The sequence below is a fragment of the Apium graveolens genome, chromosome 8 (genome assembly GCF_009905375.1).
Source record: "Apium graveolens cultivar Ventura chromosome 8, ASM990537v1, whole genome shotgun sequence".
Lineage (NCBI taxonomy): Eukaryota > Viridiplantae > Streptophyta > Magnoliopsida > Apiales > Apiaceae > Apium > Apium graveolens.
This window is the reverse complement of record NC_133654.1, coordinates 217,393,682-217,465,770: the sequence shown is the minus strand read 5'-3', so window position 1 is coordinate 217,465,770 and position 72,089 is coordinate 217,393,682. Positions and strand designations below refer to the sequence as shown.

At 35.9% G+C, this 72,089-nt stretch overlaps 4 protein-coding genes across 8 annotated transcripts; 2 read left to right on the top strand and 2 right to left on the bottom strand.

Moving 5' to 3' along the window:
• Positions 1 to 23,427: 23,427 nt before the first annotated feature.
• LOC141680336 (FCS-Like Zinc finger 8-like) lies at positions 23,428 to 24,291 on the bottom strand. Its single transcript, XM_074486592.1, has one exon. The coding sequence runs from the start codon at positions 24,289 to 24,291 to the stop codon at positions 23,428 to 23,430; it is 864 nt and encodes a 287-aa protein (XP_074342693.1).
• A 12,413-nt stretch (positions 24,292 to 36,704) lies between these two features.
• Positions 36,705 to 43,860, top strand: LOC141678005 (non-specific lipid transfer protein GPI-anchored 20-like). Of its 4 annotated transcripts, XM_074484182.1 has the most exons (8): positions 36,711 to 37,738; positions 38,062 to 38,144; positions 40,123 to 40,209; positions 41,241 to 41,925; positions 42,974 to 43,049; positions 43,142 to 43,168; positions 43,316 to 43,375; positions 43,453 to 43,860. In XM_074484182.1, exons 5-8 carry the CDS (start codon positions 43,022 to 43,024, stop codon positions 43,665 to 43,667), a joined length of 330 nt encoding a protein of 109 aa, XP_074340283.1. In that variant the 5' UTR covers positions 36,711 to 37,738; positions 38,062 to 38,144; positions 40,123 to 40,209; positions 41,241 to 41,925; positions 42,974 to 43,021; the 3' UTR covers positions 43,668 to 43,860. The 4 variants fall into 4 exon arrangements, with proteins under 4 accessions (XP_074340282.1, XP_074340283.1, XP_074340280.1 ...); XM_074484181.1 differs by lacking the exon at positions 41,241 to 41,925 and having other exon boundaries at positions 36,705 to 37,738; positions 40,136 to 40,209; positions 43,453 to 43,640; XM_074484179.1 differs by having other exon boundaries at positions 36,720 to 37,738; positions 41,241 to 43,049.
• A 367-nt stretch (positions 43,861 to 44,227) lies between these two features.
• LOC141678267 (non-specific lipid transfer protein GPI-anchored 25) lies at positions 44,228 to 48,338 on the top strand. Of its 2 annotated transcripts, XM_074484545.1 has the most exons (5): positions 44,229 to 44,602; positions 44,707 to 45,887; positions 47,371 to 47,406; positions 47,488 to 47,517; positions 47,868 to 48,338. In XM_074484545.1, exons 2-5 carry the CDS (start codon positions 45,458 to 45,460, stop codon positions 48,098 to 48,100), a joined length of 729 nt encoding a protein of 242 aa, XP_074340646.1. In that variant the 5' UTR covers positions 44,229 to 44,602; positions 44,707 to 45,457; the 3' UTR covers positions 48,101 to 48,338. The 2 variants fall into 2 exon arrangements, with proteins under 2 accessions (XP_074340647.1, XP_074340646.1); XM_074484546.1 differs by lacking the exons at positions 47,371 to 47,406; positions 47,488 to 47,517 and having other exon boundaries at positions 44,228 to 44,602.
• Positions 48,339 to 48,640: 302 nt separating this feature from the next.
• LOC141678617 (proteasome subunit beta type-2-A-like) lies at positions 48,641 to 51,358 on the bottom strand. Its single transcript, XM_074484960.1, has 3 exons — positions 51,104 to 51,358; positions 50,645 to 50,768; positions 48,641 to 49,172 (listed from the first exon to the last, which is right to left on the bottom strand). The coding sequence occupies exons 1-3, from the start codon at positions 51,259 to 51,261 to the stop codon at positions 48,843 to 48,845; spliced, it is 612 nt and encodes a 203-aa protein (XP_074341061.1). The 5' UTR covers positions 51,262 to 51,358; the 3' UTR covers positions 48,641 to 48,842.
• Positions 51,359 to 72,089: the final 20,731 nt, after the last annotated feature.

Genomic DNA, 72,089 nt, shown 5'->3' with positions numbered 1-72,089 from the left:
GATAGGATTCTAAAAGAGAAACTCATTCGAAAGCATATCTGAAACACCCATTAACTCTCCCCATCCTTCTATTAATTTTCTAAAGGTTTCTAAATTCCAAACACTGATTGTAAGACCTCTACATTGCACCCAAACTTTTCCTGGAATATTCAAATCTTCCTCGATAACATCTCTACAACTTATAAAATCTAAACCTAATAATTATTTGTCAAGATTTTGAAAATCTTATTTTTTCATGAAGGTGAGGAGGAAGCTCTTAACATTCAAACCTCTGATCAATATATTGTCATAGCCCATTGAATCTAATTGGCTCATCACCTCCGTGATGGAATTAAGATATAAAGTCTCCACCACCACACTCTGCGCAATATCTCTTTTGACAATCTCCAAGATGTTAGCAGTTATTTTCTCATTGCTTTCCTTGACTGTGTATTTTGTTCTATCTTGCTCATCCGAGTATGACCTTTTACTCGTGCGTGTCTGACTTGCTTCCACCCTCGAGTTGTGATTCAAACTCGTCCTCATAGGAGACTTTTTCTTAGCAACGTCAATCCTTAGCCTGTTTCCATTAAAATATTTTCTTGATACTGATTTGATCAAGGTTGCAGGCTCTGTTGCCGTTTTTAGTTAACAAAGCCATATCTTTTGCCAAACTTATCTGTTTTCCTTGGTAGAATAATATCAAGAACCTTACACTTTTTTTAAAAAAGACCAAATTTCTATTGCTTGGGCATTTATCGGGATGTTGGAAAAGAAAACAGTGTTAGACACAACAGGGTACATGTCTTTGTTTATTCGAGATTGTGTTATGTGGGGTTTACCAGACTTTGCTTAAGTTCATCGTTCTTGCTTTGACTGAATAAAGATTTGTCACTGGATGTCATTAGCTTAACCACTTGGGGGATAAACGGTTTTTTTTTGCCAAAGGGATAAAAGGTTTTGTTTGCATAGAATTATAATAATCGATCACTAATACCCCTTTGATTTCCTCACATTACGCGATTGGGCACCAATAGAAGACAACACCGCACATTTGTTAGTAGAATGTCATAAGAAACTTTATTTAAATAGTATAGTACAATAAAATAACATAAATCCAGCCATTTTCAAATAGAGGGTGAAGGCTTTTTCGGGGTAGTTGTTGATAGCAGAACTGTTATCTGCATATCTACCTGTAATACTGCAGATGTATATAGTTACATGATGATGATAACTTATTTCAGCACCTGAAACGACATGATAGTTTTGGCATGATAGTGGTCCAATTCTCCGAAATAATACCAATTATTAGGGATCTGATAGCTCAATAAAATTATACCATGGACCATGATCTTGAAAATTTAAAGTTTCCGGTGTATCAGTTGTTGAAGTATAATATCTGGATCCTTTACAATGTGTGATTACAAGTGTATTTATAGCATCTAAATGGGCCTTCTAAATGGTCTCTTTACTATGTGGGCATAGGCCCAACATTCAGTCCTCCTTTAGTCTAAAAAGATCTTTTAGATCTTTTAATTATAGACTTTTACATGGGAGAGTGTTTTTTTTCTTTTTATACAATGGAGAATAGAAGTGTTAAAAAAGAATTGAAAAATACATTCATTTTTTAAATATGAGAGCCTGTCTTTTTTTATTATTATTATTTTCTTTGTCGGGAGCAGCTCTTGGTGACACTTAACAGGACTTGAGCTTCATGAGGTTGTTGAGTTGTACGCAATGATACCTATTGGTGAATTATAGGCGTTGTTTGTAATATAGAAGGCTCTTGTCGCCTCCTCTTTTGTTATTGATGGTGAAGTGGAAGTAGGTGTTGAAGCTAGATCCAAGGTTACTGCTTCTGTCTGTAAAGTTTTTGGTAGTGGAGTTTTTAATCCTAACACAACCTTGGTGAAAGGTAAGGATATATAGGAAGAGTAATCGAGATGTATGTCTTCACATTCTTACCAAAATAAGAATTTCAGGAAGTATGTGACATTCCAAATTATGACATAGTGGATTTGACTTCTAAGACTTGATTTGTGCTTGAGCGTCTGTTGAATTCGAAGCTGTTGTTGAACCTGCTAGAGTCGGGTTTAAGTGTGCAAGAATTATGTTGATCGTCTTCTTTTTATGTGTTTCTTTTTTGTGAGATATTCTTCTTTTGATATCATTTTTGTTGATGTGGCTCTTGGTTGAACCTTTTTTTATTTTCATTATTTTTGTTCTAACATTGTCAATGGAGTTGTTGAGGATATTGAACCACATTGATGTGGTTGATGTTTCCGAAGCTTCTAAACTGCATCGTGAAGTTCGTGAGCTAAAGATTTTGAATTCTAAATTTGAGGAAAATTCTTCTAGTTTGTTGGACAAGGAAATGATCGTGGATGAGAAGGCTTTTAACCTGTTAGCTGATAACTTGGGCTGAGTAACCGAGTGTGAATCTTTAAGTGCAGATGTGAAGGTGTTGTGAGGTGCATTTCCTTTGAATCTTATCATATTGACTTGCAGAACAAAATTGACAGTTGGAGTGGTTCTTCGAACCATCTCGAAGATGTTGGTGTATGAGTTGATAGCCTAGGGAATGCCGCTCAGAGATTTTTATGATCTTCTTTTCTTCAATACAAGTCTTTTGAGTTGAGCTTTGATGGTTAAATGTATTGCTTTTGCCTTTAATTTTTTATATTTTTCCTTAACTGCTGCTATCAGTTTTTTTTCTTTGTACTTTCTCTTCATATTTTATTTCTTTTACGGAATGAGTTAGAGAAGTTTTTGAATTGGGTTGAAGCAGTTGGGGTTGTCAATGTCTCAAAGTTTCGTTACGAGGTTTGTGAGCTGAAAGCTGCGAAGCCGGACCTTGAGAAGACCTCTGTGAGATTGAAGAAGCGGAAGCACATTTTGGAGCTCTTCTACTTAATTTATTTCTGTTTCTATTTATATTTTATGGAGTCCTTGTGATATGGCGTGAAGACCCTGGACTACCAAACAGATAACTATTTTTTTCTTTTCTTTTGAAGTCCTTGATGCATTTGGGCTCGATGCCCGTTGCCCGATCATTGTTGAACCGTGTGAGCTGAAAAGGTCATTTGAAGTCCAGTTTGAATTCTTGGAAGAGAAGCCTTTGAAGTTGGCGAAATGTTTGAGGCTTATTTAGAATATTTACGGATGAAGATGGGCAATGGTGGAGGTGGCTCTTCGAACATTCCCTCTTGATGATTTTGTCATTTTTCTTTTTAACGTGCCTTGAGCTAGACTATATGTTAAATATAACTAAGCTTGGAGGTCCCACAAACTTTACTTCCCTGCGTAGTAGGTGAATGAGCTAGTTGATCTTTATAGGTCACTTGAAGAGAATGGGAAAGTAATGACCGTGTTGGCTTGATGAAGTTATGAGGTGATTGACTGAAGCTTTGGCATTTTTAATGCGTTGAGAGTTGAACTTATTTGTACTCGTGAAGAGATTTTTCATGTACACTCGTCACATGTATAAATCTTTGGCTCATTTCCATGAGCTCTTTGAACATTTTGGAGAGTGAGTAGTCTTTGAGGTGCACGAGGCCTTTGTATTTTCTTGTGCTGAGGTCGCAGAATTCGTTATTCGCGACTTTTTTGGATTCGCTCTTGGCGAGATGTTTTTAGACTTGCTCCAGGAAAAAAAATTCGGATTCTCTCTTGGTGAGGTTGAATGAAGCCGAATGAAATCGACAAATTCTTTGTATCCGCTCTTAGCGGGGTCTCTGGATTCGCTCTTAGTGGGGGTGTTCTTAGAGTTGCTCTAGGTAAATTCGATGAAGCCGAATAAGGTCAGTGAATTTTTTGGATTCTCTCTTGGCGGTGATTTTGGATTCGCTTTTCGCGAGTTTTTAAACTTGCTATTGGTGAAGATTTTAGATTCACGCTTCGTGAGGAGTTTTTAAGTGTAAAACATAACACGTAATGTGTTGATGAAGTTGGAGAGATCTAATGTACGTGAGGAGTGCAAGCTATTAAGTTGTTTTATGGAGTTATGAATCATCAGAACCTTTTAAACATAATACTGCTTGAGGTAAGATGGGTCTGAGGTGTCTTCGAGGTACATGAGGTCTTTGGACTCGCACTTGGTGATGTTTTTGGTTTCACTCTTGGAGAAGACTTTGGATTCGCTATTCGCGAGGTTTTTGGACTTCAAGAAGTATTTAAAGCATACAACTGACTGAAGTCACGGGACACGTATTGATGAAGTTGGTGAAGATTATTGCTTTGTGAGGATGGTGATGTCAACAAAGTGATACATTTGAAATAGAAGTTTGATGAAATTTTTGAATATTAAAGCTGACTTGGAATGATTTGAAGTTGTTCTTGGATTGAGACCTTGTTTGTGTAAACCTTGATGCTCCCTTTATGTAATCATCTTTCTATTTTTTGTAGAGTATTATAGAAGTATTATTGGCATTGAGCTTTTTTTTTATATTTTTTATGAATCTGCTTCCAAGTTTAAGGCTTCTTTAGGCGTATGTTACTTCAATTGCTGAGGGTCGTTGAGCCATTGAGGTCTTCGAGGCGGTACGGGTCGGGCTCTTTCAGACAAGTGAAGTGGTATTTTTGAACATTTTAAGTTGTCTGAGGAGTCGTGAAGTCGGCTCTTTCAGACAAGTGAAGTGGTGCCTTTGAACTGGTTGAGCCATTGAGGTCTTCGAGGTGGTATGTGTCAGGCTCTTTCCTAGTTTGGTACTCATATGATTAACTTCCTTTTGACATGTTGAATTCTCTCGCGAGTCTCAAACTTTAGCGAGTTCTCTTTCCACCGGCATAGTTTTATGATGAGAAATAAGACAATTTATCATAGTACATATTCCGTGTCTTCCTGGTATTCATAGTATTTGTTGTTTGATTGGGATTCATGAGACTTGGTGGGTTACATTAAAGATCCGCTTTGAGGATGGTGACGATCGTTACTCTGCCGTTAAACTTCATGAAATCACATACCTTTTGGGGTCTGGGAAGCCAGTGATCTTTTGGTGAGGGCATTCTTTATGCCTTTGAACCCTCTGAGGTACGAGGGAACATTTCTCTTTTATTTGTAGAGGACGGTGATTGTTGTACTGACCTCATTTAAATTTTATCAATTCTATTGTTGTTCTGAAGATACTGTCATCGCGAAAAATGATTATAATACTTACCCGCTCTTTGACTTTGGAGATTAATAGGCTAGTATATTATCGCAAGTTTAGTCTCTGCTCAAATATTTTCGTAGTTGTTTGAAGTTATATGGGGCTCTTTTTGAAGACCACTTCAAGGAGGAAACTATGTATGGACTTAGCCGCTCCTGTTGTTTGAGTAAATAATAGTTAGATCTTCAATCATACTCGGTGGATCGGCCATCTCAGTGTTGAAGTGATTCATCTGGTGCTTCGTGACTTTTGAATGCCGTAAAAAATGATTCGACCCTTAACGAGGTGGACGAAGTCTGAAGACTCAGTGAAACTACCAGACTGGTCGGTAGAAGGTACTTTGTTGAGAGACTGTTGAACCACATGAAGGTCGAACTCTTCATGCATGTTGAGAAGTGGTACTTTGCCTATACAAAGTGATTCGACCCTCGATGAGGTAGACGAAGTCTGAAGACTCTATGAAGTCACCAGAATGGTCTATAGAAAGTATTTTGTTGGGAGATGATTGAACCACATGGAGGTCGGGCTCTTCAGGCGTATTGAGAAGTGGCACTTTTGCCATATTGGAGTGTCTATCAGACGCCCTTCTCTTTACTTATCCTTTGCTTTGCTTTTATTTATATTGTGTTTGGAAAATATATTTTCTTTTGTTGGAGACATAAGCCGATGTTTACTTTTGGCGACTGTTTTACCTCTTTTTTTACTATTGGAGCTTGATGAGCTACTTGTAGTAGATGCTTATATAGGAGTAGCATGCTTCCATTTTTGTTTGTATCATGCTTGTTTTGGAGCTCTTTTTGTTTGGATTTCTCATTTCCTGGAGTGCCTGTTGGCTTTCGTTGGCATCTTTTTGGAGTTGGAGTTGACAATAGTACTATCTTATATGCTTTGTAAAAATAAACATGTTTGTATGTATATAAGTGTTAGTGTATACTGAAAATATTTATTTGAAGTATATACATTTATTTCTGGCCAGTTTAATTGAGAATCATTTGAATGTTTACATGTTGTCTAATATTATATATTGTGAACAATCTAGTATCAAATGGGATACATAATATTAGATTGTTAAATACGGTTATATAATATAATAAGGTTCACAGCACAGGTGGTGTTGGACAATCCACTGGTATGGTTGTAGTATTATTTAGATTAGTTTATATTGACTAATAAATAATGCTAGTATACTTTGTGTATATTGAACAGGATCAAATTTAGAATTGTTCCATTAATACTGATTAAGAAGGAGAACTAAGATTCTATGTTATTATTAATGCTTAGGTTCTTAATCCGGAAATAGTAATTGACACGTGTATATTATTTACATGCTTTGATTTATATATGAAATAATTCTTTTGAATTATATCATTATATTTTGGGTGATGGAATTATATACATGGTGGATATTATTTATTGAAGGAATCCATGTCCTGATAATATTCGGGTTAATGATGTTCCCTTGAAAGCTCAAAAAGATTTAATTATGTGAAACCCTGCAGGTGAAATTTATTCTGGCATAATTAAATAAAGGTTGAGTGGATGATCAAGGATAAAAGATATTAATTAAATAAATTATCAGTAATTTATTTAATTAATGGACATATGATATTTTAAACATGGGGAATTTAATAAGCAAATAATATTGGAACCGAATTAATTAAATTACGGTATTAGGAAAGGTAGTGCAAATATTAATTCTTTAGTGGATTGAATTAATATTTAATTACATTGGGCTAGGCTCAAGATGTAATTAGAAGACCCAACCTAATTATCCATGGTCCCTATTGTAGCCTATATATATTCTTATTCTCTTCTTGCTTGGCAATTGTGTGAAAACATATTGTAGCCACCAAGGAGCAAGAAGAGAGGATAACTTGAGAAGACGAAGGTCACACTTCGCTCAAGGGAATTTGGGAATACAATAGAAGAGCGTGGAATCAACCATTAACAAGATAATCTTCTTTTCGTAATCTTTATCGTAAAACGTAGTAACACCCCAAGTCCGTGGTTCCCAACAATTGGTATCAAGAGCCTGGTAATGGGTTCTACGTTTTATGATATAATGTCCATGTCGTAATTATATATGCGTGTATATAGTGTTTTGCTTGTATTGGTTTTGATGCAAGTTGTTAATCCACTATTATGGCCATGTATATTTTAATTATGTGTTTGGATCCCACGTGGTTTAATCGTGGTTAATTTTTGTTTTGGTTTCCACGTGGTTTAATCGTGGTTGTAATTTACACGAGGGTTGATCGTGTTAGAATAGATTTTACAAAATTAGTTTTGTATTAGATCTATTTTTTTGTAATTGTTCCGGGTATTTTGTAATAGTTATGTGCGATCGGAAATCAATTCCGGTAGTTTTTTTTTGTTCCGCTGTGCGATTACATGGGGCTGCTGGGCTGCCGGGGCTGCTGGGGCTGCTGGGCTGCCGGGGCTGCCGGGGCTGCCGGGGCTGCTGGGATGCTGGGGCTGCTGGGGCTGGCAAATTTTTTTTGAGAGCTGGATTTTTTTTCAAGGGCCATAATACTGGAAAATTTATTTTAATTTTTTCCATTAAATTTTAATTATTGCTTTAATTTATTGATTATGTGTATCGTTAATTATGTGTGTAATTCTTTTAAAATTGCATGTTTAACTTAATTAGGATGACATGGATATTAATTTTATTTATTGCTTTAATTAAATGTTATATGTTGTTAAAATTATGTTTGTATTTTGAATGCATGTTTAGACATAATTATAACAACATAGGGCCCCATTTAATTTTAAAATTCCTCAATTTTAATAAAAAAAAATTTAAGTGGGAGAGGGAATTAATATGAAATTAAATCCCATGGTCTCCATTATTGGTTGTAGGTAATTTAACATAAAGACGAATATAAATTATATATACGTCACCCATCGTGGCATGTAATTTATGGTGTCTAGAATGTTATAGAAATTACTAGAACAAACTTCTTAAATTAATAAATTTTAAAAGGAATAAATACGGATTTTCTTTATTTCTGATTTGGGGCGATTTTGTCAAAAACGGGTTCATCGAACTTGTAAGGCTGTGGGTTTTAAGCGAGACCGATGTGACTCCTCCACTACCTGGAAATCAAACCATTGATGAATATTGAATTGAAGTATTCTATTCAAGGCAAAATTACGAATATTGGAAGGTATACACGCCATCCATCGTGGCGTACCAAGTTCCATAGATTTCGAATAATTTAAGATTTGATGATGGTATACACTTAGCTATGAAAAATAATATAGTCCACCCCAACGTGGCATATTGTTTAGTAATAGGACCGAAGTAACATTTAAACAAAATTAGGTGGTATACATGTCACACATCGTGGCGTACCAGAAACTTATGGTGTTTAGATGTTAGTGCATTTAATTTTAAATAATTGTTAGAGGAATCAATAGCTCTTAATAATTAATGCACTCTTATTTATGTGATATTTTTATGCATGATTCTCAGGATAAAATGGGCTTTAATCCACTATTCACCATACTTAAGGATAACAAACTTACCGGACCTAACTATATTGAATGGAAACGAAATTTGGACATTGTGTTGACTGCTGAGGAGTACAAGTTTTGCACTTATGAACCCAAGCCTGAACAGCCTGCTGCTGATGCTCCTGAAGATGAGAAAGAGTATTATAAACGGTGGATTAAGGCTGATGAGATGTCGCGATGTTACATTCTGGCAGCAATGTCGGGTGTTTTGCAGCATCAGCATCAGTCTATGGCCACTGCTTCGGATATGCTCTTTAATCTCAAGGAACTTTTTGGAGATCAGAATAGGGCTGCTAGGCAAGTAGCCATGAAGGCTTTAATGAACACTCAGATGGCTGAAGGCACACCTGTAAGGGATCATGTTCTCAAGATGATGTCGCATCTGAATGAGATAGAGATCTCTGGTGCTGAACTTGACGGGGAAACCCAGATTGAAATTATCCTTATGAGCTTGTCCAAGAGTTTTGAGCAGTTCCGCTTGAATTACAACATGAACAAGAGGCAGTATAGTCTCGCGGAACTGCTGACAGAACTTCAGGCAGCTGAAGGATTATTTCGGCAGAGTGTTCAAGTGAATGTGGCTGAGAAAGGTTCTTCCTCTAAGCCGAAAGGTATTAAGAAGAAGAAAAAGGCTCAGACACAGAAAGCTGTGAAGGCAGTGGGAGTTCAGGGTGGTGTGAAAAAGCCTAAGGGAAAGTGCTTCAGATGCAAACAGTCAGGTCACTGGAAACAGGATTGTCCTCTTCCTAAGAAGACAAACAATACTGGTATGTCTCTTTCTCTAGTTACAGAAACATTTATAGCGGCTATATCTACGAGCACTTGGTGTGTAGATACAGAAGCCACTGATCATGTTTGTAATTCTATGCAGGGGTTCCAACTATCCAGAATGCTTAGAGATGGTGAGATATACGTGTTCATGGGAGATTCTACGAAAGTAGCAGTAGTTGCAGTAGGGGTTATTCATTTATCTTTTGGTTCTGATAGGATTTTGGTTTTGAACAATTGTCTTTATGTACCTTCTTTTAGAAGGAATTTAATTTCGGTTTCTAAACTTACTTTGGATGGTTATAATGTTTGTTTGGATCGCAATGTTTCTATTATGATGAATAAACGAATTATATGTTCTGGTACATTGCAAGACAATTTGTATATAATTAATCCTAGTCAACCTGCACTGCAACTGCAATTTAGGGAATTGAACAACACATCTTCTAACTCTACTAAAAGAAAGGAACCTTCTAGTTTGAACCAAACATATCTTTGGCACTTGAGATTAGGTCATATTAACTTGAGGAGGATTCAAAGACTTGTAGTAGACGGGCCTTTAAGCTCATTGGCAGTGGAGCCATTTCCAGTTTGTGAATCCTGCTTGGAAGGTAAAATGACTAATAGGCCTTTCAAGGCAAAAGGGAATAAAGCCAAACAACTGTTAGAATTGGTTCACTCTGATTTATGTGGACCCATGAATATCCAAGCAAGAGGTGGTTATAAATATTTCGTCACTTTCATTGATGATTATTCTAGATATGGGTATGTTTATTTGTTGCACCGTAAGCCTGAGTGCTTTGATAAGTTCAAAGAGTACAAAGCTAAAACGGAGAAGCGACTTAATAAAAGTATCAAGTCACTACGATCAGATCGTGGTGGCGAATACTTGCTTGGAGAATTTAGGGAATATTTATCAGAAAATGGGATAGAATCCCAGTTAACTGCACCAGGCACACCCCAGCAGAACGGTGTAGCAGAGAGAAGGAACCGGACTCTTTTAGAGAGTGTTAGATCGATGATGAGTTATTCGGATTTACCCAAGTCGTTTTGGGGACATGCCTTAGAGACAGCAGCTTATCTTCTGAACTTAGTACCTTCTAAGTCGGTTCCTAAAACCCCCTTAGAATTGTGGACCGGGGGTAAACCGAGTCTAAGACATATTCGAATATGGGGTTATCCAGCACATGTGCTGAACAAGAACGCGACTAAGTTTGAATCTCGTATAGAAGTAAAGTTGTTTGTAGGCTACCCCATGGGAACGAAAGGATATTTATTTTATAGTCCGAAGAATCGGGATGTCATTGTTAGCACCAATGCAAGATTCTTAGAGGAGGAATATATAATGAATCACAAACCCATGAGTAATGTCATTTTAGAGGAATTAGTGGGAGGGACAAATAATACCCATGAAGCTGTAGTACAAGTAGAACAACCATAACATAATGTACAACCTGTCACTAATACCGCACCAGTGCCTCTTCGTAGTAGGAGGGTTGTTCAACAGCCTGATAGATTCATGTTTTTGGGAGAGTCTTCAGACTTGGTCTCTGGTGAACATGATGATGATCCCCGTACATACGAAGAGGCAGTACAAGACAAAGATGCAGATCTTTGGCAAAAGGCGATGGAATCTGAGATAGAATCAATGTATTCTAATCAGGTCTGGGAGCTCGTGGAACCACCCAAAGGTATAAAACCTATTGGATGTAAGTGGATCTACAAGAAAAAGAGGGGATTAGATAAAAAGGTGAAAGCCTGGAAAGCAAGACTTGTTGCGAAAGGGTATACTCAGAAAGAAGGTATCGATTATGAGGAAACCTTTTCACCGGTAGTCATGCTTAAGTCAATCCGTATTCTTTTATCTATAGCAGCTCATCTCGATTATGAGATTTGGCAAATGGATGTCAAGACAGCTTTTTTTAATGGAAGTCTTGAAGAAACCATCTATATGCAGCAACCAAAAGGATTCATTAAGGAAGGCCAAGAGCATCTGGTATGTAAGCTTAAGAGGTCTATTTATGGACTTAAACAAGCTTCTAGAGACTGGAATATTCGTTTTGATCAGGCAGTCCAGTCATATGGATTTGATCAAAGTCCAAGCGAATCGTGCGTGTATAAGAGAAGTGAAGGTAATGCAGTGGTCTTTCTAGTACTATATGTAGATGACATTTTACTCATTGGAAACAATGTTGAGATGTTGTCATCAGTAAAGGCATGGTTGTTCAAATAATTTAACATGAAGGACTTAGGTGAAGCGGCATACATCCTTGGGATCAAAGTTATAAGGGATCGCAAGAAAAGGATGTTGGCTTTATCTCAAGAGCACTACATTGATGAAGTATTAGCTCGTTTTAACATGCAGAACTCCAAGAAAGGTTTTCAATCTTTTAAGCATGGAGTTGCTCTATCTAAGAAACAGTATCCTTCGACACCTAAGGATATAGAGAGCATGAAAGCAGTTCCTTATGCTTCAGCATGTGGAAGCTTAATGTATGTTATGTTATGTACGAGGCCTGACATCTGCTTTGCTGTAGGCATGGTTAGTAGATATCAGTCGAACCCAGTTCAGGAACATTGGAGTGTAGTAAAAACTATACTCAAGTACCTGAGAAGGACTAAGGAGTATATGTTAATTTACAAGGCCTCAGATCTATTTCCTTTGGGATATACTGTTTCAGATTTCCAATCAGATAGGGATAAGAGGAAATCAACCTCGGGATATGTTTTTACTTTGGGAGGTGGAGCCGTTATATGGAGGAGTGTAAAGCAGAAATGCATTGCAGACTCCACCATGGAGGCCGAGTACGTGGCGGCCTCTTAGGCTGCCAAGGAGGCTGTATGGTTGGACACATAGATTTTTATGTAATAGGATTAAATAAACACTGATATACACATAGAATATTTTGAGTATAAGTGGGAGATTGTTAGTGTATACTGAAAATATTTATTTGAAGTATATACATTTATTTCTGGCCAGTTTAATTGAGAATCATTTGAATGTTTACATGTTGTCTAATATTATATATTGTGAACAATCTAGTATCAAATGAGATACAGAATATTAGATTGTTAAATACGGTTATATAATATAATAAGGTTCACAGCACAGGTGGTGTTGGACAATCCACTGGTATGGCTGTAGTATTATTTAGATTAGTTTATATTTACTAATAAATAATGCTAGTATACTTTGTGTATATTGAACATGATCAAATTTAGAATTATTCCCTTAATACTGATTAAGAAGGAGAACTAAGATTCTATGTTATTATTAATGCTTAGGTTCTTAATCCGGAAATAGTAATTGACACGTGTATATTATTTACATGCTTTGATTTATATATGAAATAATTCTTTTGAATTATATCATTATATTTTGGGTGATGGAATTATATACATGGTGGATATTATTTATTGAAGGAATCCATGTCCTGATAATATTCGGGTTAATGATGTTCCCTTGAAAGCTCAAAAAGATTTAATTATGTGAAACCCTGCAGGTGGAATTTATTCTGGCATAATTAAATAAAGGTTGAGTGGATGATCAAGGATAAAAGATATTAATTAAATAAATTATCAGTAATTTATTTAATTAATGGACATATGATATTTTAAATATGGGGAATTTAATAAGCAAATAATATTGGAACCGAATTAATTAAATTACGGTATTAGGAAAGGTAGTGCAAATATTAATTCTTTAGTGGATTGAATTAATATTTAATTACATTGGGCTAGGCTCAAGATGTAATTAGAAGGCCCAACCTAATTATCCATGGTCCCTATTGTAGCCTATATATATTCTTATTCTCTTCTTGCTTGGCAATTGTGTGAAAACATATTGTAGCCACCAAGGAGCAAGAAGAGAGGATAACTTGAGAAGACGGAGGCCACACTTCGCTCAAGGGAATTTGGGAATACAATAGAAGAGCGTGGAATCAACCATTAACAAGTTAATCTTCTTTTCGTAATCTTTATCGTAAAACGTAGTAACACCCCAAGTCCGTGGTTCCCAACAATAAGTACTTTTAAAATTGAAACATGATGAGTGAAGTGTATGACTAGAACTCCCAAAAATATGCCGGGAAATTTTTATACATGCTGTGATAGATATGAGAAAAGAAAACATAAATTACCTCGAGATAGTCTTCATTCATGAAACAAAGGGAGATTACATGTGCCGGCTTACTTCAGAATTTTCCTTATGGGAACGAAATTGTAAAGGAAACTTGATTACATAAACTTACTTAGATCATGACTTAACAATTTAAAATGAGATTTTATTGTTGAGCGTTCATGGGTTGAACTATTTGAGGTGGATGGCGTTCTAGGAATTTATTATCGGAGTTTCATCGAAGTGAGAGGGGCGATATGTGCTAGAACTGATGACCTTTGCGACCCTGTATGGTCCTTCCCTTAGAGCATAAATTTTGATTTGTTTGGAGGGCATTGAAGCTACAACCTCCCCTAGCACTAGATCATTTACCTTTAAGCTTCTTGATTTTACTTTTGCATTATAGAGCTTAGAGACTTTTTCCCTACAATTGGCTACTTTGGACTATATGAAATCTCTGAGCTCTTCGACGAGGTTATTGTTCAGGCGTAACCCTTCTTCAGAATTCTTTGGACCGAGTCGTCTTTAACAGCTAAATATGAAAGCTCTTTGCTTTGGACTTTGTGGTTAATCAGGTTTTTTAACTGGTAGCACCTTGTTGTCATATACCATGTGTCATCCTGGTATTCCTAGAACCTGGTGCTTGGAGGCCTATTGAGGCCTATTCGGTTTCATAGGCCTCAGAGGCCTTTCCCCTAGGCTTATGTTGAGTATAGCTAGTATCTGGGCTTTATCGATATTGAGCTTTGGGAAGTCATATTATGCACGAGGTTTTCGAGCTGTCCGAGGTGGAGGAGGAATTTTCTTCTCTCTTTTATTGATTTGGGAACTTCTGAGCTGACCTTTTATCAGTTCCCCTACCTCAGTCAGCTTATCGGTAGTCCCATTATGCGGAGTGGTCCGAAGACGTTCGAAACCTCGGAGACCTGGACGATTGGATGCTTCCAACTACCACTTGTATATTATTACGGTGCTTGATTTTTGCAGATAAATTACAGCCTTGCTTATTAGCACTTATTTTTCTTGCGAAGTAAGGATGAAATTTTAATTGTCTTTGTTTGATCGGTGCCTTTTGCACATCGGATCTGAACGGTTCGGTCTTTCACTAGGGCCGAAGAGGTGGACGAAGTCTGAAGGGTCTGTGGGGCCATTGAACTAGTCTATAGAAGGTACTTTGAGATTTTATATTTACCTTTTCCTTCTTAATATTTCCTTCACGGTGGACTTTCCGAAAGGGACATCAGTTCCTCCCGAGTGTGACCTTATGAGATCCTTGAAATAACCCTTACATCATACTTTGTTGGGTTAATGGACCTCGAGAACATTTGTATCGTGCTCTCAGGAGTGTAATTTTGAATGAAAAGAATTGCCTCGAGAACTCATCAACTTGAGTATTCTCGCTTCATAGACTTCATATAAATGAACATGACCTTGTAAGACCTCAACCAGCTTTCTATAGCATTCCAGCTCTTTGCCTATGAGGCGCATGTCTTCTTCCTAATCACATCTGGAAGGTCTATCTCTTCTGGAGATTATTTTTGTGTTGCTTTATCATCTTCAAATATAGTTTATCGTCGTTTAATAACACTTGTTTATCTTGTGGAGTGAGAACTAAAGTTTTGTTGTCCTTTTTTCGATCTACATTCTTCGCACATCTGATCTGAACGACTCAATTCTCGTCGGTGACGGAGAATCGAGGTCGATTTACGTCTTCTGAGTCTGAGCACGAGAGATGAGATCTGATTATGTGCTAATTTCGAGCTCAATCCGTGATTTTGAGCTTCGGTCTATGATTTATGAAGCTCGAGTAGTAAATTTTCCTGCTCTGTTGATGCTAGCAACGTCTTTAGTGTTAGGATCTGGGCATTTGTTTGTGTTTTCTGTACACAAAAAATTAAGGTCGGTCTACACTACAGGCCTCTCGATGTCTTCGTTTGAGCTCCATCTGTGTTTATTTGGATGAATTACTATAATTTGTCGGTGCTGGGTGTATGTGTTGTTTCTAGGGAGGTTAGAGCTTTTTCTAGCGCCATTGTTGAAGTATAATATTTGGATTATTTAGAATGTGTGATTATAAATGTATTTATAGCATCTAAATGGGTCTTCTAAGTGGTCTCTTTACCATGTGGGCCTAGGCCCAACATCAGTATTGCTGTTAGTTTCGCTAAATGCCATGGCCGCCAATATCTGATGAAGTTAAATACTCAGACCTACCAGGCTACAGCATGTAATAGCTACACATGTTTATTAGTTAAACCTTAATCGAATTTAACAGGCATTGCGTCTAAAAGTAATTGCATAGGTTAGAAACTGTGAGTTGGCAAGATTATTGTACTATATCTAAAAAAGTTGAGACTATAAACATGATCCATATATTAACATGACTTGAATGTAAGGGAACTACAAACCTGTGGGTTAAACCGCTAAAGAATTTAACCAGACTCCTGAATTTATATATAGTCCTTCAATGGTCCCAACTTGTTAGCTTCTTCAACAGTTAACTGTAAGTAGTTGAGGACTGCACCCAGAAGGGTCCCCCAGTTTGTCTCTGTGTCTGCAACACATTAAGATACTCTATGCAGAATAAGATCTAACAAGTTCTCGCTCTGTAAATATCAAACTTACAAGGTTTCTCTGGATAACTTGGAACTATGGAGAATGGGAAGTTAAAAGTGGAGGGATACTTGTAAAGTTGACTCTAAATAATTCATGAAAAGGTCTGAATACAGACTGAGAAATCAGAACACGATTAGGCTTTGAGTTTGGGCGTATTCATCAAAGACATTGTTCAACTTTAGTTTCTTTCATCAGAGGGACATATACTTACCAATTTGATGATTAGTTTACTCGAATCTTAGACGTTAAAAGGCAAAGAAATTTGGCAGGATTCTGGTAAATGTAAGACTAACCGATTACAGATAAAAAGAACTAGTCAATCACGGTCATCAGACATTGATTTATGCTTTAAAAAACGGATGAAGTCATTTTGACGTACATTGATAAAGTGCATTGTTGACCTTGATCTTTTATTCATAAACTCTTAACAGAATTACAAGGGTTCGACTTCAAATTACAATTTTGACATAAGAAAACAAGCTAGAAGTTACATCTCAACCTTTCGGTACCTCAAATTGATGGGTTTATATCGGAAGAGATACATGGTTACACTGAGAAGAAAATCAAAATGAAATTAGGTCCAAATATCAACAATATACAACTGACACTTACTACTCCCAGTAATTTGATCACAAATATTGTCCAGCCTTAATCCTGTCTAGAGCTCATGTACAAGTACATGCACAAGTAGAAAAAATTGATGTTATAGGATTAACCTAGTGAAGCTTACAAGAAAGAACTTTAGGACTAACGTCCACAAATTTCATCGCTCATTTCAGAACTTTCTGTTAAAACAATCTGCGATTAATACAAATAATCAAACAAGTGTGTGCGTGAGTAAACGAGATCAAACGGAGGAAGAAAAGATATAAACAGAAGAGAGATCCTCGAGTCCAGTTGAAACTGTCTCCTTAAAGCTATTTCGCCTCTCACCGTATGTGCGAGTCGATAGCCTCCCAGGATAAAACGAGGTAGCGACGGCGTTACGGATAACGAGCACCTTCAGCGAGCTTGAACGGGCACGAAACTATCACCGAGAGAGAGATTTGTGTTTAGAGGCGAATATGTTTTTGGTGTGTCTAACCCTAACGCCTTAGAGGTGTTTATATAGGTGTAGATAGACTTGTGCGCTACTCTTTTCCATAATTAAATATCATTAATTATGGAATCGGTGTAATACTTGCAAGCTACTCTATTCCATAAATAATCTGAAACAGAATCAGATTAAATATATCAAGACATACACCATATCAATTAATCTGAAACAAAATCAAATTAATTTATGCCATAATATTTGAGCCAAATTCTAATGAAAAATAATAATTTCCATTATTAAGAGAATATCATCATATCTCACACATCTTTTAGTCATAATGCTTAAAAATATGACTTACCAATATGGGACTTATACCCATATTTTCCAACAATCCCCCACATGGGTGAGATTGGTGATCTTAGTAGCACACACCAGACAGACATACACGGAGTTTAACTTGGTGATAGTTTCTTCGATCAGATATAGCATACGATAGGTGGAGAATGCTCCTTGAACCTTCGCTCGAGTAAGCATACCGACTTTACTGGTAGACAGTAGACGTGCTTGTCCTTGAACTGTTCGACCGTTTATGTAAACGATGATATACTTATCACTATATCGTTTCTGACTCGTTCAGCTCTCATGAGTATATCCATTTTGGCCATGGAACATCGTCCTGGTTCTGCAGAAGTTTCTAAAGAATTGTGCCTCGCAATTCTCCTTTGAAGCGGCCCCACTTCTCTCCCACATAGGTGATCTTTATCTTATAAAGTAACCCGCGTTTACTCAACTGAATTCCATGCGTTCACTCCTGAGCTCCATGTATTCATCAAAGATCATTAAAAGCTCAAAGCTTAACCTCGTACCTTACGGGTCTCACTGTTTCCTCATCATAGGAACAGGCCAGGGGTTACCCCCACAGTGATTTGGTCATCATGATTTAGTTGTCCCATTGAACCAAGTTCTTGGGATCTCCAGTCAGCAATGGTTGGGTGTCCACCATGATGTCGTTAAGCAATAGGCTTAAGGCCCATCCCTCTCGATGATTTCTCAACCACTTCTCTTGATAACCCTTTGGTTAGTGGATCCGCGATATTATCCTTTGACGGTATATAGTCAATAGTGATAATTCCGGTTGAGATCAATTATCTAATGGAACTGTGTCGTCGTCGTATATGACGAGACTTTCCATTATACATCGTGCTCTGTGCTCTGCCAATAGCGGATTGACTATCACAGTGAATCCCTATTGCAGTTACAGGCTTTGGCCATCTTGGAATATCCTCCAGAAACTGACGTAGATATTCAGCCTCTTCGGCGCATTTATCTAGTGCCACAAACTCAGCTTCCATCGTGGAATGAGTTATCACCGTTTGTTTTGAGGATTTCCATGATATTGCCGCTCCAGCTAATGTAAACACATAGCCACTCGTAGACTTAAGTGCTTTCTTGCTAGATATCCAATTTGCGTCAGTATATCCTTCTAATACTGCTGGGTATCTGCCATAGTGCAGTCCATAGTCTCGAGTTCCCCTCAAGTACCTTAATACCCTTATAATCGCTTTCCAGTGATCAGCTCCCGGATTACTCGTAAACCTACTCAACTTGCTAATTGAGTATGCAATGTCTGGTCTTGTACAACTCATGAGGTACATCAGACTACCAATTATCCTCGAGTATTCCAATTGGGAAACAGCTACACCTTTGTTCTTGGATAGGTGCAAAGTCATATCCACAGGTGTCCTAGCTTTCTCAAAGTCATCCTTAAGAAACTTCTCAAGGATCTTGTCAACATAATGTGGTTGACTTAATGCGAGACCCTCTGATGTTCTAGAAATTTGAATTCCCATAATTACATTTGCTAGTCCCATATCTTTCATGTCGAACCTTGATTTCAACATGTCCTTTGTAGATTTGATAACTTTATCATTGCTTCCAGCAATAAGTAGATCATCTACATATAGTGTCATCATGACATAGCCATTGTCATTCTCCTTGACATAGCTGTTCTCGTTATCCTTGTAATAGGCACAACTATCACATTCATTGATTTTGAAACCATTGGCCAGCACGACCTCATCAAATTTTTCATGCCATTTCATAGGCGCTTGTTTCAAACCATACAATGATTTCACCAATCTACACACTTTCCTTTCTTGTCCTGGGACAACAAACCCTTCAGGTTGTTCCATATAGATTTCTTCATCTATGTCTCCATTTAGGAAAGCTGTTTTCACATCCATTTGATGTACAGTTAGATTACGCATTGCAGCAATAGCAAACATCATCCTTATGGACGTTATTCTCGTTACAGGAGAATATGTATCAAAGTAATCAAGGCCTTTTTGTTGCTTGTATCCTTTAATTACAAGTCTGGCCTTATACTTATCAATAGTGCCATCAGTTTTCAACTTCTTCTTGAAAACCCACTTGCTACCTAATGGTTTGCAACCAGTTGGCAAGTCCACTAATTCCCAAGTATGATTTTGCATAATTGAATCAACTTCATTCTTGATGGCCTCTTTCCACATAGGCCCATCAGGTGAGGTAACCGCCTCCTTATAAGTTTTTGGGTCACCTTCTTCGAGCAAATAGGTCATAAAATCAGACCCATAGGATTTCTCCGTTCGTTGTCTTTTGCTCCTTCTCACTACCCCCACATTTTCGTCTTCACTTTCGTCACTCTCATTATCGTCATCTACAGACTCGTGAGATCGTTTAGACGTCGTAGGTTGTTGGTTTCCTGGATTACAGGGAAACATCGTCTCAAAAAATGAGGCATTCCTTGATTCCATAATGGTATTCTTTTGAATATCAGGAATCTTGGATTCATGAACAAGAAACCGATATGCAGTGCTGTGTGGAGGATATCCGATGAAGACACAATCCACAGTCTTAGGACCTATCTTCACCTTCTTCGGTGTAGGGATCAGTACCTTTGCAAGGCACCCCCACACTTTCAGGTGTTGGTAACTTGGTTTCTTTTTCTTCCACATTTCATAAGGACTTACATCCTTATTCTTGCGCATCGTAATATTTAAAATATTATTTGCGCTTAAGATGGCTTCTCCGCACATCGATTGTGGGAGCACAGAGCTTAACAACATCGCATTCATCATCTCTTTCAGAGTGCGATTCTTCCTTTCAGCCACACCATTTGACTGAGGGGAGTATGGTGCAGTGACCTCATGGATTATACTATGTTGTGAACAGAATTCCCCAAACGGTTCAACATATTCACCTCCACGATCACTTCATATCGTTTTGATTTTCTCAGTTTGTTGTGTCTCAACTTCTTCCTTATAGATTTTAAATTTATCTATAGCTTCGTCTTTGCTTTTCAACAAATATACATAGCAGTATTTTGTACAATCATCTATGAATGTAATAAAATACTTGTTTCCTCCTCTTGTTGGAGCGAATTTTAGATCACATATGTCGCTATGTATTAGGTCTAGCACTTTGGTGTTCCTTTCCACACGTTTAAATGATGATCTCGTTAATTTTGCCTCAACACAAGTCTCACACTTATGTTTTGAATCGATAGTAAGTTTGGGTATGTATTCTTTTGCACTTAAACGTCGTAAAGTGTCATAATTTACATGTCCTAATCTAGCATGCCATAAATTAGGAGACTCAAGCAAGTAAGCAGAAGAATTCTTCCTTTCATTATCGTCCTTAACGGATATTACATTGAGCTTAAAAAGCCCATCAGTTAAATAACCCTTGCCTACAAACATACCACTCTTAGACAAAATAACTTTATCTGACTCTATTACAATGCGAAAGCCATGCTTATTCAACAGAGAATCAGACACAAGGTTCTTGCGAATATCAGGCACATAAAGTACATTCTTCAAAGTCAGATTCTTCCCAGAGGTCATCTTCAGGATCACCATGCCTTCACCCTCAATGGTAGAAGTTGCTGAATTCCCCATGTAGAGCTTCTCACCAGCATCGGAAGCTCTGAGGCTAGAGAAAACCGCCTTGTCTGAGCAAATATGCCTAGTAGCACCAGTATCAATCCACCATTCACGTGGATTAGAACCGACCAGGTTCACTTCAGAGACCGTAGCACAGAGGTCTATATCACCCATCTCCTTGGAGATATTCTCTACCATGTTTGCTTCTTTCTTCTTGTTGGGCTTCTTGGGCTTCTTGCAGTCAGAAGACCTATGACCAACTTTATCACAGTTGTAGCACTTCCCTTGAAATTTCGACTTCGAAATCCCTCCCTTGGGTGCCAGCTTTGCCCCTTTACCAGAATTAGCCTTCTTGGGCTTGGAGCTTTGAGCATGCTCCACCATGTTTGCCTTCTCAGTGGCAACGTTAACTTTCTTCTCGGACCCTCTGTTGTCTTCTTCAATACGAAGTCTAACAATAAGATCCTCCATAGACATCTCCTTTCGCTTGTGCTTAAGGTAGTTCTTGAAATCTTTCCATCCAGGTGGAAGCTTTTCAATAACAGCAGCAACTTGGAAAGACTCACTTATGACCATTCCCTCAGCATGAATGTCATGAATGATCACCTGCAGTTCCTGCACCTGACTGACCACAGTCTTAGAGTCTGCCATCTTATAATCAAGAAAGCGGCCAGCAATCCACTTCTTTGCCCCAGCGTCCTCGGTTTTATACTTATGGTCAAGTGACTCCCATAAGACCTTAGCTGTTGGCTTCGCGCTGTATACGTTATACAACGAGTCAGACAAACAATTTAACACATAGTTCCGACAGATGTAGTCGGAGTGCTTCCAAGCATCAGCAGCATACACAGTCTGCATGTTACTCTCAGCAGTGAGCAACGGTGGTTCTTCCTTAAGGAAGCGATCCATATGCAACGTGGTCAGATAAAAGTGCATCTTTTGTTGCCAACGTTTGAAGTTCGTTCCGTTGAACTTCTCAGGTTTTTCAGCATGTGCAGCAGGCACAGTTGGCATAACAGGTGCAGCAGGCACCACGGGTGGAACAGATGGTATGTGCGTCTGTACTACAGGTGTATGCACACCAGTAGGCACCGCAGGTATGATCGGAGGAGTGAATCCTGCCGATATCTGTCCAAGAGGAACACTAAACTGTCCAATGACAGTGTGTCCCACAGGCACATGTCCCGAAGGCACATGTCCAACAGGCGTTTGACCCCCATCAGATCCAGTGATCTGTGCGTTGGGATCAGCCGTCATGTTCATCGAATCGTTCACAGTTTGGTTCTCCATCGATCTGTTACTCAACAAAACAAGCAGATACAGATGTATCAGTCACAGATGTATATAAAAGAAATAGCTTTAAGATTGTTTAAACAATCTGCGATTAATACAAATAATCAAACAAGTGTGTGCGTGAGTAAACGAGATCAAACGGAGGAAGAAAAGATATAAACAGAAGAGAGATCCTCGAGTCCAGTTGAAACTGTCTCCTTAAAGCTATTTCGCCTCTCACCGTATGTGCGAGTCGATAGCCTCCCAGGATAAAACGAGGTAGCGGCGGCGTTACGGATAACGAGCACCTTCAGCGAGCTTGAACGGGCACGAAACTATCACCGAGAGAGAGATTTGTGTTTAGAGGCGAATATGTTTTTGGTGTGTCTAACCCTAACGCCTTACAGGTGTTTATATAGGTGTAGATAGACTTGTGCGCTACTCTTTTCCATAATTAAATATCATTAATTATGGAATCGGTGTAATATTTGCAAGCTACTCTATTCCATAAATAATCTGAAACAGAATCAGATTAAATATATCAAGACATACACCATATCAATTAATCTGAAACAAAATCAAATTAATTTATGCCATAATATTTGAGCCAAATTCTAATGGAAAATAATAATTTCCATTATTAAGAGAATATCATCATATCTCACACATTTTTTAGTCATAATGCTCAAAAATATGACTTACCAATATGGGACTTGTACCCATATTTTCCAACACTTTCCTCTGACATAATCTCCTTGTCGCGGCACTCACCGCTGCAAAAGGCTTTCTCGCCCCTGAAAAACCAATACAAGAAGTCTTGGAACCACAAAAACTAATTTAACCAAATTTAAAACACAGTGTGCTAACACAAAGGCCACTTATTCAATACATGTACCTGACACTTGACAATAATTTGTGATGGAACACCACTGCTGGTGTTATTATTTGTTTGTGGATTTTTTCTTTAATACTTCCAGATGTTTTTATTGATTCAATGGAGCTTCTTCTTTTTTTCATTTTTGCAACTAATTAAATGTAGTTCATAATATTTTATGTATCTAGAATAAGCATCTTCATAAGATAAGAAACTAAAACTAACCTGTACATATAAATGTCAATTCCTTGATCAAGGTTCTTGTTGCAGTTGTAACAGAAACTCAAAAAGCTTTCAGAGGTATAACTCGATGATCGGTCAGCAGGAAAACCATTTCCCTTTTTTAGTGATGCAGACAGTCCAACAATACCACAACAGCTCTCAATAATGCAATCATCGAATATATGAGTGGTCCTCGGATTAGGTCCATACGCAATAACACGGGTATAGTCCTCTGAAAGCTCCAACTCATCAGCAGAGGAAGAACTTGAGAAAATTCTCGGAGACTCTAAGTTCTCAAGGCAAGATTTTGAAGAGCCAAACGGCGATATCTTTGATGAACACGAAGGTGAAAAAGAACTTATAGGGGAGTTCTTAGTTCTTGTGCTAAAATCCCCAGGAGACATTGGAGAATTAACACTAGGGGAAAGAAGAGACGGAGAGAGGGAAGGAATTCGAATCTTTAATTGTGATCCAAACAAAACCATTCGGCTTTCGGATTTCAATAACTTAGTGTCAGATAATTCATCAGTTAGAACATCAAATAGGCCAAGAGCTCTCTTTGAGTTGAGTATATCCCAATGATTCCTATATTCAGGTTTCGAGGTTCTTGGATTTTTACATTGACTATCAGAGCAAAAAGGAGTTTTGAAAGCAGAAAAATATCTGCTGTCAAGAACTGAAGTTGGACTCATCATTGTATCTGTGTCAGTAAAACCCTTCGAAGCAAAGCTAGTGAACAACCTTGGTGAACTGAATATAGATGAGGAATGCTTTTTACATGAATCTGAGGGAGATGCAAAAGAACCATTATCTGCCATTATATTAGCTTACTTGGTAGCTTTGAATCACTTTCTTCGCAATATTCTCTGTATCAAAAAATATTGCAAGTAAACCTCAAGTTCCACCTCACATTAAGTTGAAGAGTACACACCAATAACCAAACCATGTATCATCATATATGTCAGTGTGTATACATAATAACACAGTGTATGAGTGTGTGTGTGTGTGTGTGAGAGAGAGAGAGAGAGAGACCTGAAATTTCAATCAGAAACCACCATGATACAATTTGCAAGAGTGAGAAAAGCCAAACCAACTTTAAGCTGAGCAAGATGGGAGTAAAGTTGACAACTTTAAGTTGTAATCTTTTGGCTTTTGGGTCCTATTACAAAGTATACTACTCAAAATTAGGCTTTGTATCAAAATCAAAAACATTTATTTTGCTTTAAACAGCCAATAAACTAAACAAAAAACTATACACAATTTTCTTATTATTTATCATTCTTTATTGATTGACCCCATTTCCATGCCCCACATTTTCCCCATTTTACTCCCTTACAGCAACAACAACGCCGTTGTTTTGCTGGTTGTTTGTCTAGGTGGCAATGTTGTCTAGCACTGGAGTCATTGATTGTTTAGAATATTGTTACAATTTGTTGTTCAAAGTGAACAACGGTTGTTTGGATTTTAAACTAATTATTTTATTCTTAGCTGACTCACTCAATCACCATCCATGCAGTGCTAATTAGGATTGGAGTAAAAAGTTGTTAGAAGTGAGTTGAACGAGAGATAACATAAAATACTAATATTTTGGGTTTAGTGGAGGAAGCAAACAACATTTTTGGTTGTTTGCACTAAAGTTGCTCTTATATTTCTTTTGCTTTTATTCAGCTATTGCCTATTAATACTTCATAGAATCAAACACCTATCAGTAAAGACATACAAACAGTCCTCAGCGTGTCATGATTATTCATGACCAATAATACCACTTAATATGCAACACAACAAAAAGATCACAAGCTTCTGGTTTTCTTATATGTATTTTGGCATAAACAAGTTTGATAGAAAAGATTCATTCCCTTACATATAAAATAACAAAAATTAAAGATTATTCAAATCAGTACTAAAAAAAACGGGAATCGGATTTGGTTCGTGTAGGCACCATTCAGGGGATTAATAGAGTAATTGAGAATTAAACAAATGATAAATCGGGTCGGAACTAATTTAATATTATTTTTATTTATAAATAATAATACATGTAATTAATTTACTATTTTCATTATATATATAATTTCTATAAATATTTATACAAATAAATTTAAAATATAGAATATTTTTATATTAAATATAATTATTAAGATCTAACTTATGAATTGAGATAAATTTGAGATAAAAATTTAATAAAATTTATTATTTAACCATTTAAAATAGTATATATATATGTTTACGAGATTATTATTTTTCTAAAATTTTTTACAAATTTATATTTTTTAATTTTTCTAAATATATTTTCAAAGTTTTACCATTGAGACCGATTTTTGACCGATTAACCCGATTTTTGATCGATTGATCCGAATTTTTCTGATTTTTGTAAAAATAATTTCCGACTCGATTTTCGCTTTATTAGTTCGATTTCCTACCGAACAGCAATTAATCACCGATTAATCCTGATTGATCGCCAACTTCTAAAACACTGATTTCAACTAAAAAGGACATTAGAGACAAAAATTGCCTCATTAAAAAGTCTATCAATTGACAATTTTATTTTCAAAATATGCTTTTTATATTAGAAAAAGAGCACTTATAGACATTTCAAAATGACTACAATTTTTCCCAAATAATACATGACATTATACTGTAGTATTAATAATACATAAGAATCCTAATTTATTAAGAAGATCCAATTTATACTATATTATCTATATTATAATAACAATTTGTAGTTTGGTTAACTCCTCATTTTGATTATCATTTACATCACGACCGTCGCATCTTCTTCATCAAATAATCAGAGCCGTTAGATTCACATACTAAAAAAATACACTCCACAAGTTCTTAGGTTCGAATCCCGTCAACAACAAATATTTATATTATTATTTATAAAAATACATATAAGTTCTCAGGTTCGAATTCCGTTAACAACAAATATGTATATTATTTATAAAGATACATATAAATTTTCGGATTCGAATCTCACTCACCAACAACAAACATTTACATTATTATTTATGAATAAAATCTCATCAATCATATACTATTTATACTATTTGAACCTAACTTGAAATTATAATTGTATAATCATTATTTAGTATTTAATTATTTATATAGAATTTTAAAAAATTATATGATATAAAATTAAAAATATATAAATATTAATCAAGACATGTGTATCGCACGCGCCGTATTAATTTTGTTAACTCCAAAAAATTCTAAAAGAATGCAACACCTGTGTATTCACTGCAAATGCATTATTTAAGTCCTGCTCATTTCTTAATTGTTTGCTGTGATTCTTGATATGATTCCCCTGTATTTTGATGGGAGAAGCACTAGATGACCCCATAATTAATTAAGAAATGATACCACATGATCTGGTTCCTCTACTAAATTTATTTAGTAGGAACTTGTACTATCGATTTATTAAGACATTGGATCCTTGCAGAATGCAATGAAATGATGTGCACTTTGATTGTTCCAAATATATACAGGGAAGGGTCCTGTTTTTTTGTCACCGTGATCAAATTATAATTTCGGTAAAACTGTAAGACTACTCAAAATCTCTTGACACTTTACGAAAGAGGAGAGGGTCATTTCATTTTTGAATTTTGCAATTCGGGATAAAATTTGAACCCGATAAGTTTTTAGAAAAATGCTAAGGGTATGTTTATTTACAGAAAAAAATTTCCAGTTTTCATTTTTCAATTTTCTAAAATTTTCACACTTTTCTATTCATAAGAAAATTATTAAAAATGAAAAAACATGTTAAAAATTAACTTAAACAAAAGAAATAGAAAATATATATGAGCACTTCTCAATTTAGAATATATAATTATTTTATGTAGTCAATGAAAAATTGTAAATAATGTTATTGTCAACAAAAATATTATAAAAAACTTGGTTTTAAATTATTTAATTATATTTATGTAGTTTTCAATATTTATATTATATATATCATCTTTTATGTATAAATTTGAGAAATATTACAAATTATGACTATTTCATAATTATTTAATGACTATTTGACTATTTCACCTCCTAATAAGAGGTGAACATAAATATCCTACTTTACATATTCCCACGTGTCATCTAGTGAGCTCTTGGTCAACATGCGGTATACGGTCATTGTCAATATACAATTACGAGAGCTACTTCATATTTCTGAACTTGTTTATTTAAACTCAATATTATTAATAATTCTTGTAATGAGTCTGTTTAGAGCTCGTATCCATATTTGGGCATAACTACCCCCATTTTATGTTGTCATTATAAATGCAATGTGGAATAAAAAAAAGTATAATTCCTCTTTGAAGTGACGTATGGGAAATGTCAAGTTTGCTACTCTGAATGAGCATCTAAACAGGAAGCTTCTCCGATTGACCCTTAGGAGCTGAAAAGTGAACCTTTATCACAGGATCACACCCAAACAATTTCTCAAACTGATTACCAAAGTAGGGCAAGGACTCTAGCCTTCTTTCATCTTCTTCTAATGCAATAGCTCAAACCTAAGCCAATTTAAGGCTATTATGCGTTATTGACGTGAATTATTGGTCTATATTTAAAATTATGGAGAATAACATTGTGATCACAGAGCTCAACTTTGGGAGACCTCTTTCACATAAGCTCCACGCCATAAAAATATTATATATTGGTTGCTTCTAACTCCGGACCGGAGAATGAGGTTTACATCAGGAACTTAAGGAGGGATCTCCACAAGGAAACCAAAAACTTGAATGATTTAGAGAGGTCTTGTATAATTTAGGACCATAATCTTGATCTCTTACAAATCGGCCTCGTACCGCAAGATGTAGGCCTTAAAATTGCTTCATATACAATGGTTAGGTGGCCTTGCATCATTGAAGGTTGGCTATTTGATAATAGGTCTTTATATCTTCACCTTCTGGTAAAATATATGTTGCAAATAAGATCATTTTATTTTATAGCTCCTATTGACCTCACATAACAGACGGTGTCCCTAACTTCATGGCACGTGATATTAGCATGGAGACCCTGCATCATATGTGCTAACCTCGAGAGACTCGCATCGTCTAATGCAGATTATATTTTTTTTTAATTTTTCCAAGTGTTTTAAGATAACTGATTGAGTCTTCAAATAATTCTCCTTGCTGACAGATTGACTTTAGCATATACATTGAGATTGATTCATAATGTATAGACTTATAGACTGATCGATTGCAAGATGTCAAATTTGCAGCCTCGTGTCGTTAGATGTTGGCCTTGCCCTAGAATTTTTAATATCATATTGGAGGAGGTATTTTTGTAGTACCACTACCCCGATCCCTTGTTATCATTATAGAAAAAACAAAATATCGTAGTGCTCTTTTTGTGATATTTGAGTTAACACCATATGTCCAACATTATCACGGCTCACATAATCTCTTCAAAGCTATCCTGGGGGCATGAGGCCTCATCAACGCTACCACATAGGTGATTTTTCACCGATGTCTTCATGTAAATTATAGATGCGACGAAATAACAAAATATTATAGTGTTCTTCTTGTGCTATTTGAGTTAACACCATGCGTCCAACATTATCACGGCTCACATGATCTCTTCAATACTATCTCCGGGGCATGAGGCCTCCTCACCACATGGGTGATTGCCACCGATGTCTTCATGTAAATTATTTTTAAGTAAGTTCCCTCTTCTCTATCCACACACCTCGGTAACGATGTGTTGTAGCCTCCCTTATAGAGAAAATTATCATAAATAACATAGAAGGTCATTTGTTACTTGATATTTCATGTTTCCATCTTATTTTTAGGTAGATTCCTTATTTTGACATAGTCTCGGAGAGGGTCATCAATGTAAGTCTCGGGGTCTCTATCTTCATGGTGAATTCATCAGACACATTAGCCTTGACTTAAAATTTCAAGGGAAATAATTCCAAGTAGTATGGCATCCCTTTGAGAGCCCAACTTTTCCAGTACATCTGCCTCTTAATTCTAATCATTTGGTATGATATCCACCATGTCTTCATTGAAGAACTTGATGAGTCTTTCGCAACAAATATGAGGAGGCACAAACCTGAAATCGTTGTACACATTGAGATCAACCACCTTCATCTCCAGAGCTAGCTTGAGGATATTGATAAGAGCCATATCAACATATAAGGCCTACTAGGGGGAACATGTGGCACGTTCTCGAGGGATTCCACTCCTTTTAAGATCTCTATGAGTGCCCTAGAGTCATCCTTGAAATGCGACGGGAACTCAAGCATGAAGTTGACTAATATTTGACCCTTAAAAGTGCCTTGAGGCTAATATGCCACATCAAAGTGCCATAACTCCACACTTTACTTGAGAGGGGGGACCTAGGTGTGCCTTAATTTTTAAGAAGTCTCTTCACACTCATACGCATCAATGCTACTTTGGGCATAAGAGTTCATCATCACTCAATTCAAGTCTTTGTAATAGTCCAAGTATGGTGGGTTCCTCGAATCTTCTTCTAAATTCTGACATTGATGAGGGTCAGAGCTCCTTAGAGGGAAGTAAGGCTAGTGCACCCGTTCGAGTGGTGAGCTCGAATCCCTTAAAGAGGTGAGCCTGAATCCTTTATGTAGGTGAGCTTGAATCCTTTGGAGAAGTGAGACTGAATTCTTTACCGAGAGAAAAGCCTGAATTCCTTAGAGAGCTGAGCTCGATTTCTGCTGGAGAGGAGAGCCTGAATACCTGGGCGAGATGTAGAGAGACCGAATCACTGCTAAGCCTGATCCCTAATAGAGAGGTGTGCCCAAAACCCTTAGAGAGGTGAGTCCGATTATCTGATAAATGAGAGAGCCCAAATTCTTCTAGAGAGGTGACCCCACTTCCGCTAGTGTGAAGAGTCTGAATTCTTGAGAGATATGAGGAGAACCCGAATCACTGTGAGAGATGAAGAGATCCTGAATCACATCTAGAGAAGCATGCATATCCATGTTATAGAGGTGAGTCTGAATCCCTTTAGACAGGAGAGCCCGGATCTCTGCTAGAGAGATGGGCTGAGGCTCATACTTCATCAATGCTACCTCTGGTACAAGGGCTCCTTAGTGATAAGTGAATTTTATATCTATTTGGAGCACTTCATTACAAGTTTAAGTTGGTGTTTTGGACTCAAGTTATTGGTATTTTTGATGTATTTTTGTGTTATTGCATTTCAGGCGTCAGTTAAAGAAAGAAAGAAGATTTTCGAAGAATTATGCTGGAAAAAAATCAGAATTGGAAGCCTAGGCCATTCTAAAGTTGTAGAGAATCTCGTTAGCTTCGCGTGGGCAGTTGAATCTCCTAATTCTGACGAGTAGAACTCAAGATACGGCCAAAAGAAGAATTGTCAGAATTTTTCCAAAATGTCAGCGCGGCCGCGCCAGAAACAGCGCGATTGTCTATGGAATTCTTGAAGTGGATACAACTACGGCTATTACTGTTCAACTAAAGGCGTTGTCTATGAAGATAGATTCTAACTATGGAGTTCATAAGAGGATGAGTGTTTGTGAGCTTTGTGCAGGTTCGCATGCGACGGAGCAATGCTCTATATCTAGTGAATCAGCTCAATTTATGAGCAACTTTCAGAGATCGCAGCAACCAGTTCCAAACACTTATCATCTTGACAACTGGAATCATCCTAACTTCAGCTGGAGCAAAAATCAGAATGCAGTACAACAACCTTATCAGCATTTTGGATCCAATCAATTCAATCCTCTTGGTTTTCAGCAACATTATGCACCAATTCAACAACTTCAACTTCAACACTACCCGCATGGAAGTGTCGGTCAATCTGCTAATGAAAAATCTGAATAGGAGGAGTTGAGGCTTATGTTCAAAAACCAGGCTCTTATATGCAAAAGCCATGCCGAGTCTATCAAGACTTTGGAGAATCAAATTGGGCAGATTGCCAATGCTATGTTGAATCGACAACCTGGTACACTCCCTAGTGATACGGAAGCCAATCCAGGTAAGAGGGAAGTCAAAGAACAGGTGAATGCCATCACATTGAGGTTTGGAAAGGTCCCGAGCCCCCAAATTTAGCAAGATGAAGATTCTGAAAATTCTGTCCAGAATGCAGGTGCGTCTACATCCTTACCAATTCCAGAAAATGAGATTGTAGCTGAAACAGTGGTGTTGAAGGATGCTGAGGTGGAAACAAGGAAGAAAACTGTTGTCAACACTCCTCCTGAGGGTAATACAGGGGAAAAACAGTTATATCCTCCACCTCCTTTTCCTAAGAGGCTGCAAAAGCAGAAGTTGGATAAGCAATTTCCTAAGTTTTCGGAGGTGTTCAAGAAACTTCATATCAACATACCTTTTGTTGAAGCTCTTGAACAAATGCCTAGCTATGCGAGGTATATGAAAGGTATTCTCTCACGGAAAGTGAAGCTCGATGACTTAGAGACCGTTGCTCTAACGGAGGAATGCAGTGTTGTGCTGTAATAGAAGTTGCCTCCGAAGCTTAAAGATCCTAGAAGTTTCACTATTCCTTGCACCATCAGAAACTTGTCATTCGACAAGTGTTTATGTGATTTGGGAGCTAACATCAATATGATGCCCTTGTCTATCTTCAAGAAGCTTGGTCTACCTGATCCGAAGCCGACATATATGTCCTTACAGTTGGCCGATCATTCAATTACATATCCGCGAGGCATTGTGGAGGATGTGTTGGTCAATGTGGACAAACTTATCTTTCCTGCCGATTTTGTAATTCTTGACTTTGAGGAGGATAAGAAGATTCCCATTATCTTGGGGAGACCATTCTTAGCTATCGGCCGAACTATGATCGATGTGCAAAAATGAGAGTTTACAATGAAGGTTCATGATCAAAAGGTCACTTTTAATGTGTTCAAGGCAATAAAGTTACCCACAGTTAAGGAGGAGTGCTTTAAAGTAGAGTGGGTCGACTCTGTCATGAATTCAGAGCCTGAGCAATTGCCAAAGTCAGATACCTTAGAGATCCTTAATAGGGGAATCAGTTATTGAAGATGAAGAAAGAGCAGAGCAAATTTAGGTTTTGAATGTACCTCCGTGGAAGAGGAAGTTGGATATGCCATTCGATTCTCTTGGGTTAGCAGAGCTGAAAATTTCTCAGGAGCGTTTTGAACCATTTATTGAAGAAGCTCCCACACTTGAGCTCAACCGACTGCCAGATCACTTGAGTTATTCATTCTTAGGTGCACCCCATGATAAGGGGTTGGGATATATTTTTGATGATGTAGAAAATGGCTGGACGGATATTCCTGTGCCTACAGAGGGTTCTTCTCATGTGCAACTGTTAGGAATATGTTGTGAACTTGATGATAAATGATACAAAACACCTTAGTAGATTTAACTTAGTGAATTTTGTAGCACTCGACGGATGATCAAATATAGTCCCGACGGATGATTCAATATAGTCCCGACGGATGATGATTTGACATTCATCGAGTGAGTAGCTTATGTAATAATAAGTATTATAGCACATTTCTGCAAACAACTTTGTGTGGATTCTGTAGGAGCTTATGAGTCATGTTGACTACTAGTAGATATGCAGAATATGTTGATTAATTGTAAATATGAGATGTCTTGTAATTCTGCATAAGTAAAATGGAGTCAAGTGTCAAATAGCTACCCGACGGATGATCAACAAAGCTACCCGACGGATGATTAACAAAGCTACCCGACGAATAACAAGAATGTACCCGACATATGATCAATTCAAATATTTGTTGACAGTGACAACACAGTCACATGCGTTGGGTGTTTGCAAAAGGAATGTGACCGCCTGTTTAGCAGAAAATTGAGAACAAATAAGCATTACCACTTCCATGCAAGTTATGAAGATTTTCAACGATGCTGGAATAGAGTAATGAATCAGCATGAAGTTAGACTTGATATGTTTTGTTTTATTATTCTGTCTTATTACCATGTAAACTTGGTGATATATAAACCAAGTATAGCTAGTAGAACAAATTTAACTAAGCAAACAGATTTTAGGAGAGAAATATAAAAAGCTATATTTGTCAAGAATTTCTCTGTAGTTTGTTTGTTCAACTTGTAAAGCAACTGTGAGCCAATTTGAGCTTCACATAATTCTCAAATCGATATATATATATATATATATATATATATATATATATGGTGGATACATTCAAATCCACCAGAAAGTTTTAAAGACTTGTGTTTTTATTATTTTGTGTTTGATTTATTTAATCCTTTCATTCCGCACTTTGCAAATCAAAACACATATATATATATCTGTCGAGTTAGAACTGTTTTACAATCTTGAAAAAGTAGCCAGAACCCCTTCTGTAATTCTTGTTGTATTTTTAGGGAATAACAATTGGTATCAGAGCAAGCTCTTGAAGTACAAAGAGTGTAAAGATCACAACAAACAGCAAGATGAACAAGAAGGATGTTGGAGTTAAAATTCCTTTTCTGGACAAAGACAATTATCACCACTGGAAGGTGAAAATGCATCTACATCTTCTTTCTTAAGATGAGGCCTATGTGGATTGCATAGATAGAGGTCCTCATGTTCCAATGAGAGCTGCAACAGACAATGAACCATCTGTTCCCAAGCCTAGGCATGAATGGTCAGATCCTGATATTGAGCAAGTCAGGAAAGACAAGAATGCCATGAATATATTATTTAATAGAGTTGATGGTGATATGGTTGATAACATCATTAACTGCAAAACATCCAAGGATGTTTGGACACTATCCAGATTATTTGTGATGATACTGAGTAAGTAAGGGAGAATAAGATGCAGCTGCTAATTCAGTAATATGAGCACTTTCATTGTGAAGATAGTGAGTCTCTCACTGATATTTTTAGTAGGTTTTAAAAACTACTAAATACTCTGAAGTTGCATGGAAGAGTCTATCAGACAAAAGACTCTAACCTCAAGTTCCTTAGATCTCTTCCAAAGGATTGAAAACCAATGGCAGTCTCATTGAGAAATTCTCAGGATTACAAGGAGTTCACCTTAGGGAAACTGTATGGCATCCTGAAAACTTATGATCTTTAAATAGAGCAAGATGATAGGATGGAGAAAGGAGGGTCCATAGTACTAGTTGCTGAGTTAGAGAAAGAGAAAGATATGAAGGTAGAAGCTGTTAAGTCTACATCAAAGGTCTGGGAAAGCGAGGGCAAAGGGCTGGTAGCTGAAAATGAAGATCATTTGAGCCAAGATGACATGGATGATATTGATGAGCATTTAGCATTCCTTTCCAGAAGATTTGCCAAGCTCAAGTTCAAAAAGAATTTTGGAGCAGCCAAGCCAAGTAAAAACATGGTATTTTTATTGTGTGCTCTTGAGCACGAATTAGGATGATCTATAAACTGGTATTTTTATTTAAGTTTCCCTACAAATAGTCAAGTAGATTTAATATTAATATTAACACCAAGATTTATACTTTTGATTTTATCAAACTCCGTTGAACTAATTCGACCATCTTCTAAAAAATCAGACATAACCATTGGAAAGAAAAATAGTAGTTAAATTGTAGACTTAGCTTACTTTAATATCTAAACACCATACTTTAGCGACCAATTTTGAAACTACCACTTTCTGCCCAACAAAAGAAAAACTGTTACCGCTCGATTCCAATCTTTCGCCTTCAACTGCAGTGTATTATCACATCATACGACCTTATAACCCAATCCCAACCAAACTTTTTTTCACCATCACAAAATCATGTTTCACTCCCTCTGAGCTACAGGCCCCACCCCGTCTCCACCGGATCTGTTCCTGGGATTTTGTTCTACGTCTTCCTTAAATTTTAAATTATTAGTAATATAAGCTCCGTGCGATGCACGGATCTTGGTTAAATATTTATATATTTTTATTTTTATTTTATATAATTTTATTAAAATTCTATATAAATATTAAAATACTAAATAATGATTAAATAATTATACTTTGATTATGTATAATTTCAAGTTAAGTTCAAATAATATAAATAGTATATGATTCATGTGATCTGTGTAAATGTTTGTTGTTAGTGAAATTCAAATATGAAAACTTATATGTATTTTTATAAATAATAATATAAATGTTTTTTGTTAACGGGATTCGAACCTGAGAACTTATATGTATTTTTATAAATATTAATATAAATGTTTGTTGTTGACGTGATTCGAACCTGAGAACTTGTATAATGCATTTTTTTTAGTTTTTGAATCTAACGGTTCTGATTATTTGATGATGAAGATCCGACGGTCAAGATGTAAATGAATAACCAAAATGAGGAGTTAACCAAACTACAAATTATAACCCATTCCGGTTATTATAGTATAATAATTAAGTATATTAATTAGTTAAATATGAGATGCATAAGAAACAAAAATAATGGACACCTTTCCCTTGTCTTATTCACTTCCAACTCTACTTGGTACTTTCTTACTTACTTCGGAAGTCTATCCTCAGAATAATCCATCCTTCCGTTTCTTCGACTCAATCCTCCCCCTGTCATCATTCGGCTTATTTGCCTCAACAAGCTATTACAAACACTATAAAATCCGTATTCCCTGCATTTCAGCAATATTTTCCTCTCTCAGCGGCCTATCAACATACTTAATTGTCAAAATCGAATCTTTCGGAACTTGATCGCGAAAATTCCCCATATAAATTTCATTTTCACAATCTACAATGCCTAAATTATTTTCGGGACGATACTCTTTATTTTTACTAGATAAACAAATTCAATAACATCTGTTAAAGCGATTTTATCATGAAAATAATAGATTAAATATTTTTTATCGACATGTAATATCTGGAATCTTATATGCAAAGACGTAGCAGATATAATCGGGGTGCTTTGCTTAAAAATTGGTTAGGAAAAATCTCAGATTTGGAGAGTGCAAAAATTCTCGTATTTAGACCGGAACTGATTTTGACAACGCAAGAAAAGATGAATGAGTTGCCGAACAGGAAGTGATTGTAAACTCAAAAAATTTGACTCATTGAGTTGCGGAAAGTGAAGTATCCAAAAATAGAGAGAGAGGCTCATGTGTATTTAATTTTTTCTTTTTTTATTACTTTTTATGTAGATGTTTACATATATTTCAATTTTTTTTTAAATTGTGATATGTTTTTATTTTATTTGGTAGAAAATAAATTTTTATTGATTATTTTGTATAAAAATTTTGATTTAATTATTGTGTATGTAAAAAATGATTGTGACTTGAAAATAGCCACGCAGATCAAAAACTATTTTTTTTCGTAAAAAAAATTGCACTTCAAAGGAAAAAAAGAAAATTTATGGCCCAAAAATCGAACATGAGCAATTTGGCGTAACAGCAAACATCTACATTCAAAATTAAAGTAATCCAAAAGTGAGAAGAGGAAATACAAATGGAGCCGCTCTGGTCTTTCACTATCCATGACTCACAGAGTCAAATCGTCCGAGTCCACTATCACCACCGGTTCGGCAACTCGTTCACCTTCCCTTGTGCTGTCTAAACCAATTACTGGTCCAAATATGACAATCTCTACACTCTCGAAACCCTAATTTTCTTCGTAACCAATCTCCGATCGAAGCACCACGATTACATCCGATACGCCACGGCGCACAAGATTCCTGCTGTTACGTTTCTCAGTCGAAATGATGTAATTAATTATTTTCACGGTAAAATCGCTTCAATTGTTGATATTGAGTTTGTTGTGCCTAGTGAATACGAAGAGCCTTGTCTCGAAGACAATGTAGGGTTTGTAGATTGTGAAAATGAGTTTTATTTGGGGGATTTTCGCGATAAAGTTCCGAAAGATTTGGTGTTGATGGGTAGAGATGTTGATTGGCCGTGGAGAGATAGGGATATGTTGTTGGAATGTAGGAATAGGGATTTTTATAGTGTTTATTGTGAGCTTGTGGAGGCGAATAAGCGGAACGAGGAGAGGGAGAGAAAGAATTGAGGGGAAGAAACGGAAGGATGGTTTAGTTGATGATAGAATTAAGAAGAAAGTTGAGTTGGAAGGGGGTAAGAGTAGGGAGGTTGTGCCTATTATTTTGGTTCCGCATGCGTCTCGGGTTTTTGCTTAATTGTACAATGTGAAGGAGTTTTTGGAGGATGGGGTTTATGTTCCTAATGAAGTGAAATTTAAGGAGGCGGAAGGAGTAAAGCCTGATTGTGTGACGGTGCAGAAGAAGTTTAGTAGGGATCGGGTTGTAAGGGCTTATGAGGTGAAGGAAAGGGTGTCGGGGTTGAATCTGGAAGACTGGGATAGAGTGGTGGCGGTTTTGTGTTGGAAAAGAGTGGCAGTTTGAAGATTGGCTGTTTAGGGATCATGTTGAGATTGTTGATAAAGTAAGCGAGATCGCTGTTTGAGTTTAACTGATGTTTTACTTTGTAGGTTGTTAAATTCATAAATGTGAATGTGATACAAGTCAAATTTTTAAAAAGGATGGTAATTGGTTTAATTTAGTTTAATAAAGTCTAAAGTATGTATTATCTTAAGAACTAAAGCATTTTCGAATCCAAGGAGTTGTTAGGTAACTAAAAGCACAAAGCTATTGATGCTAAAATTTAACTTGCCTGTTTGTTAAGAAACTTAAATACAATTATAGGTTCATTGGGCGGAAAGAGGGAGAGTATATAGCTGATTAATTACTTGTGAAATTTCATTACAGTTCTTGGATTTTATATGCGTTTTGACGATGATAGTGCGGAGTCAGCAAAGACTGTGAAGCAGTGGAATGTGAAGATTATCTCGGTAAGATTATTCAATATAAGCTCTTATAACATTTACTTGTAATATCTTGTTAGTTTCTAAGAGTGATAATAGTTATGTGTCACTTAAGTCCTTTGGCTAGGGCACCGCAATCTATGTTTTGGTAAATACTCTGTGCTTTGATTTATACAGTAGAGCATGTTTCTAGTTCGCAATCTAAATATAAACCAGGAAGTAAGGGTGCACATAGTAACAAATGATAACTATCTAAATAAATATTTTATCATCTAAATGTAAAGAAGTTTCCCAGATTACATATCTGTTTCCTAGTGAAGAATTACAAAAATCAGATAAAGATTAATTTTAAATCTTTACACAAGTACGCTATCCAATTAACTGCAACCAATATTCCCACATCTTATGAACATACAACAATTATTAATTGGAACTAACTTCAAATCATGATCGGAGATGAAGTAAAAAAAGCCACAGAAATTTGAAGGTCAAATAAAGGGAACGATAGAGAAGACTTATCTGTTATGGTAGCCCTTGAAAGCTGCTATCAAATTGACCTGCCTCATCTCAGCCATGCCTGTGTATCAATGCTGTCTTCTGCACTTTTGGCCCCTTATCCTTGTTATATTAGGACCTTTAACACATCCCTGCAGGTAGTTGTTCAGATTCAGTATTTATCAACTCACAGTGATCAAATTTGTGATGTAAGGAAGGATTATTATTATTTTAATCAATTTATAGATACCGCATAATACTAATACAACGGAAGCTCCCAATTGGTATTTAATTCTTTAATGATGATCAACTACAATAGATCCGATGCTTCTGATGAAGTAATAAGTTATCAATCCAAGAATAAGCACACGACTGAATAATTGCAATAAATTTCTCCCCATAATATTATAAAACAGTAAATGTAAATTGTAATTACCTTCACATCACGCATAGCTGGAAATTAATACAACCTTTTAGAGGACAAATGAAAGGAATGTAAAAGGAGACCTGTTCATCGTTGTTGCCTTCAAAAGCTGCCATCAAATTGACCTTCCTTGGCTCAGCTGTGTATCGATGCCGTCCTTGCTATTGCGGCCCCTTCTCTTTGTTTATATAGGAAAGGGAACCATAGTAAGCGAGAGAAGTACCCCAAAATTACCTCTATAACCCTACAGATAGCCCATTTACCCCGCGGTCAATAAAACGACCTATAAGTCCGGCCCAATTATACAGTGCCTTCCCATTTAGCAGCCCAGTTTGGCAATTTAGAGTCCTGTCACCTAATTCTGTATTCATACACAAACACATGTGAATTTTTCTATGCCACACAGTAAATTTTGTAGTGTTTTTTTGTATGTTGAATCATAGCACTGTCTTTTTTTGTCAAGAGTTGTCGAACCCTCTTATCTGAGTTCCACACCTATAAGCTATCCATGCGTAAATATTTTCCATGATATCATTCTTTTGAATTTGTTAAATACATTCCCTGACATTTCCCTGAATTGCATATTTGGAGCACATTTTTAATATTAGTTAGAATAAGTTATTTGGATTTGGAAAAATATGTTTCAGCATACACCAAACATGGGGTGGTTATTTGGGAGTAGTAATGGTGCTTATATGAAGAGTGCACCACCACTTCTGCAAAACTAAATGCTGCATGCAAAAAAGTATCAACTATGTATAACTCTCTCCTCTGTTTTAAAAGATATAAATTCAATTGGTAATCTCGTCTGTGGCATCATTTGAAGACTTCAAGAGATGAACTAATTTTTGTACAGTATGCTTTCTGGACTTTTCGTGTTTTGTCCAAACAACTTAATTATTTTATTATTATTTAATTTGATTGAATTTCTCAAATTTAAATTAACGTATTTAAATAGTTATTGAGTTACATAAATTTGAATAGTTTGGTACAAAAGCCCAGTTTGCCTGTCGGCCATGTTATACATTGTTCTCACTATTTGCCACCAATTTATCATGTATAACTTAGTATCTTATGGACTTACAGTGTCACTCTGCAGATCAGCAGGAATAAGCGGCACCAGGACAGAGCTGCAGCACTTGATGTATCGGAGAGACTGGAAGAATTCATGAGGTAAGATCAATTTCTCAAAGTATGAAGAGCACTAATTAACAAAGCGAGGACTCAAGTCTACTTGAAGAGTTGAAGTCTAATGAACTTGGTTATAAATTATGCAGACTGAATTATGTTGACATTTTCTGACAAATTATATCTAGTTATCCTTGCCTATAAGTATGTTGGTTTTATTTATGCTCTTCATGTATTGCAATTTTTTGGATGTACGAGCTTGCATTTTTAATTACCATTAATATATACTCTAGAACTAATATGACAGGGGGCTGTAGGATCACTACTCGTGGTCTTGCATAGGTAGATTACTGTCTCTATAAATAAAGTAATAATCAAAGAGAATGTTTCTTTTATCTACTCTACAATGAACTTTTTAATTGTAGATTAAACATTGATTTTTAAGGGTGTTTTCTCGAGTTTCCCTATATACATTATGAATTACGTTACTATTTTACTATGGATAGATCTAAGCGGGTTATAAAAAAATTCCGGGTCATGTAATTCTAATCCCAACTTCAACCTCAATGATTCTTTTTGCTGTTCTATAACAGAACTTTTGCAAGTGTTTCTAATTAGTTTCCTTCTTCAACCATCAAGTTGCTAAATTCGTTAGAAGTTTATTGTATTTATCTTGCAGTTCTCTTTACAAGCATTAAAGGTATTAGCTTAAAATCTTAAATGCTTACCTTGAATGTGTTGTGTATGGGTAGTCTTTTTGCGAGAATAGAGGAAAAAAAACTTTTATTAAATCTTTATTAATGTGTTGTGCTATCGTAGTTTGCACAATCCATTGGCGAGTACAATCACACATGTACACAATTTAGAGGACTTTAGCTCTTATTTAATCTATTTGGTGGTGTTTATAGCATTTGTTGCATTCTCTGTTGTTGAAAGCATGACCGTGATTATTGAGCATTCATGCCTGGTATACTTTTGTTAGAGCTAGAAATTTTAATTTATTAGTAATTATCAGGAATACAATGCATAGACTACAGGTATTAACTGATAGAATAATATATCTTGCAATTTTGTAGGGGAACTTTGACAAAAAATATTCTTCCTTGTGCAAACCTCAAGTAATACACTACAGGGAAAGAAAAATTTGCTGCTCTACAGTTCTGCAAGGCAACTTTGAAAATTTGCCTCCCTTGAGTAACTCCCGGTTTAAACATAACTAGAATAGGTGGAACTTTAGACATAGTGATGGGGGATGCGTGTAATTTAAAGAATATGGGGAAGATATGGAACTGCCAACAGTCACATGTTTCTTCATAAGAACTATTTAGTAAATTAATAGTTTGTGATATATTAAAATTTGAGAGGATATCGTGTATACGGACAAAAAATGTAAAACTGCAATACCTGATGGCTTGTTTGATTGGAGAACCTGGGTTTCCAGCTGTGGTGCCTTATGTTTACTTCAGTACCTGAAGGCTTCGTTGTATATCGGTCTTACCTTTACGACTGCTGAGAGGCGGAGTTTTGACAGCCTGGATTTGGTTGACATCGAGGCCCAGCAAAGAAGATGACCAATATGGACCTGGCACGGATACTCTTTCCTTGACTTTAACTATGCTCCTTAACTGAGTGCTGCAGCACCTGGCATCGCTGGTGAATTTACGATGATGAAGTTGAAACCAGGAGACATGCTGATGATGATGCAGTTGCAACTTGCAATCATATTGAGCTGTTACCACTGCCCAGAGTACAGACAACAGGGTAAAGCAAACCAATTTCCACATTGATAATTAGGGGATCTTCTATGTTAGCATGAGTTTGCGTTTTAACCTAGTGGGAAGATATTTAGGCCCTGGGAAACTTGAATTTCGTAGTGTCGAATGTAAGACAGAAGAGTTGTTTAGGTAACCTACTCATTTATTTCACAAATTTATTTAAAAATTGGGGGAACAACCGAAGTTTCAAGAGGTAGAGGTGTATGCTTTTGGGACTTTATTTGCAGAGATATACACACTTGTGCCAAGCTGACCAATGTTGAGATGAATGTGTTAATCTAAATTCTATGATGTTCGTCTAACAATAAAAACTAATATGTCAAATGTTTGACTGAAAACATAAAATAAGTACCTGTTTGTCTAACATGTAAATTGTCACCACTTAGTACACTCACGGATTTTCGACTTTGTATTATACACACACGCATTCGATAAGTTACTATTATATATGTTATCTTCTTCATATACCCAAGTACGATAAGAATGAAACGCCCTAAATCAAGTCAATATAAGAAAAAAGTTGTTTAAGAGGCTTTAACAAGCAAGCCCGCCTAAGCTTATCGTAGATTACTTGTGTTTGACAAAGGTAGTTAAAGGTAGTTGAACCCCGAAAACCTTCCTGTCTACATTTATTCTTCCCTCCAATTCAGTTCCCTTTCAAACTCTCCATCTATAAATTATTTTACATCCTCTCTTCTCTCCACACCACCCACCAAGTCTTACATTTCGTTTACCGTCTTTCATTACGCACCATCCACAACAAAACAATGGCTTCAGAGCTTATCACTCCTTCTCGCTTTCTCCCTGCCTTAACAGTTGCCATAATTCTCCTCATTTTGCCAGTTCACGGGCAGATTAATACAGCCTGCAGTCCCTCAGCATTAACAAGCTTCACTCCTTGCATAAATTTTATCACAAATAGCACCGCCAATGGAACTTCACCAACTACTGATTGTTGCAATTCTCTCAAGTCCATTGCTACTAGTAGTACAGATTGTCTTTGCCTTATTGTAACCGCAAGTGTTCCCTTTCAGATTCCCATTAATCGTACTCTTGCCATTGCTCTCCCTCGCGCTTGTAACATGCCTGGTGTACCTCTCCAATGCAAAGGTAATCCTCATCTTCCTTTTCCTCCTACACTTCTTATGAAGTCGGGCTTTGTTAGACGCCTTGTAACTTTTGTTTCCTTATGAAAATTGCAGCATCTTCCTCACCACTTCCAGCTCCAGGTATCATTGTGCCACAAATTCTTCAAAATTCTTATTTATTGCAATTTGTTGTTCATTTCTCATTACTTATGATTTATTATATGCTGGAGTCAGCATTATTTATATCATTGTTTTTGGATTAATATGTTGACATTTTTCAATGGACAGGTCCAGCTGCACTTGCTCCAACTCTGTCGCCTGGATTTTCACCTTCTGCTAGTCCAAAAGGTAACATGACTGTTTTAATCAATTAACTTATTTCATTTCACAAAATCATTACTTATTATTTCTTTTGTGATAAGCAGCTTCCAGTGTTCCTGAAGCACAGTCACCAGCTATGACTACGAATCCTAATGCAACTCCAGCTTTGACTCCACCATCTGATACAGCCAGAGATCCAACTACAAATTCAGGAATCCGACCGGTTCTGAATCCATCTGCTGCAAGTGCATTGTTTAGTTCCCCCCCGGAATTTCTTGTAGCTGTGCTTGTAGCTACATTCTTGAAGTACTATTATTAGTTTCTGTGAACCTTAATAAGTCGTCGGATCATGTCCCTTAGTTTCAGAACTGTTGTTCTTCTGGAAGAGGGCTGTCTGAGTTACTGGATTTGTTTTGTTGATATAATAGCTTTATAATTTTTGTTTTGTATTTCAGATGACATATATTCTTTGGATCGATGTTTGAAATATATTGATATGGCTTTTCTTATAACGTTGCTATTTGTATGTTACACATATCTGATACTTGTGCTCTTACTAGTAATTAGTTAATGTAGTGAAAAACCATTCCTTTTCATAGGGCAGTGTAACATGTAGAACAAACGCAGTATCACATTGAGATGACAAAATAATAATAATCCAATGCGCCGCTGCAGTTTGGCACAACAAAGTTGTGTCCTTGCTCCAAGAATTCCTCGATTATTGTATGAATGTGAAAAAAAGAAAAAAGTATCCTCTATCTTTGGAAACAAAAAGAAAGATCATTCAAAACGATAAACGTATGAGGTGCAGTATGAATGACATGAGTAGGTTGTAAACGTGCAAAACCACCTTCCATGCTCATGGTATGCTCATGAGCAAGTTACTTTGAGACCTTCAAACAATGCATATTTGTATAGAGACATTTTAAGCTGATTTTGTAGGTATTTGAGAGATGTTTTGCTTAAGGCTTGATTGTTTCTTAATGTTTCTTCTCTGTATTACTACTCCTTCAAAAGTCAAAGCGCAAGGAGGATGTTTTCTTCAAGGCATAAACCTCGAAGCATGTCGTGATCAAAATCTATATACTTTCTCGGAATCTTGTTGCAGGTCCCTTAATCAAGCACTTGAAATTGGATTCCACTGTTTGTGTTTTCTACTACCGATCTCCAGTACCATCCCTTTCTTAAATTTCCCATCTGATCTCCCCTTGCCAAACTGTTACATTTCGGTTCCTTCACTAGCACAGTGTCAAGGTAATGCCTAATCTTACTCCAAAATGCAAAACAATTCATATCTGTACACACTATGATTTATAAATTGTGCAAATTTCTGAATATGCACATTTTTCTGGTAATAGCTCGTATACCAGGGCTTTTCACACCGGCTAATCCTGTGTCACTACCACCAGTACTACCAAAGGAGATGCAACAACCAACTTTTTCACCAACATTGCCTTCATCAAACTCTACATCAGATAACTCTGCAGCAGTCACAGGACCGCAACATCCTAGCAGCAAGGACGCTCAAAGCGTGAGCCTGTCTACCACTGAGAAGGCAACATCACATTGTGACAACAAGGTCAAAAACCGGTTGCACCAAAATGTTCCTCTGTTGGTTATAACCCTCATAGTTTGTACCTTATAGCAAATTGTATAAACCATTATGAACTTTAATATTATCTTAAAGGGATCATTTTTTTTTTGTTGGCAGGCATTCATCCCAGTAGTTTCAATATGTTCACTGAGAACATCAATTAATTAGAGTCTCTATCCCCTGCTGCACACACGCACAGTCTCCATATTAAACCGGCATAGGTACCCGAAATCTGCAATTAATTCTAAACTTTTACATTTCAGAATCCAAATCAAAATAAAGTTGATAACTGTAAAATTATACGTCTGAAAATCCAAACCAAAATACATTAAATTTTCAAAATGAATATTTTTATTAGTCAACTAAATTGTAATATTCCAACAAACTTGAAAACTCAAGCATACTCTACATAAACAACACAAAACCCCAATTTTCCCGCCAAACAAACAATTTAATATAAACACTTCACACACACTAAAAACACACACTCTAACAGAAAATCACAATTCAAAAAGATGAAACCACAGCTCTCTCTCCTCCTTCTCTTTCTCTCCACATCTCTCCTCATCTCCGTCGCACCGCAAACACAGCCTCTCGAATCACCACCACCACGTCGTCGTCTCAGATCACCACCACCTCCATCACATCCACCTCCACCGCCTCCAGCTCTCGGTTGCTCAACGCAAGTTCTCGCGTTCTCCGTTTGCCTAGCCTACATTTCTGATCCACCGAACAATCTCACTAACTCACCTTCGCCTCTCTGTTGTAACGCTTACGAGTCAACATTTCGTGCTGGTGAAGCTAATTGTCTCTGTTACCTTTCGCGCCAATCTATGATGTTTGGATTTCCGATTAATACTACCAAGTTGTACTCGCTCTCGTCGTTTTGTCCGATGAGTGATAGTGGATCGGAAGATTTTGGTACTCTTCAGTCTGTTTGCTCAGGTTCGGTACTCTTCATTTCTCTAATTCGCAATATAAAGTGAAGTGAATTGTTAAATTTTTCATAAAATTTTGATTTCGTTTAAATGCAGAGCATATCGTTTATATGTATTGTTTGATTATGAACTAAATTGATCATAGATTGATGTAGGATGCGTATATAACAGTATGTTGTATATTAATTCGTGTGGAATCTGTTTAATTAAAATTCCGAGCAGCTTGTTTATGTGAATTGTATGGATTATGAACCTAAAATTGATCATCGAGTGATGTTATATGAACTAAAATTACGTATTATCGCGTGTAATCTGTTTAAAATGATGGATGTAAATTGTGTAGGTAGATTTATCTTTAAGTAGAAACAGTTATGCCACATTTTTACTCTGTTTTGTACAGTTGTGCGTATTAAGATGACGATTAATACTATAATGTGTTCATAATTTTCATTGATTTAATCTTAATTTATTTGATTATGTATACTCTCCATTGTTAGGGATTTAAACTCACATATATGCGTGTTTCGTGTGGAATTTTCTTTGTTAATCCGTAGTTGAGAGTGTGTCTTAGCCACAAATTAAGTCTTACTCGAGTTATAGAAAGTGGAAATGTATGTTAGTCCACTCTCTACTAGTATGGTCGAAAGGACTGGGAACAAGAAACATTGAGAATGTCCCTGAAATGCTCAGGTAAACCCTGAGCAGCTCCTTTATGCGACTTGTTTGCTTCTGAGCTGGAATCGATTATCTAGTGATGTACGATGCTTATATGATTGTATGAATATAGTGTGAAGTCTATATTAAGTTATAATGTTGCCTTGTGTGTCCTTGTCGATTTATGTACATGAATGGATGGGGTACGCGATCTATTATTTTTCCACAGGGCCACATTGTTACTGACCATGTTTCGTTCAGTTGTGCAGAAGAAATGATTGATTACCATAGAGTGCGCATAATAACATGAACTCTATCTTAATTATTAGGTTAAAAATCACCTATACATGTACGCATCAGTGTATGCTGTGAGTGACTTGTGTGGATTTTCTTCTACATAATTCCATAATTTAGAGTGGCTTGGCTTTAAACTATGTTGACTCTAGTTATAGACAGCAGAAATGTATGTAGGTCTGGACTCACATTATATCCAAAAAGAATGGCAACAAGAAAAATTGGAAGTGTCCCCAAAACATGACTTAGCCAGTCCTTTTACCTCTGCAAAGTGTGAAAACCATTCTTCATAAGGAGCAACAGCTAAGAAGCTACTTAGGTAACTCTGCAGTAAGATTGTAACTTCTTAATATCATGTGAAATCAATCTTGCACGTTTATTTTACATAACGCCAGAATGTTACTGTTAAAGCACTATCAAGGTAATGTAGTTATTTAGGATTTGGTTTGGTTCGCTTCTTTCCCTTTCATTTGTGGTACACGTGATCCGAGTTTACTCTATTTACCTGTGACTCGTGATAATTACCTTGTATAATGTAACAGTTTCAGTTGCGCTTCCTCCTCTCAGCAGCACACCAGGTAAATTTTTACATAACTCAGTTTAGTGTACTTTTTGATCCTTGTAACTTGTAGCTAATCTAATTTACATTTCTTCAACAGGCTCAGGATTTTCCACACCTCACAATATTGGTAACATAGCACTGCTTGTCTTTCTCTATAGAAAATGTTCCAGTACCTATCTGTTTTCTTACAATTCTGTATTGCTAGACAATCAAGTTGCAGTCTCGGTTACACTTGCACCTTGCTTGATTAGTTTGAGGATACAGCTTTAATAATGTTTGTATACTACTGATTTGTTATGCTGCCCCAGCTTGGTTTCTCTACTAATGATTATCAGTTAGCGATGTTAAAAGACTTTTAAGCATGATGAACCCTACTTTCATTCCAAAAGTAGGAAATGGAGGCACCCTGGAGTTGCAAAATTCATCTGATTACAAACTGCAAATTACAAATAACTAATATCTACAATGATATTGCAGATATTGGGAGTTCTCTGCCTCCTATTAGCTCGTCACTGCCAAAACCTTTTGGTGATCTAGCCCCGCCAGATTCTGCTGATGAAGCACCCTCTGAGCCTGTCACCCCAGTATTTTCTTACAATTTGACATCTGCAGCAGAACAGCTTTCTAAGAACCACCTTTGGTTTAGATCGCGTGCTTTAATCACAGTTGTGTTTGCAATATACTGCCTTTGTAGTGTTATATTCAGTTGAAAAACACAAACTGCAAGTGCAGTGAGGTGATGGAATGTGTTTCTAGGTCATTTGAGCAACAGTCTGGGTTGCTTACACAGACTACCAGATGTATAAATTCTAGGTCATTTGAGAAGCAGTCTGTGTTGCTTGCACGAGAACAATTTACGTAATTCACGATCAGATGTATAAATTGTCAATGCTGCGCTTATATACATACTATCTGTATACGGTTTACTCACGTCTTATGGATACACAAAGTTCGGGACAACTCATTATGTCTTTGCAATACCCTCTTCAAATCACACAATAGCTTCATTTTCAATAACTTCTAACAAATTAACATCCATTTAATATAACATTAGAGACATGATACAGATATTTTGACTAAAGAACAGATTAATAGTTCGCCTCCCCTTTACATATATTAAAAAAGTATGATGTCTTAAATTAGCACACAGTGATAATGGGTGGTACTTGCCAGCATTAGCAGCAAAAGTAAGAACATGGATTCATCACACACACTCCACATCAGGCAAATACAATTATCATTCCAGGAAATGGAAAAAACAATCTTAGCAAATTAAAGGGCAATTACTAAAGTGTGAAATCGGTCAAGTTCTGGCTTCAATATTTTAAGTCGCTAATAAGAGGGGAATGACCGTATACATCCGAATTACACTGAACAAAATTAAACAAAGTACACAACGCAGCTTATACCAATTTAAGTTGATTCAGACAGATTTAAAAGTTAAATAATAAGTCAAGCAGACATAGGGGTTTCCTTGACAGTTTCACGCCAAGCATATGTCCGTGCTCCGTCTTTGTCGACAATCTTGATGACAAAGTTTGGTGGTGCCACCACCAATCTGGACCTTATCTCAAGTATGCACTTGTCAACAAGATCAACAGCCTCCTCAACAGACATATCACTTCTATAGTGACGATCCATCATGGCAAGGGAAAAGAATGCACCATACCCAAAGGCTGCCTTGTCTACCTTGTGAAGTGTGGCAATGTAGTCGATGAAATACAGAGACGGGCCTGTTTCCTTGTCATAGCCAGCAAGCACGATATTCACCATGTATGGGCTCTGAAAATTTAACCCGCCACCGTTAGCAACAGCAAATTATTTATTATAGTGATTAACCATCAGTATGATCAGCAAAGATGAGAGCCTTTTACTAAAAAAAAGGATTTGTATGGAGGTTAATCTATAACAATATAAATAACATGCAATACATATCTTTTAGTTATTTTGTTTGAATGAGCCAATCATTAAGCTAAGAAAAAAAACCATCTTACAATAAATAGCATACTATTGTAAATGCACAAACGTTTTTTTTCTGAACATATATGCACAACCTTTCAGGATATAATGATAAAACCATCATAATGCTTAAATTTCTTCTAAATAGAAGTTACAGGATCTTGATCAATCTTGTTTCTGGAAAGCTAAAAATATTGTGTCCAAGACAATAAAAGTGCCTAGGCAGGCAGAACTGGTAAAAAAGGTATGTAATTGTTTTTGTAGGCATGGCTTTAGAGGAAATGCTATGGAGTTGTATATACCAACTTTACATTACCTAACCATAGATCCTGTGAATGCTTTAATTATCCAATAACAAACAAATGTAAGGAGAAGTAGTGAAGCACAGAAGTAGAAAAACTAATATTGGAGTTGTGTGGCGCTCTTGTGATACAAAAGAATATCCTTTACTCCCTGCAAATATAACTTTTCCCTGTTGTGTACAGATATGTCCAAACGACTAGTACTTTCCAACTTCAAACCTAGCAATTTTTTTACATTTTTTGTTGATTCAACACCTAATGGTACCTACGTATTTTCTGTTTTGCAGAAGCAAATCATTTTTTCCAACTTGGATAACTAAAAAATTTCTCACATTTTTGGTTGATCCAACACCTAATGATAAATTGGTATTTTCTAATTTAAGAAGCGAATTACTTGAGGTTCATTAATCAGTTTCATATATCACCCTCAACACATCAATTTTAAAAACACAATTACATTCATCATTTCTGCTGTATTCAACATTTGTCACTTCAATTTAGGAGCATAGAGAGGTCAATTTGTAAAGTATTAGGACTACAAGACCATGAGTCATAGATAATTCTTTGTTTTCATAAAATCCCCCCCTACTAATTTTTAAGATTTCCACATTAAAATAAACTTTTTGATAAAATTTCTGTAATATTATAACTGATCAGTGTTATAGGGTAGAAGTGATAATTCGGTTACCTGAGCACCTAATTTGTTAGACTAATGAGCATATAGGATGCATCGTTGTTGGTGCCTTAATCATAGTTCTCCACTAATAAGCCAAAACAACTAATAATTAATTTACTTCAAGAATCTAATAGGCACAGAGTAAGCTATATAGCTCAACAGACAAAGATCATAGAAGCACTACAACCTCTATTAAGAACCAAAGCAATCAATAAATTATATAACATACACATTAAAACATGAGAATCAAATTTTGAATTCGTTCATTTCATAGGCCTTTACTAGAAACCCGTGTAAAACATTTAACCATTGCATACCTTACGTAAAGCCGTAGCAAGCTCCCCACGGGTGAAATTAGCAGCAGCAGCAGTAGTCAAAGGAATACCATTACGGAACTGATACAACGACACATTCTTCTGAATAAACTCCGTAAACTGAGCTCTGACAACACATTCATTTCAATCACACACAAATCATCAATAAAATCAAATCAAACTACTAAAAAGTAAAATCACACAAATCACCCAAATAAATTCCCCTAATTAAAAATCCGGCACACCCAAAATTCACTATTAATTCGAGATCATCAACCAATCAAGTACCAATTCATCGAGATTTAATCATAATAGATCAGACCTAAAAATGCAATTGAATGTATACTAAATACAATATAAGGCAAAATGTAATATATAATCGAAGGTTATTAATTTAACGAGTATTAATTTATCGAGATTTTACGGAGACAGAAAAAAAACTGGAAGGAGGGGAGAGGAGACCTGTCGCCAGCTTCACCACTAGCGCCCATGAGTTTGTGAGAATCGAGGACCATGACTTTATCTTCATTAGATTTGTGAACAAGTATGCTGTGTACGGCAGATGAATCTGCGACCACCAGTGCGAAATCTTTGCCGACTAAACCGAACACACACTCCATTGCTTTATGTTGTTTTTGATTTGAGGGGAGGATTTTAGGGCTTTTTAATTAAGTGTGTCTTGTCTTGGAGAAGAAGAATTGTGGGGGTAGCTTGTGATTGTGTTTGTTTTATGATTTTGGTGTTTTGAATTCTAGTCGGGTTTTGGGTCGTGGGTAGATGGGGTTTGGGCTGGACTGGGAGTTATGGGGGTTGGGCTAAGGCCTGTATCTGTAGGCGAGTGTCAGAGTCATGATAATAAAATATCTGCGGTCAAGTTAGGTCCAAATATAGTTCTTACTTGTTTGGACGGGAAACGGTAAATCGGTAATAGTTAGTTAGATTCACCTGTTAGCTATACTAGCTTACGGTTTATTAATATATACTAGCGGCCAATGGTCAAAAATATCTTGTTTTTTTAAAAAATTGTAATAAGAATACCATTTTTTCAAGTATATGGCCAAAAATACCCATCTAATACGCATTTGTAAAATGATTAACTCTAATACGCATTTGAGAAATGGGTATTAGGTAAAAAAATAAACAAAAAAAAATAAAACAAAAGACATGCATTTCTGAAATGTGTATCACCAAAAGTCAAAATGGTGATACGCATTTCCAAAATGCGTATCTCCTTTATATATTTTTTTATTTATTTTTTAAACTTTTTTTTACACAAATTACTCGTTTGTTAAATACGTATTAGTGATACCCAACTTAGAAATGCGTATTAGTGATACCCAACTTAGAAATGCATATTAGAGTGGTATTTTTGACCATATACTTGAAAAAGTGGTATTCTTGTCCCAGACTCTAAAAAAAGCGGTATTTTTGTCATTTTTTCTATACTAGCCTATAACCCGTGCGATGTATAGATTATTTTTAACATTTGATAGTTTTTAATAATATATTTTCTAATATAATTTTCAATAGTTGAAAAATAAATCGAAGAATATAATAAATTATAACAATATATGTTTTATAATAATTTGAGACTTGACTGAAAATAAATAATATAATATAATATATTGTTTAAATAAAGAATATAAAAGTTTAAATATAATAAGCTGTTGACGGGGTTCGAACCCTGAATTCATGAGAGCAGTTTAAATATTAATATAATAATATTTTATTATTGTATTCAATGGTTCTCATTTTTCTGACTTTAGATCTGACGGTTGTTATTTGTCGTACCAAACAACTGTACCGAGCAACTACCAAATAAAGGGTGTTCTGCTTATAATAGTATAGTATATATATATATATATTTTTTTTTTCATTTCTATTTTATATAATTTTATTAAAATTCTATATATAAGTATTAAAATACTAAATAATGATTATATAATTATAATTTTATTGTGTATAATTTCATTTAATTTCAAATAGTATAAAAAAATATATAATTGATGAGATCTTATTCATAAATAAAAATGTAAATATTTGTTCATAGTGATTTTCGAACTTGAAAGCTTATACGTGTCCTTATAAAAAGAATAATATACATGTTTGTTGTTAGCGGGATTCGAATATGAGAACTTATATGTATCTTTATAAATAATAATATAAATGTTTGTTGTTGACGGGATTCGAACCTGAGAACTTGTGGAGTGTATTTTTTTAGTACGTGGATCTAACGGCTCTGATTATTTGATGAAGTAGATCCGGGATAACCAAAATGAGGGATAACCAAACTACAAATTATACCCCATTCCGATTATTATAGTATAGTATAGAAGTATAGATAAGACTCTCAAATTGTAAAGATTGGATATCTTTGGAAATGAATATACAGTAATACTTTTCTTTCTTGTAAGTTTCTGTCTTCTTCCCCAAATTCTATACTTTCTGTAGTCCTAATCGTGTCAAGTCGTATCAGAGCTTTCGATTTCGATTCTTGGCGAGATTTTAATGCCAACAAATACTAGATTTAAAGTTTCAGAAGATCCATGGCGTGAACTGGATTTGCGAATCCAAGAAGTGACTAATTCTTGTCATAAACAAATCGAGTTGAGTCATAATGTCCTAGAAAACAAGATTATTAGTAAGATGGATCAATTGATGTCATTAGTTGCAGGTTGTGATCAGAAAATCAAGACATACAATGCTTCGATGGAAGAGATAATCAATTTCAAGTTTACGGGAGCATTGAAGGCGTTAAATCTTGAAAAGAAGGTTAGTCGAGATGGTGAAAGATTGGTTGATTCATCGCCATTGTTGCATACTCCATTCTTGATCAATTTAAGAGAATAATGAGAAGACGGATCGAGTGGAAACAAGGATAAGGGCATCAAATTGACACATTTGAGAATTGAAATTCCTTGTTTCTCTAGTGAAGATCCTAGGGCTTGGTTGAGAAAATGCAACAAATACTTCAACTGTATCAGGTAAGTGACAATTTCAAGTTGGATATTGTAGAAATGCACTTAGAAGGTAAGATAGAAATTTGGTATTTGAGTTATAAACTGGTGAAAGGAAAGGTTTCTTGGGAAACTTTTAGCGAAGCTTTGGTTCAGAGATTTGGTAAAAAATGAGGCTTAGATGAACATGAGGAGTTTAATAAATTGGTGCAAAGTGGTTCTGTATTGGAATATATTGAAATATTTGAGGAATTAAGGTATGTATGGCTATGTAGGAATCATCATCTAACTGAGTCTTATTTTATATTCAGTTTTTATTTCTGTATTGAAGTTGGAGTTAAAACCTATGGTCAGGTTAATGAAACCAAAGAATTTGTTAGATACAATAGAGATAGCACAGTTTCAAGAACAAATCATAGAAGTTTTGGTTAAGAAAAAATAAGAGGGAAATGGTAGGAACACAAGAAATGGATCGGGAAGAATGGGTACGCAGGAGGGAAGTAAAACAATGAATGTTATAGAAGAAAAAAAGTCTGGTAAAAGAAAAGATTTCACCAGAGGAATTCCAGTACAGGAAAAATAATCACCTATGTTATAAGTTTGCAGGTTACTTCTTTAAAATTTTAAAATATTTTAAAGTTTTAAAATTTATGAAAGTTATATTTTTATTGATATTAATAATTGGGTCAGTTCGATTTTGACCAAATTTTTATGAATTCAGCCCGTTTTGATTTAATTTCGATTGGTTGCTTACCCCATAATTAAATCATTGGATTTGAAATTGCCTGACGGGATGCTCCTACCCTACCATGGCTATGTTCATTACAATTATTAGAATTTAATTAAAAATTTATATTTGTCACAAGTTAGGTATTCGTAGCGAAAAAACAAAATTGATACAAAATATCGATTATATAGTTTCGTGTTCATTGATTTTTGTATCGTGTATTCAAAATATAAATACAAATACTACATTTTTGTGTCTTTCCGTGTCACGTATTTTGTGTCGTGTAATAAATTATCGAATTTAATATTTTTGAATCAACAATTATGTTAGATAATGAAAAGAGCAACTACAAACCATTTTTACGATGAAAGAGATAGACAACATATTCAAAATACACACCATATGAAACAAGGACTAGGTTGATGATAATATATTCGGTGTTGGTATGGGCTTCCGTTTGCAAGTATTGGACTTCACCAAAAATTTGCATAAGGTTTTAGACTGTGACATTAGCGTTGTTGATTGGGATAGCGGTTGTCGTTCATGGTGTAGTGCGAAAAGACTAATGATTTGGTTTTGGATGAAAACGTGACCGCGATGACTGGATTTGTTTGACGATTGTTTTTCCTTCGATGGTCATCATCTTCTAAGGGATCAAGGAAACGGAGACACGCTGCTGAGCGTGATTTTCAGCCCGTGTTGATGAAAACAGTATTGTTCATGAACCTCATTTTCAGCCCGTGTTGGCGAGAACAGTTATGTCTAGATTTTTGAAAAATGTTAAATGCATTTGGAATTAGGTAAGTCCTGTGTGAATAATGTCATAGGCTCGGGTTTGTCTCAATCTAATTTTTTAAATTATGTCATCAATTTTTTTTAGTTAAAATTTTTACACTTTTTATATATTGTGCAAATACACACACAAGTCGGGGGTCTTTCGGGAAACAGCCTCTTCATTTTTCTAAATGAGGGGAATGCTGCGTACATCTTACCCTCCCCAGACCTTGTGAAAGCGGGATATACGGGGTATTTTTGGTTTGGTTTCGTATATCTTATATATAACATGTACAAGGGAGATTTTATCCGAATTTTGATAATCATGATACTTAACGATCAATGTAATAAACTTTGTATATATTAAAACAAATAAATTTAACAAAAATACATAATTCGAAATGATTTTTTCTCCAGTTTCTGGATAATTTTAGTTCTACGATACCTTTTAAACCATCGTTGAATTGAACATTATTCAAGATAGAGTGAAAATAAAATAAAACTAAATCCATTAAATTTATTTTTATTTTTTGTTTAAACTTTATTTTGATTTTTTAATACCATTTCAAATTAATAAATAATTTTTAAAAAAATGCATTTTGAAATTATGAATTTTTTACTTCAAAATCCAGGTACACAATTTGCACCATTTTGAGTTTTTAGGTACACATCTTGCATTTTAAAATTAGCCTCTACTAACGGTGTTAAATGAAGTTAACGATTATACACAAAATACACTTCTTTTGTTAACTTCCGATACAAATTTTGCTATTTTCAAGTTACAGGTACACAAGTTGCACAATTTGAAAACTTCAGATACATACCTTGCATTTTACTCTATATTTTTCTTTTGAAGGGAGCTAAGGTTTCTTTACTCTAGTAGTAAACATAGATTATCAAGTAATAGTAAGAACGCTATGGTTCAAAATCTTTTGTTTACAAATTAAGATTTGTATTTTATAGTATTTTCTTTAATAAAAAATTATGTTTTTTTACCCTAACATATCATAAACATGAGATTATCAAGTGATAATAAAGACACTACGGGGGTCCAATATTAACAGGCCCGTCAATAAGTTTAGGCCTAAGATCTTAATTATTTTACCATGATATTTCTTCTCATGCAACTCTCCAGAAGCATTACAAAATAATTTCAGATAAACAAAAACAGCACGAATCAGTACAAATGAAGACACGATATGAAGTTGATCGTTATCATTTGCAAGGTCGTAAAGTTCATATTCATGAAAACATTACGAACCAACTTCAAATCAAACATGAACAACACGAACATGTATGAGTGAAGACACATTATAAATAAGTAATAAGAACTTGCAAGTTGTAAAATAAGAACAGATAAACTCACCAAGGATATCACAATCATCTCCCAACATTTTATTGTTAGAGAGGGGGATTAAACCGTTTATCACTCACAAGTGAGAGGGGAGTAACATTTCCATTGCATCAAAGAACTTAGTTACACATGAGACCAAGATTTTGAGTTGAGTGATTTATATATTTTCAATATTCATACACACACATGTTGATATCTCATTTTCAAGTTAGAAGTGTTGAATAAGTCACAAGGTTCATTGTAATTTTGCGGGTTAACTCTCCTTCGTGGTTCTCGTGTTAATATTCCAATGGTCAAAGTACAATGTTAAATTTTACGGAGTATAATGATTAATGGATGTTGTGGAACAGAGTCATGCTGAATATTTTCAAGTTTGAGTTTGAAATTGTCTAAAATTCGATATATTCAAATTTAGGTTAGATTGTAATTGATCCAGTAAGATAGTTAAATAATTTTGGTTCGATTGGTATTGATTTAATTTTATATTTTTATAAAGTATAAAATATATTCATATTATATTAAAATAAGAAAAGATTGAATGGGGCAGTTATGAGCTGAATAATTTAAGTAGGATATTTTTATAAGAAATGTATTTTTTTAATTATTTTTTTGCAGAAATATGGTTTTCAAAAAAAAATATTTATAAAAATATGATTTTAAAATTGAATGCAATACCATTTTGCTACCAAATACAATATCAAATACAATAAAGCAACTTATTTTTTCTTTCACAAAAACGCAAAATATAGTTACAACTGATTATTTTTTTGTTATAACTCTCACTTTTTGCAAATATTTTCACAAAATAGTAAAATCTCATAAATACTTGCGCAAACTATTATTTTTGATAATCTCTCTAATTTAAATTTCAAACCAATACACGCGTAAAGAAATAAATTTCTCAGGATAATAAAATGATGCCAATATGTCCAAATATGAAGAAAATATACTAATTAGCGCTTTCGCAGAGAAAATATTATGGGCCCGTTTGGGATTTCTTAAAAAATGTAACTTATGACTTAAAGTTAAAAAGTGTAATATAAGTTGTAATATATAATAGATGATGTCAAAGATTACTGGAGCTAATAATATCATCAACATCTATGATCTGAGTATATCAGAAGATCAGAAGAGTTGAAGGCAGCAGGCAAGGGCAGAATATCAAAGGATGGAAGATTTCTGAATATAAAAGCTGGCTCTTTATCAAGATACATGATAGGGATGTTAGCTAGTTATCCTAAGCCAGATTTGCTGAAAATAATAGAGGCTCTAACTGACACCCCAATCCTAGAAGAATTGGAAATACTTGTGCAAATTAAGAACATAATTGAGAAAGAATCAGACAGCTCAGTCTTTACTTAATTATTGTAAACTGTCAAATATTCATTGTACAAGTGTTGTATCATCTTTTGTATTGTTTTATTTTCATTCTTTAACTTGGGGTTAGTCTTGTTAACAGGCATGAATTTGTGATAAGCAATCTTCTAACAAATTGGGGGAGATTGTTGTGCAAGACATGCATGTATCATAACAAGACTAAGTCATATTGACAACCCTAAGATTAGTTGTATTGTAACCTTAATCTGTAATTTATACTTGTAACACTTAATGTCTGTAAAATGTAAATGGAGCAGACTGGAGCATTTTTCTCTAAACAGTGTCAAGCCTAAGAATTCTATCTAGAAGAAGATTGAGAAGATCATGTCTCAGAAGAATTATAAAAAAGCTTGGAGTTGAATAATTTTATTTGGTGAAAAACATTCTAAGTCAAGATCTGTACAAGTCACAGAATTAGTGTTATAGAGAAGTCATTCGAGAACTCAGAAAGACCTATCGAGAACTCAGGAATTATCTATCGAGAACTCAGGAAATGCTATTGGAGATATCGATAAGTCAGATACCTATTCGAGAACTCAGAGATATCGACAAGTATACATTCATTAGAGAACTCTGAGTTATCGATAAGCCAAAGTCCATTAGAGAACTCTGAGTTATCGATAAACCAAAATTCACTAGAGAACTCAAAGTTGTCGATAAGTCAAGTCAACAATGAAGTTTCGGAAATATCGACAAGCCAACATGCCTATCGAGATGTCGAGTTCTCTACAACTTAATTGGAGATCTCGAAGTGAAGAAATTTCTCTAAGTACAGAATTGCAGAACAGTTTAATATCCAAGGTTGCAAATCAACAAACAATTCATATAGCTGGATTGAAAAGTCTACAAAAAGCAGTTTGAGAGATGTGCAAGATCAATGACAAAGATTAACTGACAGAGGAGATTAAAGTAATCACGGGATGCTAAAGATATGCTAAGCCAGAAATGGAAGATTTGCTTTTCTATAAATAGAAATGACAAGTGACAGTTTACAAAAGCTAATAGCATGTTTATTATCCACTATGTAAACCAGCAGTTAACTGAGTTATAAAGTTAACACTGGTCCTCTAGTTAAGCAGGACAATCAAGATAGAAAATCTAGTATTCTCTCTCAAGAAAGAAGCTAAGTTCTAAAACAAGAATTTAGAGATTTTGTAGCAAAACACTGCTTGATTTTTAATATAAAATTAAGTGAGTTTTGAAGATCTTTGTTCTACATATTTGCATTGTTATTTATGTTTATCATCTACTCCACAAAATCATTGATAACAATCAACTGCTAAACTCAGAGCAAAACCAAAAAGTAAACATTTAAGCTAAAACACATTCACCCCCCCTCCGTGTTGTATTCATATCTAACAAGTGGTATCAGAGCAAAATCTGAAAGTAAACAGATTAGATCTTGGAAAAATGAATACATAGAAAATCAGTAGTATCAAGATTCCTCCCTTTGATAAGGCCAATCACACTTTATGGAAAAAGAAAATGTTGTTGTTTATAAGAATGACCAATCATCTTTACATTGGTATCCTCAAGAATGGGCCCTTCACTCCTGTAGTTAGAGTTGAGGAAACCACAGATGGAGATATGGTTATTCCAGCTCATTATGCTCCCAAGGATCCTTCTGAGTATACTGAACCTGAAAGAGAGAAAGTTTCCCTAGACAATGCTTTGCAACTGATACTAATTGAGTCACTTGACAATGTAATGTATAATAATATTATCAACTGTGACACTGCTAAACGAATCTGGGAAAAGATTGAAATACTTTGTGAAGGAACTGAGGAGGTTAGGTCAAATCAAAGAAGGATATTGATTTCTTAGTATGAGGGTTTTATGGCTAAACCAAAGGAGGGTATTACTGATATGTTTGAAAGGTTTAATAAGCTGATAAATGACTTATAGCTTCATGATAAATTTTATGATGTCGAAGAAGTGAATTTGAAGTTCTTGCTTACTTTCCCTGATCACTTGGAACAGAAAATCTCTGCAATCAAAGAAGGAAGGGATCTGAGTAGAATCACACTGGAAGTGCTCTATGGGGTTCTGAAAACTTATGAACTTGAAATGATTCAAAAGAAGTCATTAAGGGCTGGTCAAGGATATATAATGGATGGCTCAAGTGCATGATTGTGAATGATGGCCAGACTTCTAATGATGAGCAAAGATCCCCAACTCCAGCAATTTCTACAAGTAAGAAAAGAGTCAATGACACTGAAGAGCAAGTCATACTGGAATTGGATGAAGAAGATGAGTTCTACACTCTTGATGAGCTTGGTGAGCTAGACAAATCAATGGCTTACTTGGCTAGAAAATTCTCTAATATTAGAGTAAAGAAACCAAGATTTTTCAAGAGCAAAGGACAGTCCTTCAACAAAGACATCAGCTGGAAAGGAAAAGGGAAGTACACTCCTGATAGCAAAACTGGCTACAAAACTGGATCTGTTGATAGATCAAAAATAAGGTGCTTTAACTGTGATGAGTTGGGCCATTTTGCTACAGAATATAGGAAACCCAAGAAGGCAAAGAAAGATAAAGCCTATCTTGAATTGGAAGCAAAGTATGATGCTCTTCTAAAGAAGCAACAAGGGAAAGCTTATATTGTAAGGGCAAGAGCTGGGATGATTCAGATAATGATGAAGATGAAGAAGTTGGAAACTATGCATTCATGGCCTTGGAGCAAGGAGATTCTTCATCATCTAAATCACAGGTACCAATTCTTACCATAATTGATTTAAATGTGAGTCAATCTAAGGAAACTGTTGAAAAGATGAGCACAGAAATGTTCCACATTCATACAAGCATGGTTGATGCAAATGAGGAAGTTAACAGATTGAAGAAGATCAATGAAAAACTTGAGAGTGAAAAACAAGAGGCTGAATTGTTGCTGGTTGAGCTTGATGCTGCTAAACAAGAAATTGCATACTTAAAGAATAAATTAAAGTGTGCAAGTGAAATTGAAGCAGTGTTGAGAGAAAGGCTGGAGAAGAATGAAGTGAAGCTGAAATCCTTCAAAAATGCTTCTGAGTTGATTGGCCAATATCATGAAAAGAACAAGCCTTGTGCAAACATTGCCATTGGTCTTGACTATGAGGGTTTGAACAACAAAAAGAAGTCTGTCAGTGATAAAGGAAAATCAACTAAAGCTGAGAATGTTCCAATAATGTTGAAGAAAGTTGAATCACCTTTGTTCAAGGCATGTGAGGTGAACTTCAGTGAAGAAGAGTTGATCATCAAACAGGAGATAGCTGAAGATAGCTGATGAGGACAAGAAAAAGAAAAATGATGAGACAACTCAGTCTTCCATCCCTGTTGAAATACCAAAAGCCAATCAAGAAACTAAGGAGCTTGTGAAGGAGATTAAAGCTGAAGAGGTTAAAAAGAAAAAGAAGAATAGAAATGGAAAAATTGGGATAAACAAAAGCAATAACTTTGCGTATGTTGCAGATGCTCCTAGAAAGAGGTGTGAGAAATGTGGATCAATGAATCACCTAACACATCTTTGTAAAAAGGTTGTTAGCAATCCACCTGAAGGAGTCTGCAAGTACAAAGAAGCCAAGGCTAATGATCCCTATTCATTTTGTGACAAGTTTGACTGCATTCCCTGCAACATGAAAGTGATGAAGAGTTGCCACAAATTGAGAACTGATCTCATAGAATCAAAAATTGGTTCTATATCTGAAAGGGAAAAGGCTCAACAATCTATGAATTCCATTTTATCTGAAAATTCTCATTCTCCTTCTACAAAATCAGTTAACAAGAAGAAAGTACCCAACACAGCTTGGGTAGCTAAACATACTTAATTCTCATTGTGTGCAGGGCAAAGGAAAGAAGGTCATATGGATCATTGATAGTGGATGTTCCAGGCATATGACAGGTGATAAGGCCCTGCTATCACAATTTGAGGAGATGGCTGGCCCTTTGGTGACCTTTGGAGACAACATCAAAGGATTCACAATGGGATATGGCAAGATTGTTTCTGAAAATGCTGTCATTGAAGATGTAGCACTAGTTGCTAGATTAGAAGTAAATCTTTTAAGTGTTAGTCAATTTGCAGACAGAGGTTTTCAAGTTGTTTTCAACAAAGAAGATTCTGCTTTTATTAGCAAAAAGACTGGTGAAATTGCTCTTAAAGGAGTAAGAAAGGGAAGCTTATTTGTAGCAGACTTAGACTCAACAAATAAGGAAGGAGTGTGTTGTTTCTACACCAAGGCATCAGAAGAGCAAAGCAAACTGTGGCATAAAAAGCTATCTCACTTGAATTTCAAAGCAATCAACACCCTAGTCAAAAAGGAGCTTGTGAGAGACATGCCCAATCTGGAATTTGCTCAACTGAAAGTTTGTGAAGCTTGTCAGAAAGGAAAAATGAAAAGATCAAGTCACAAGTCAAAATCTGTGAATTTTATAAGTGCACCTCTGTAACTTATTCACATGGACTTGTTTGGGCCAGTAAATGTCTTGTCCATTTCAAGGAACAAATATGCCCTTGTCATGGTTGATGATTTTTCAAGATACACTTGGGTTGAGTTCATGTACTCTAAAGATGAAACTCCAAACATTATAATTGAGCACATCAAGAAAATTGAGAAGCAAGCTGAAGAAAAATTTAGTGTGAAAAGATTGAGGAGTGATAATGGAACAGAATTTAGAAACTCAACATTAAGTGAATTCTGCAAAAGCAAAGGCATCGTTCAAGAATTTTCAGCAGCTATGTTAGATATATTTGATAATGTCATGACTAATATGTTTTATGTTTAGCTTTCAGATCTTACGTGAACAGGATAAATCAGTACTTAACTGTTGATCAGTACTTATACTGGAAGTCAGGACTTAAGGATATCAGTACTTATATTATCAGGAGATAATCATCAGAAGATAGATATCAGAACTTAAGTGCTGAAGGACAATCAGATAAGGACAGTAGCTGATTAAAGGAAAGAAGATCGAGATAAACATAAGAAGAGATATGCATGAAGAAGGAATTCCGTGAAGAATGGAATACTTGGAAGAAAAGATATCTGATTGATATATTTTAGGAAGCAGAATTATATTCCATATCAATTAGCGATTATCTTGTAACTGTGTAGTATATAAACACAGACATAGGGTTTACACTATAAGTGTTATCATTATTAGAAAAGATTATTCATTGTAACCCTAGCAGCTCTCGTGATATTTGTTCATCACTGAGAGGTAACAGTTCCATACTGTAACAGAGTTTATTGTTTCAACAAAGTTTGTTTTCTGTTACTTAAGTTCTTAAAGTTCGATTTAAGTGTACTATACACTGTATTCACCCCCTCTACAGTGTGTGTGTGACCTAACAATTGGTATCAGAGCCTATCTGTTAACTTACATACAGTTAAAGATCCAAACACAATCATGTCAGACACAGAAACTCCAACTAAGCCTACCACAACTGAGGAACCACCAAAGACACAAATTCAGAGTCGGTATGAGACCATCAGAGTCCCCATACTGAGACCATCTGAATATCCTATATGGAAGGTAAGGATGACCATGTTCCTGGAAGCAACAGATCCAGAATACCTGGATAGAATCAAGGAAGGTCCTCACAAACCAACCAAACTCGCTGTTGCAGTTGCAGGTGAAGCAGCAAAAAGGAGAAGAGTGATTATACTGCTGAGGACATAGCATCAATTGCTAAGGATGCTAAGGTACGACAGTTACTGCATAGTGCCATTGATAATGTAATGTCAAACAGGGTAATCAACTGCAAGACTGCTAAGGAGATATGGGATGCTCTGGAAACAAGGTGTCAGGGAACTGACACAATTAAGAAGAACAGGAAGACAATACTCACTCAAGAGTATGAACACTTTGACTCAAAGACTAATGAGTCATTGAATGATTTATATGATAGATTTGTCAAACTTTTGAATGATTTGTCATTGGTTGATAAAGAGTATGATCTTGAAGATTCAAACCTTAAGTTCCTGTTAGCTCTTCCTGAATGCTGGGATTTGAAGGCAACGACAATAAGAGACAACTACAATCTTGATGAAACAACTCTTGACGAAATCTATGGAATGCTCAAGACTCATGAGCTGGAGATGGAACAAAGAAGCAAGAGGAAAGGAGGAAAGTCAAGGACAGTTGCTCTTAAGGCTGAAGAAGAATTCCCCAAAGCAGCTTCCTCAAAGAAAGACAAGGGTAAAGCTCTTTTCATAAAGTCTGATACTGAGTCATCAAGTGCTGAGAGTGATGATGACTCAGATTCTGAAAGCTTTCCTGAGACTGATGCTGATGAGGAGATGATGAAGCTGTGTGCTCTTATGGTGAAAGGAATCACAAAGATTGCATACAGGAAGTTCAGGAAGGGAAAGAAGTTTTCCAGGAAAAGCATAAGTTCTGATAAGAAGAATTTCAGAAGATCTGAAGGTAGAGGAGGAAAGTCTGACAGAGGAGATTACACCAATGTTAAATGCTATAACTGTGGTGAGAAAGGCCACATATCTCCTGACTGCAAGAAGGTAAAGGGTGACAGAGGCAAGGCTCTTGTCACAAAGCAGAAAAGCTGGACAGACACCTCAGACTCTGAAAGTGAGGAGAACTATGCATTGATGGTAAATGCTGATAAAGAAAGTGCTGAGAGCAGTTCTGAAGCTGCTGAAACAAAGGTACCTCAGACTACTTATGCTTTTCATACTGATGATATTAATGAGTTGAGAAGATATCTTAAAACCATGTTTGTTAGCTATAGAGACCAAACTTTAACATGTGAAAGATTAACTTCTGAAAATCTTGCATTTAAGAAAAGGAATGATTTCTTAGAAAAAGAATTAGTCATGTTCCATCAAACTCAGAAGGATAGAGATGATGCTTTTTATGTTAGGAATGAAGTGCTAAAATTAAATGAATCTCTAAAAACTGAGTTAGAAAAGGAAAGAGAGATTATCAGGACTTGGACTAACTCTGGCAAAACAACTCAAAATTTGCTAAGTAGTGGAAACTGGAAAGAGGGCTTAGGTTATGGAGAAGATAAGAATGATAAAGGAACTGAAGAAATTAAGCCTGTTGTTAAGCAAAAGCCAAAGTTTAAACCTATTAAGTTTGTAACTGTAAAGTCTGAAAATGAGAAATCAGAAGATAAAGAGGAATTAACTTCTGACAAACTAAAACAGGAAAAGACAGCTGAAGTGAACATAGGCTTAATGACAAAGAAGCAGCTTAAGCATAAGCTGAAAGATGTCAAGAATGCAAACAAGGTAAAATCACCTAGGAAAAATAGGAATGGAAAGGAAGGTGTGAATAAAAGCAATGATTATAAACCTGTTCCTGATGCTCCTAGGAAAGCATGTCATAACTGTGGAAGTTCTAACCATCTGGCTTCTTTTTGCAGGAAGAATAAGAATATTAACTCCTTACCTTCAAAATCAGGAGTTAAGAGTCAGTCTGTTAGATACAAACCACAAAATCCTTGTTTTCATTGTGGTAGTTTATGGCATTCCATTTATACTTGTAAGGAATATCATAGTTTGTACTATGATTATTATCAAATAAAATCTTCTTTGAAGAAAGTTTCCATTGTTCCTTCTAGTGTAAATTCTGATTCAAAGTCTGATAGTGTAAATTCTGATAAGAAAAATGTTAACATAAACTCTGATGCTAAATCCGCTGCAAATGTTAACAAACTTAATAAGGCCAAAGGATCCAAGCAAGTCTGGGTCCTTAAAACTAATAATTAGTGGTCTTTGTGATTGCAGGGCAACAGGAAAAATATTCTAGTTCTGGACAGTGGATGTTCAGGACATATGACTGGAAATAAGGCCCTGCTATCAGACTTTGTGGAGAAAGCTGGCCCAAGTGTTTCTTATGGAGATGGCAACATTGGAAAAATATTGGGATATGACAATATCAATCTTGGAAATGTCATAATTAAACAAGTAGCTCTGGTCTCAGGACTTAAACACAACCTACCGAGTATAAGTCAAATCTGTGACAGAGGTTATCATGTTGATTTCTTTGAAGAACACTGTGAAATTGTGAGTAAATCTAAAGGCAAAGTTGTTCTGAAAGGATACAGACGTGGTAACATTTATGAAGCTAAGCTTTCAACAAGTACTGATGGTTCTGCAATCTGTCTGATAAGTAGAGCATCAATTGAAGAAAGCTGGAATTGGCATAAGAAACTCTCTCATTTAAATTTCAACAATATAAATGAACTGGTCAAGAAAGATCTTGTGAGAGGATTGCCAAACACAGTATTTGCTCCTGATGGTCTTTGTGATTCATGTCAGAAAGCCAAACAAAGAAAATCTTCATTCAAGAGCAAGACTGATTCATCAATTCTTGAGCCTTATCATCTTATACATGTTGATCTATTTGGTCCAGTAAATGTCATGTCTATTGCAAAGAAGAAGTATGCGTTGGTCATAGTGGATGAGTTCACCAGATACACATGGGTGTATTTCTTGCACATAAAAAGTGAAACTGCATCTATCTTGATTGATCATGTCAAACAGCTGGATAAAATGGTCAAAGATTCTATGAAAATTTTTAGGAGTGATAATGGCACTGAGTTCAAGAATTTGATAATGGAAGAGTTCTGCAACAGCCATGGAATAAAGCAGGAATTTTCTGCTCCTGGAACTCCACAGCAAAATGGAGTTGTTGAAAGGAAGAATAGAACTCTCATTGAAGCTGCACGTACAATGCTTGAAGAAGCAAAGCTTCCAACCTATTTCTGGGCTGAAGCTGTGCAGACTGCTTGTTTTACTCAAAATGCAACACTCATTAAGAAGCATGGAAAAACACCATATGAGATGGTGAAGAAAAAGAAGCCAAATCTGAAATATTTTCATGTATTTGGATGCAAGTGTTTTGTTCTCGAGACTCATCCTGAACAGCTATCAAAGTTTGATCTAAAAGCTGATGAAGGAATCTTTGTTGGATATCCACTTTCCACAAAAGCCTTTAGAGTCTATAATTTGAGAACAAAAGTGGTCATGGAATCTATCAATGTCTCTTTTGATGACAAGAAGATCACTGGTCTTAAAGATTTCATTGACCATGATCAGCTGAGATTTGAAAATGAAGACTCATATTCTGATACTGAAAATCCTGACAGTCTAAGTCCTAATACTGCAAACTCTGATGGATTAAACTCTGATGTTATTGAAACTGTGGTGACTATGTTAAAGGAAGATACACCTATGCAGGGGGAGCATACTCAAGATCCTACCACATCTCAAGAAACATCCGAACATGCATCTGGCTCTTCAAGTTCTGATTTGTCAAGTTCTGATAAGCCAAGTTCTGATAGTGCTGAAAATCTAAATACTGAAGAATCCAACTCAGAGAGCATAGTTTCAGGGGGAGCATCAGAAAATAAAAATGAAGATAGCATGGATCATGGGGGAGCATCCAGTTCTAGAGAAAACCTTCCATCTGCAAGGAAGTGGACAAAATCACATACACCTGATTTGATAATTGGAAATCCTGATGCAGGTGTCAGAACTAGAACAGGTACTCAAATGAGTGTCTTTACAATTCTTTTCTCTCTCAGACTGAGCCAAAGAAAGTGGAAGAAGCTCTTCAAGATGATGATTGGGTGCAAGCAATGCAGGAAGAGTTGAATGAATTTGAAAGAAACAAAGTCTGGACCCTAGTACCAAGACCAAAGAATAGATCTGTTGTTGGTACAAAGTGGGTATTCAGAAACAAAACTGACAGTGATGGCATAATTACAAGGAATAAGGCAAGGCTGGTTGCAAAAGGATATTCTCAATAGGAGGGAATTGATTATGATGAAACATTTGCACCAGTTGCTAGGTTAGAAGCCATAAGGATATTTTTGGCTTATGCTGCTCACAAAAAGTTTACTGTCTTTCAAATGGATGTGAAAAGTGCTTTTCTCAATGGAGAATTGGAGGAAGAGGTATATGTTGAACAACCTCCAGGTTTTGTAGATACCAAACATCCAGACTATGTCTACAGACTTGACAAAGCACTTTATGGACTTAAGCAAGCTCCTAGAGCATGGTATGAGACTTTAGCTCAGTTTCTTCTGGAAAGTGGATTCCACAGAGGGACAATAGACAAAATACTGTTCTACCTCAACCATGGAAAGGAATTACTTCTGGTCCAGATTTATGTTGATGATATCATTTTTGGATCTACAAATGACAAACTTTGCAAGAAGTTTGCCAAACTAATGCAGTCAAGATATCAGATGAGTATGATGGGGGAACTTAGCTATTTTTTGGGCCTTCAAGTCAAGCAGAATGAGGAAGGCACTTTTATTTGTCAAACCAAGTACACCAGAAACTTGCTAAAGAAATTTGGAATGCAAGATTGTTCAAGTGCATCCACTCCAATGGCCACTGCAACAAAACTGGATAAGGATACCGGTAAATCAGTAGATATTACTAACTACAGAGGTATGATTGGCTCTCTACTCTATCTAACTGCTAGTCGACCTGATATCATGTATGCTACCTGTCTTTGTGCAAGATTTCAAGCAGATCCAAGAGAACCTCACTTAACAGCTGTAAAAAGAATCTTTAAGTATCTTAAAGGAACAGCTGCTCTGGGATTATGGTATCCTAGAGAATCAGATTTTAAACTAATAGGTTACTCAGATGCAGATTTTGCAGGTTGCAAAATTGACAGGAAAAGCACAAGTGGAAGCTGCCAATTTCTTGGAGGCAGATTGGTTTCTTGGTACAGCAAGAAACAAAAGTCAATTTCCACATCAACTGCAGAAGCAGAGTATATTGCTGCAGGAAGCTATTGTGCACAGATTCTTTGGATGAAGAATCAGTTACTGGATTATGGGTTAACATATTTCAAAATCCCTATTTACTGTGATAATCAGAGTGCTATTGCTATGACATGTAATCCAGTTCAACACTCAATGACAAAGCACATCAGCATCAGGTACCACTTCATCAGGGAACATGTGGATGAAGGTACAGTGGAATTGCATTTTGTTCCCACAGATCAACAATTGGCAGATATCTTCACAAAACCATTATGTGAAGCTACTTTTACAAGATTGGTAAATGAACTTGGAATGGTTTCAGGTTCTTTCTCTAAATCTGCTTAGACTTATTCTATGAATCAGACTTTATGCTCAGTATTTACAGAATTAATCTCATTGTATATTCTGTGCTTAATTGATAAATGTCTTTAAGTACTGACTCTTGTCTGATATATGTTTCTAAACTATGATAAGTGATATGTTTGTTCTAGTACCTATTCATTCCTATGAGGATAACTGTGCTAGATACTGACCTAGTAGTCTTCAATAAACAAATGATTCCATGGAAGAAGTAATTATTTCAGTGGAAATCTTATGACACTAGCAAATTCTGATAACTGAGCTTAGTTAAGTTTACTTTGTATATCTTATTACTAAGTCACAAATTAGAATAATGCTACTCATCTGTTAAGTTCTGATACTAGTAAAACTGCTGAATGTACTAAGTGCTGATAAACCTCTCTTATCAAAAGAAAAAGCAAAAAGATCAAAGATTAAAATCAGGTACTCCTTTGAGATCTAGAGTAAAAATGTGGAAGGGACGACCCAAGTGCATTGCTGGTATTAAGTAAATATGCATCAGAAAAGCAAAATATTTTCTTGGTGACTTTTCACACTCTATGATTACTGGAGAAATACTCTGAAAATAGTATAAATTTTGATAAACAGTCGTGACTCACTTACACTGAGAAGCCACTGTAAAACAGAATTGCAAAAGATGCATAAAATTAGCACAAAATAGTTGAGATGGACTCCAGCATGAACTCATTCATCAGTAGGTTTCAGGACAATGACAGATCTTTAGCAAAATTTTAGTTATGCCTTATTTCTAAGATGTACTGAAGTAAATCAGACTTTACTCTTTGTCTGTTTTTAGCTTAATGCACACACTAATCACTCCATCTGAATGATGAAAATTTCTGTGGTGGTCTATGTTATTTTAGATAAACAGTCATTGTGTCATTATTGCACAAATTCTGAGGACAAGTTCTATGTTACACGTCCTGATGATTAAATTCTGACGTCCATAACTCAGAACTTGTATGAGTATTTACTAAGATGGGCATTCCTTTTTCGAGTTAAGAAATTATGTTCTGATGACTGTTAAGTTCTGGTATAGGTCTAAGTTCTGATTTCTCAGTCTAATCCTTTACTTGGCTTATCTGTGAATAAAATTTGATAACAGTCTCAGTTCGAACTCGAATATGTTGAAGTGGAAGATTAATAGTCACTATGCTAAGGATTAATGGTATTTGTACTTGAACAGTCCACTGTTTCTTGTGTCTTGTGCGGTCTAGACCATGATTCCCCTTTCCAATGACTGTTATTCTTTTTCAAAGTCTAGGGAGACGAGGTAGAATTAATTCTACCTGTCAGCATTAAATATCTTTGCGTCTCTTGGCATTCTCTTGCCTATATAAGCAACCACTTCACATCAATCTTTCCATCACATTCTTTTTACACACTTATCCTCCTTCTTCTATCAAAAACACAATGGTTCGATACAACATGTTTTTGAACAACCAAACCTTCACTATGGAGCTAAGTTGTGCCGAGTGGCAGCAGGAGTGGCATGTAACAGCCATTCCTGAGGAGATCTGGGATTCTGTCCCACAAGAGGTGCTAACTCACCTTCTATTCTTCTATATGGATTACCATCGCCATCTGGAGCGATTGGAGGAGGAAAGGCGGGAAGCTATCCGTCAGCAAGAGCGAATCATACGACTCGCCATCTTGTTCGTCGAAGATAGGAAGAGGAAGATGGCTTAATCTTGTCTTCTTCCTGTTCTTCTTCATCCTCAGCTTTATCAGGCTTCTTAGCTAGGACTAAAGCTGTTGATGTTAGGATTAGGAGCTTAGGGAAAATCTTGTATAAGTATTGATGTAATTTCCATTTCATAAATGTATTGTCTTGATATATTAATGAAAATTGTTTTTACTTCAAGATTTTGTCTCTGAGTTATTTTATCTTGTGTTGATAAATCCTGATTGATATTCTGATGACCATATAACTTTTGTTTTATATTAAGTTCTGATTCATTTTCAGCACTTATATATCTAATTTATCTTGGTCATTTTCATGTGATGTATTTTCAGAATTTCAATGATGCAATGAAAAAATAATTCAATCAGTGCTAACGGTTTAAATTTTGAATTAAAACTGTTTCTCTTGATAAATGGAACGGTTTTTCCTTGAAACTAGGCAACTGGGTAAGTAATGATTCCTGTTTTCTCGAGCCCAGTAACTGTCCGTTATTACTGCATGTCTGACAGGTGTCCAACGGTAACATTTTTGTTCAGAGTATAAGTACAACATAGAGAAGATTTCTTTAATCTTTTATTTTCTTTATACTTTATCTCTCTCCTTACTTTTACTCTCCTTCTCTTCTTTCTCACGTTGGTTTTTCATACAGACATTATCTCAAACACCTCACAGGCATCCTTGAAACTCAATATTTTTTTCACATGGCACCAAAGGATTTAATCATTGATGGAGCAAAGTTTGTTCCAAACAACTATGCTGCAATTCTTGATCATGCTGACGCTCCATCTGAATTGCACTTTGTGCAAGATCTTCTTGCACATAGTGAGGTTGGGTACGCCTTAACTCAGCCTGAATTATTTTCAAGTCAACAAATTCTGAAGTTCTGGAGGACTGGAGTTTTTGATGATGGTGGTAACCGTGGAACTCCCAGTATTATCTTTCAAGTGGGTGATTCATCCTTTGTAGTCACTCCTGGTACAGTACGCAGGGCTTTACATCTTCCAGAGGATTGTACTTTCTCAGTTCCAGAGGACTCAGCCCTTCGGGAGTTAATGGCTGAATTAGGATATGAAAAGAGTCTCGAAACTTGGACAGTTGAAACGGGCTAATATCAGAAGAGAATGGAGTTTCTTCTTTGATTGCATCACCAAAGCTTTTGGGAACAAATGTTCAAATTTTGATGCTATCCCAATTCTGAGTCAGCACATAGGGTATGCTATTATCCATCAAACTCATTTTGATTTTGCAACTGGAATAATTGGTTTTATTGGGGATAAGATGACAGAGGATCGAGATGTTGTTTATTTTGCTAGATTCTGTCAATTTATTTACACTTACTGTACTGAAGAACCTCATTTAGTCAGCACTCAAACCCCACCTTTTAAGGTTGCAAAATGATACTTTAATGACCTGGTAAATGCTGATACTAAGAAGAAAGTGGTTAGACCATTACAGATTCCTAAGTCTGTGAAACAGATCCTGGTAAATG

Coding starts and splice junctions, on each gene's coding strand:
- LOC141680336 (XM_074486592.1), bottom strand. CDS start 24,291: ATGGCAGATAATGGTTCTTTTGCATCTCCCTCAGATTCATGTAAAAAG.
- LOC141678617 (XM_074484960.1), bottom strand. CDS start 51,261: ATGGAGTGTGTGTTCGGTTTAGTCGGCAAAGATTTCGCACTGGTGGTC. Junction 50,769..51,103: donor AGTGGTGAAGCTGGCGACAG/GTCTCCTCTCCC, acceptor ATGTGTTGTCAG/AGCTCAGTTTACGGAGTTTA. Junction 49,173..50,644: donor TTGCTACGGCTTTACGTAAG/GTATGCAATGGT, acceptor TTAAATTTTCAG/AGCCCATACATGGTGAATAT.
- LOC141678267 (XM_074484545.1), top strand. CDS start 45,458: ATGAAACCACAGCTCTCTCTCCTCCTTCTCTTTCTCTCCACATCTCTC. Junction 47,407..47,487: donor TCCTCTCAGCAGCACACCAG/GTAAATTTTTAC, acceptor TTTCTTCAACAG/GCTCAGGATTTTCCACACCT. Junction 47,518..47,867: donor TTCCACACCTCACAATATTG/GTAACATAGCAC, acceptor ATGATATTGCAG/ATATTGGGAGTTCTCTGCCT.
- LOC141678005 (XM_074484179.1), top strand. CDS start 42,707: ATGGCTTCAGAGCTTATCACTCCTTCTCGCTTTCTCCCTGCCTTAACA. Junction 43,169..43,315: donor CTCACCACTTCCAGCTCCAG/GTATCATTGTGC, acceptor TTCAATGGACAG/GTCCAGCTGCACTTGCTCCA. Junction 43,376..43,452: donor ACCTTCTGCTAGTCCAAAAG/GTAACATGACTG, acceptor TGTGATAAGCAG/CTTCCAGTGTTCCTGAAGCA.